At 33.5% G+C, this 72,089-nt stretch overlaps 1 protein-coding gene across 1 annotated transcript; it reads right to left on the reverse strand.

Moving 5' to 3' along the window:
• Positions 1 to 1,232: 1,232 nt before the first annotated feature.
• LOC124356992 (protein spaetzle 5) lies at positions 1,233 to 47,377 on the reverse strand. The gene is made up of 7 exons (XM_046808347.1): positions 47,299 to 47,377; positions 21,471 to 21,685; positions 15,320 to 15,412; positions 12,984 to 13,110; positions 12,698 to 12,831; positions 9,192 to 9,383; positions 1,233 to 2,827 (listed from the first exon to the last, which is right to left on the reverse strand). Exons 2-7 carry the CDS (start codon positions 21,683 to 21,685, stop codon positions 2,656 to 2,658), a joined length of 933 nt encoding a protein of 310 aa, XP_046664303.1. The 5' UTR covers positions 47,299 to 47,377; the 3' UTR covers positions 1,233 to 2,655.
• Positions 47,378 to 72,089: the final 24,712 nt, after the last annotated feature.

Raw genomic sequence — 72,089 nt, forward strand, 5'->3', positions numbered from 1 at the left:
TATCATTTTTATACGGCCTGACTTCACCAAGGGTTCTGAAATCCGGGCGAAATCTTTCGCTAGGCTTAACTCGCTAACGAAGCGTTTCCGGGCATATGGTTATATGAACTTTTTTACTTGTTTTTAGCTATAGAATAAGCTCTCGAGAGATTGCCGTTTAGTTTTGAATCACCCTGTATATATATATATATATATACTGTATAAATGCCACTTCATGTAGCTATTTCTTTTTAAAATTGCATACTCCCTTTTTGCGATTCGAGTTCTGATGGAATAGAGATAATAATAACGAATCAGCTTAGCTTGGTTAATGAAATTACAGGACACGCGTAATTCAAAATTCTTCATGGATGGTATATGATTTTAAATAACAGCATTTTGGACATTGCCATGCCATCGTTATGTGTTAACTAAAATATTAAACAATATTGTATACGTACAGAAGTCTGGTTTTTCGTTTGTATATGGTAAACTGTTTCTTTAATTCCACCTTACGAGTGAGATCTCGTAAGCGTCATCCTCAGGCAGACGAAAAGGAAAGATTTTGTCTGTAAAGTATTAACGTAATTTTCATGTAACGTTTTATGTTATTATATCAGTCTTTGTAATAATTTATTTTCAGTAGTGTTAGTACAATCAATTTCAATAATTATAATACATTTTATTTTTGACGATACTGTAGTAGTCTTACATGGACCAAAAAGATGATTCACGTACGTAATCTATTATAGTGACATATATTATATTATACTATAATATAATGAAGATAATGCATACAGGATAAAATACCTACTAATTTTAGAGAACTGATATCTATTCACTTATTAATTTGACAAAACCTAAAGAAAAATTAATTAATTAACCAAATATTAAGATAAACAGGTCAAAATCCGCTATAGTTAGTTGAATACAAACAAGTTGAAATTATAAATCAAATATGTAGTACCTAAGACAAAGAGAAGAGTTCTGTATCCTTCATTTTTTAAGTTTTGGCATCAGAAGAAGTGGGCGTGTATCTGCTCTATAAACGTTATGTTCTTGTTTTGTAACATTTAAGGGTGGCAAAAGTTGGAAATCTTGAAATTCATTCGAACCAGATTTATGCCATCAGCTAGTTTTGAGCAGCAATACTATTGCCTCAAGAAGTGTTACTAAAATATTCTTATTATTTTTAAGTTTAAAAGGGTACAAATTCTTAATAGCTAATGGTTTAAAGAACGTAATGGACAAAAGGTTTTTATAAAATAATGTAATTTTGACATAGCTCACATAATCAAATTTATATAGAGATATATAAATTTGTAGTAAGTACTACATTCACAAATTACAGTTCTATAAATCACAGTTTCTTACTTAAACCCTATACTTAGCCTAAACAACAATGAAAAATAACATCAATTTTATGAATAGTTGTCATTGTTTTGATTACTGTCTCTGTAAAAATGACACATATTTTTGGCATTTTCTACATAAAAACGGATAGAAAAGCTAAAACAATTACTTCTGGCACATATTTGGCACCATTTTACATTAACATAATAATACATTGGCAGTTCTCAGTAGGAAATATACTTCGATAAGCGAACATTAAAAAAACCTATTCTTTTAAAACAAAATGACTATCCTAAAATTAAGTAACCAGATATTATCAGTGTTTAAAGTACAGGATAAACTTATGAGGTCATTTTATTATATTTATAAAATTTACTTGTTTCAAAAACAGAAATATAAAATCATTCAAACTTAGATTAAATATTTTATTCAAGTTTGAATTGAAAGGATTAAATAAGAAGTATTTAAATTTCAACTTTCAGTCAAGTAACATTTTATATGTTAAATTGTTTAATATTAAGTAAATTATAGAAGAATTTAAAACATACCGCTTAGGTCATAAAAATTGAACAAATTAAGCATTGTGTTGGAACAAACTGGACAAATTAGCGAGCTAATTGAAATAATTTTTACTCCAAGGTTTATCACCAGTAATTGACAATCATATAAGTACGAACACACATAATGCATACACCATGTTTACGCTTTAAACTTAAATGCTAACAAAATATATACATGAATATAAATACCTAGTCAAATTAAGTTTTTGAAACCTACTATCAAATTGCGTTTATTGATGAGTACAACTATAAATATCATACAAATTAAATAAGTGTTTGATTTGAGTAAAACAATTGAGTTGGATTTGAAATCGATACATTTTAGATTGGAGAGTTATTCGCGATTTGGTCATAAAAAACTGTGTAGAGAGATGGTTTTGGACCCATTTTTTATAATTTTGTCCAGTAGGTTGCTTTTCTTATTGTTCATCTGTTTTCCTATATTTATACTGCAGAAACCAAATTTTGTCGGTTATTCAGTGAGTCTTTAATTAACTGACAATTAGGTCACATTTGTGAAGGTGTATGTCTTTGAATAAACTACACTAGAACAATCAAACACTACTTTATCGACGTTTTCACTAAAACTTTTAAGTCAGTTTTCTTTGGCCTCAGAACTGCGAATTTTAGATGAAGAACACCGCGTCCTATTTGCTTCAGTTAAAGGCAGCGAAAATATCGTATCTACGAATCGTTAAACTCATCACTCTTGTTCATTTTCACACGTGACCAGACGCGATGTGACGAGGCACCTCGGCTTTTATCAGTTGGTGGGTGTTATCTGACATATACAGCAGTGTGGTAACCAGAAGGTGTCCGTGTACAGCTGGTTGCCGCTGCCTTCCAGAGCTATCAGCCGCTTCTGTACGTATTGCTGCTGACATCTCGACGTATAACCGTTGGGCAAAGTGCATATACCATTGCATCGGTCAGACCTGAAACAATGACTGGTTCAACAAAATATTTACAACAGTTACAAAACAACTTCTCTCCAAGATGGGTTTTAAGAGCAAAGAAAGAGATTTTTTTTTAATAAAGTAAAACATAATAGAGTGGAAAGTCTACGTTAAAATTACGTGACAAGATTTGATCTTAGCGCATTCTTACGTTGCGGACCCTAGCTCCCAGAACTTTTATTATTTGAACACTGCTATTAATTAACAAAAATGTAAATGTATCATGTGGAAAGATAACTCGAAAAATTTTTTTGAAGAATTTCAATTTTTCATGAAACTTATTTTATAATAGACAAATAAGTCAGTAGACTGGCAACATTTTTATTTTGTCTGCCGGGAGAATGTAAAAAGTTTTTATCTGTATAGGTCTGCCTGCCTATCTGTCCGCAGGAAATTTCTAAAATTAAATTATCTATATATTTGAAATTTTTCATGTAACATCAGTGAAGCCTGATATACGACACGTTTTGCTATGTACTTGATCTACTTAACCCCGAGATTGAAAATGTAAATTACCCTTAAGATCGACGTAACAATATTCACGATCGTTTAGCCGAATCCCCTGAAGTGACGTTTATTTGTCTTTTACACTGCTAATAGTTGACCCAACGACTCTTTATGAGAAAATATCAAATAAGACAGGGTCCTTTAGGCTACGGATCGTTGACGAAATGATCTTATTTTTATATTTAAGATTTTCTTCGAAGATTCGTTGTTACAAAGACCTTCTAATTTAAATGGAAAGGTTCGATTAATCAACAGCGGTCGTAGCGGCAACGCCACTTTTTTATATATTTAGTTTAAAATAGCAAAAGCTAAATTAAATAAACTCTTTATATTGAAAGAACTAGGTCATTTACCCAACCATTATTTGCATAAATGGTCCAAAATATAACTATGTACAATATGAAATAGGGTCTTAGTTACAACAACCCATTTTAAATTCTATTGAGTAATTAATAAGATTGTTGAGGCAACGATATTGTTTTAGCTGTTCAGAGGATCGTTTAGTCAACTAGGTGTGATGTATCAACTGAATGCAGCCAGAGATGTGTTGTACTCGTATTGGTGTAATTTGACTAAAGTAATATTTTTTTGGTATCCATTTAAAGCCCAACTACTGTTTTAATAAGATACAGCTATGGTTATATTAATAAATATATTTCTACTTTACATGCAATTATGATAAAGTTTACAACATTAAAATAATATAAATAATTTTTAAAATTAAAATAGTGGACAACCCAAATATAAATTACAATTTCATTACAATGTTGAATTAAATAATGTTATGAAGAAAAAAGCAGTAAAGGTTTTTATATATATATATATATATATATATATATATATATATATATATATATATATATATATAAAACCTTTAGAACTCAGGCCAATTAAATATATCATATTGAAAAAAATATGTTTACTTAGTATGATTTAAATTAATAAATACAAGTTACGTGTTGTTCAGAGCAAGACTTTTCTTTTATTGTTATTATAACATCTGACGTACTTATAAATCTCTTAATTTATAAGTAATTTACAATGTGGATTGAATAAACTTAACATTTGAAGTTTAATAAATGCTCTTAATAACTTCACTATAAATGTTAGGTTATTATGCATTTTTCATACACATTAAATACTAATGGAATAGTGTAATGGATAGTGTAAAAGTTCGTTAGAGTATTAAATTCAGGTTTTACAGTATTATTATGTAATGTTATCTAGTAGTGCCAAGAGAATATTTAATGTAAACATAGGTTAAGTGGCTATCATAACGTAAACAGTCTTCATTACAGAATACGCGTAATAATTACGTGAGGAGAATTACATTCGGACTATGCTGAAATAAGGAGTCTTCATGTAATTTTATAAAAGGTGGATTGAAAATAATCCATATCAAGTTATACGAGTACATTAAATTATTGGGATATGTGACCCAAAAATGAATTGTTGAAGTTAAAAGTGCACGCACGCACGCGCGCATAAGTACAAGAAATTATATTTTTAAAACAACCCTTCTTTTTTAACTCTCATCAGTTGTAACTATTATAATCCAATGCAACTTCTTGGGTTTATTATTTGACTTGTAAATTTTTGGTATATGATTCATAAGGAACTATTAGGCCTACGCAGTTTACATTAGTATTATTAAAATGTACCAAATGACATATAAACTATTAATAATTATCAAATCGCCAGAGTAACCATTTGTCAGTTGAAATGAACAACTCATTAGTAAATAGCAATATGTAATATATAATGCCGATATGTTAATTAAAGTCATGTATTAGGTTGAAGGAAACAAAGCTGAAACATGTATTAACATGAAACAATGACATATTCTCCTATTGTCCGAAATATTCAAATTATCATTGCATTCAATACAGTTTACTGAATTGTTAGAATGTTCATACTTCTATCGCACAGACATTGAATGATTCTGTAACAAATATTAAATGGTTCTAATTTAAGTACGGAAATTTAAACACACAGGTATTTACATAAACTATAGCTATTAACCTTCCGAATTTAATGTGGGGCTTTGTATTGCAAGAGTTGACTACAAAAGGGCCATGAACTTTGACTTCAGTAGTGCGCTCCATTGACCTAATATTAATGAAAAATTATTCATTATTAATTCATTAATAATGACATCTTTAAAATGGTTCTAACAAGTACAGGATGGCGCAAAGAAAACGCATGTTTGTTTAAAATATTATAAGTCACTTTATTTTAATCACAGACACATTTTATTAATACCAAAACAATCAGTAAACAACCCATTTTGAGAATTGAGTATTAAGAATTCCAAACAACGTAATTATTATTTTAAAAACAACATCGGAAAGTAGGGGTTTTTCATTTTGCGTTAATACACATTAAAAGTCTCTCAATAACTGTTGTTCAAGTTTCCTGTGATAAACGTTTCCAACAATTTTTCGCAGCCGTAAAATCTTCGGGTGAACGATTCTTACGATATAATGTTTGAATTTAAAGTTATCTCATAAAAAGAAGACGCACGACGATAGACCTGGCGAGCATGCAGGCTAATAGAGATCGCCGAAACGTGAAATCACGTAATAAGGAAACATTTCCGCGACTTCCATAGATGAAGTACTCGTGTGGGCTGTATCTCCATCCTGTTAAAAGCATATTTCTGCAAAGTCGATCCAAAAATCTTTAAAATTTATCTGCAAAAATGTCCTTAGAATTTCCTTATAACGTTTCCTAATTAACTGTGACAGTTCCACCCTCTTCAAAAAGAGGTACAACGATATAAATTTTCAAGACCCCACACCACACCGTAACCTTAAGACTGCAGTGATGTTTTTTGCATTTCTTGTGAGTAGCCAGCTGCCCGATAGCTTCTATTCTGCTTGCTTACAGGTCCATTAAAACAGAATGAGCTTCATCTCTCATTATTAAAACTCCACCGTTATTTGCAACGCATCAAGCATTCTTACACAAAATAATTTGTTGTAGTACTTAGCATAAATTATCTATATTACAAAATGAATTCAACAAAGCTTTACAACTACCCTGTGATATGATTAACCTAACTTAAATGGTAATCATAATGTAAGGAATAAATCGATTTTATACACATGTCGATCTAAAGTCTAGGTTTGATTGTTAGTAATTTGAAATGGAATCATAGTCCTTATTCGGTATATTGAACATATTTTTATGTTCAGAGATGAGACTAAAGTTATCCTTCCTACTTCAAAATAAAGACTGAAAACATCCAGAAACCGATGTTATGTTGAATCTGAACGTATAAATATTTTAAAACCATGTTCTTTAATATCCGTAAAAAGATCTGGTTTGGTCGGTTCATATCAGACAGTAGGAGCAAAGTCTGGCCATTCTAATAAGCCAAACCGGCTTGTCGGTGATATGATTGTTGAATTCATTCGCACCACCCTGTTAGTTCCTGTTGCCCTTCACGGTTCTGTCATTGATAACAATGTCAAGATAAGACATCCACCTTCATCTAAACTAACTTTACTTACCATAGTAATTAAAGCTTGGGACTGATTTGTCATACTGTATTGATAGTTTTTTACGCTGTTCAAATTATTGAATACTTTGGCTATTTAAAAATGTGTTTGTTAATTACCTGGTATTTAGAAAATAATAGGTAGGCTATGTTTTGAAATGGATTGATATTTACAATTTAAGAAATAAACAGTTTAACGTTAAATATTGGAAACTTCAAATCTCGGCATATTTGACCGTGAGCGGGAGTTTCCGTAGCAAATATTCTGGTTAGTAAAATTATCGAGTGTTACTCGTATGTCAGTGTTTAATTGGTCTGTTATGCTGTCATAAATAACAAGTATGGAATCAGTCAAGCATTATTCCAACACAGTCTTCTCTATAAAAACGATTACCTATTTGTACACTTAGTTTAGGTAGTTATGATGTTCTGAACTTGTACAAATAGGAATAAATAAATAGTGCCAAAATATGATGCTATTTTTCCTTTTGTCGTGTTTCTCCTTTTACGCAATAAACGTTGTGTTTCGTAATTTTCACACTACCACACGATTCTGCAAGGTCTACACTAAATATAATTTTGGTTTCAATACATTTCAAAACTAATTCTGTATAAAAGTTCCATACATATGTGATTACACAGTTTTGATAATTTGAAACATGTTATATGTAGCAAAAGTTTTAACAAAGTAGCTCGAGCTTTAAAACATCTAAATTTAATTCCTAACACTTAATTCGTTTGGTGCATATAATTATTGACTGAGCTTTAACGAAGCATATCGCTCGGTACTCCATAAGACTCCATAAACTCAGTACATCCATAAGATATTCAAACGTGTGGCATATTAACAAATACAGCATAACTATCCCAACACATACCTAATTTATAGTGACTTTGTTGTATTATTCAAAAATAAAAATGAATAAAAATGTAAGTGTATTATCTGACAAAGACATGTTGAGAAATATGTGGATATAGTTGCATAGAATATATGTATATATTGATGGCTGACTCCACACTGTCAGTGTGGAAGTCTACTCTTCAAAATTCCTTGGAATGTACCTTGATCGAGGACTGACATGGAATGTGCACATTGATCATGTTTGCGCCAAAATCTGCTCAGGAATCTTTGTTCTGAGGTCTTTAGCAAAATACTGCCCGAGTCAGGTACTGATCACGGCGTATTATGGCTTGATATACCCCCACCTGGCCTATGGAGTGATCCTTTGGGGAGCTTGCGCCAACACTCAGTTCCAAAGAGTTTTCAGACTCCAAAAGAAAGCAATTCGAATCATCTCAAAAATCAAATTCAGAGAGTCGTGCAGGCAAGTTTTCAAGAAATTGCAGCTGTTGACTCTGCCATGTCTCTACATATTGGAAACGATTATGTTTTGTGTGAATAAATGTACCTTAACCAGAGGCCAAAACATACACATGTATGAGACACGTGGCAGAGCAAACTACCGAACTGGTAGACACAGAACGGTGGTTTATGAACGCCTGCCTTCACAAGCGGGTGTTCAATTTCTCAACAGACTGCCCAATCCAATCAAAGATGCTCCAACGCCAAAGGCGTTTAAGACTCGTCTAAAACGCTTCTTGGTGTCTCAAGCGTTTTATAATGCAGGTGAGTTTTTGGCTTTCAACTGGGAGGCCGCCCAATTAGAAGAATTACACCGCTGTTCGAAGTGGGTTGCATTGGCGATGAATGAAAGAGGTGTGACTTTAAACATTGTATGTCTGTATGTGTATTATAGTATGAATGACTGAAATTTTAGGATATTATTATTAATTGACGTTTGCCATACGATGTATTATTGTCTCAGCAATAAAACAGATTTGATTTGTATATGTGGGTTTGTCATCTGGTAAGGACTACCGTTACATTCTGTCGGGTTTTCCAGTTTATCGGTTTTTTGATAACAAAACATAAATTATAAAAAATATTGACTGGATTACCTATAGAGATTCATAAATAATTCAAAGTCAATGTGGTTTCCAGCCTTATTTTAATCAAAGCTTATCGAATGTAATATTTTAAAAGCTTTGAACGAAAGTGTTTTATATTGATGTAATTTGTGGCATTAAATAAAACTTATAGGATATACATAATTTGAATGTTATCTAAAAACTTCGCTTCGTAGAATAAAATACCGTTGTATGTACAAACAAAATTAAAAATACAAGAGAGTACATTTTTGTGAGGCAAATAATTTTCTTAGGGATGGGAGCAAGCGAATATGAGAAACACATAATGATTTTCAGGGCTCTTGAATAAAATGTTTCCAAAAGGGCTGTTCTCTAGCCCAACTGGACTGAAGTGTCGGTACTCACGTGCACGTCTCGGCCCTCACTTGCTGCGTGAGTCTCGTCTGGTCCTGCTCCAGGTTGACCACGTACATCCAGTTTCCCTGAGCGTTAAGCGCGGCCCTCGGGCTGACGAACTGTGAACGTGTAGGGCATAACTGGATGTCCTGGCCGGGTAGTTGACGTTTGGGCCGGGATGTGTCGTCCGATCGCGTGATTCTGGAAATTGATTTTGAAAAATTTCAAACGAAGATCTAAAAAGATTGTTTGCTGGCAGTATAGTGTTTTCCAGTTGCTAACACAATTAAGAAAAACAAAATGATTTAATTTTAACATTTTTACGATATCATCAACGAGCACGTTGATTCACCTCCAGTTCACCTTCACCTTAGTGCAGCGTCTGGAATCTGACGCAGTCACAAACTTGACTCCTGGAATCTAGGTTCATGTTCGTCTGAAGAGATAAAAAAAACTCCAAGAATTTGCGGGACGTATAGCTTCAAGAAAGGTTTACTGTTTCAGACAAAATATGTGGTATATCCAGTAATTAACTGTATCATATACGTCATGCATTCCAAACAATCGTAGCGTAACTACAAGGTTTCAGTGTTACATAATTATCAGTACTTTCGTCGAAGAACGTTTTTTGGAATGTATGACGGAGATAAATAATAAATTACTAGGTATACTGTATGTCAATAAGTATTTCCTGGCAAAAATGATGTTCAATACAAAATTGTGAACAAAAAATTAATGCATGAAAATCATAATAATTTTTAAGCGAAACCACCGTTCGTTTCTACATATATATATACTAACAAAACAAACTTCGAACAAAAAGCGTCTACTTTCTCCGGCTCTTTTATTTACTTTCTGTTTAAGACTTGTCAAGTTCCATACTTATACTTTACCCTTTGTCCCGGTGAAGAAACTTGCGTATGATTGAAAAGTTAGTGTGGTCAAAAAAGAGTCAGTTCCGGCCGACTATATTTACTCCCGTTCTATTTACCTGGCAAAGAAAATGTATACATTGGTTGGTTTTCAAGATTTACTTTGGTCAAAAAGCGCTTGTTAACATCCCTTATAATCTATCTCCAGTCTAAGATATTTCAAGTGCCATAGTTAGAATTTGCGATTTTTCTCCCGATGAAGAAAATATACATAATTACGTAAGGCTGAAAAGTTACTGCGGTCCAAAAGTGTCAGTTCCGGCCGTTTTGAATTCACTCCTGGTCTAATTTATTTAGAGTTTCACAGTGACAAAGAAAATATACATGGAGTTTGGAACCCAACATACAATAAAATTGTCTATTTCCAGTATACGGTGTTGCTTTCTGGTGCTATACACGATTAAGATAATCTACACAGATCAAGAAAATATATGCATACGTAAAAGACTACTTTGGTCAAAAAGATCTACTTCCGCCGCTTTTGTTCTGCTTTTGGTATATGGGGGAGTGTATATAATTATTTTCTAAAATACAAACAAATGTTTGTGTATCTTTTGTGAACTTCAACTGAAAGTGTCAACAGCTGTTTAGTGTCAGTGAACTTTGGATTTCGTGTGGTAAATATTATTGTTATTTTCCTTAATTCTGAACTATTCCAAAAAATCTTCCAACTATTCCAAATTGGGTGTACTTTGGGATTATACCGACCACACCCAGACATGCATCGTTATTTGACATTTTGCTTCTACTGATTACTAGATTAGCGTAGAACACTATTTCGTCAATATAAAACAGGAATTGTCTTATCGCAAGCCCCTCCCCATCCACAGACACAGGTCAAAGTCGAGCGGTCTAGTAGATAACGTGACTGCAGAGTCGTTAACCATCGATACAATTTTGTCGACCCGGAAACCGGTGCTAACACTCAACAGGTTGAGCGAATATGGGGTTCAGCTAAATGGCGTAATAAAAAACAAGGAACAGCACGACACCATCTTGACTCATACCTAGCTGAATGTATATTGTGGCGGTCGGCAGTTGCGGCTGAAGGTGGAAATCCACTACACTCACTCATCCTTGATATTGTCGCATTCTGGGCGTCACAAAAAACCCATTAACAATTGATAATCGTTTTAATTTTGTAATTAAAGAGTAGTTTTTTCGTTCTACAATGTTTGTTTCTATAAATTTATATTTTTGTGTTCGTCATACTGGTGTGGTCGGTATAATCCGAAAGCACCATCTTTTCTATTTTGCTATTCATCAAAACCTTCCTAGGACTTCAACGAATATTTAAAAAAACGAGTTAACCGAATTCGTCCAGCCATTGTAGTCCTTAATATCATATTTAATGATTCATTGCTTTTTATAAATAAGATAATAATAGAATAAAATTAACGACGCTTGTGATAGGGACACTGAAGCGAATACACTTCTTGTGACAACACTAGTTGGGTTTACATCAATGAACTAGTAGTTTTATGACAGTTGGTAATCAGGAAAAGTAACAAAAAAGTAACAGCTAAATCAAAAAACGACATTCTGGATAGATGGAAGTTAGCCGCTGTGAATCATTCGACGGAAAATGAATTATTACAGGAAGTAGAAGAAAATGTCACGCGAGGAAGTGAAAGGTATGGAGAAAGAAGAAGAAGGTTGTGCGGTATCGAGAGTTTCTTTCACACCATCGATGTAATTCGTGAGATTGGACAATCCATAACTTTATTCTATAATGATGGATTATTTCGTTAAATTTACACGAGGATAAATAACCTATCGATGATAGGGCTAGGATTTAAGATTTACGCGAGTGACGAACATATTAATACTACTACTGTATGTTTGGCTTCAAGAAAATTATTATTCCAATTGAAAACCAATTGAAAGTCACACTAAACTATTAGGTCCCAGCAGGAGAATACTGTAATCTACATTTCACACCTCACTTAAAGTCATACTTGTCATTGTGACACAATTTATTATTATGTATCCCCCCTTTGCATTAAATTGTAAGTATAAGAAGCTCGGAATTGGGAACTACGCGAAATACTAGTTTGAAATACATACAAAAAATTAAACACATTTATTACACGTTAATTAAAAACATAACTCCAAGATTTTGTTAGATTTAGAGTAGAATACATAGGTGGAAATTTTTGTAAAGTTAGTAAATATAATAAAAGTTGTCATATCAGGTTCGTAAGAGAGCATTTGACTGTTATTGACGTTTAAATAACATTCTGTCTGTTAAAGCCTTACTAGTAAGGCGTTTTTACCTTTCAGATTTTGACATTAATATTTCAAATCTGTAAAGTTAATAATATATTTAATGTAGGTTTTAGGCCTGACAAATATTTGATTTACCTTAATTCTTTACTTAGCAGTATATAGTGGGTGTTTTATAATAGTGAGAATAAACACAATATGGATTATGAATCTACATGGGTACATAATAAGTAAATGATTAACCAGTTATTGTGCTAGCTGAAATCAGTGAAATCAATAGAGTTTCAAATACATATTGTTAAAATGTGTTCGATCCATGCTAAAGCCTGATCTAGTTTTCAGCAAAGGCAGTTTTACCTCTTCCACCAGTGGGACGGGTCGTACGGTGTAACATTGGTGGGCTGTAGAAGGGCGGAGTAGATCTCCCCCGGGTCGTTGTTGTAGAATGGGAGTGGCGGTAGGGGGTAGCGACGATCAGGGTAACCCTGTGGCTAAAACATGCAATAAATAAAAACTCGTTAGTTTTCTCTAAGTTTTTGTTGCAAGTGTGGCATTACAATGCTTTGTCCATGTTTTAGGTTCTTCACTGAAAAATAAAGGTTACCAGCAGTACAACACTGTTTATAGAAAGACGAATTCTTACCTGTGAAAAGTTAAGGGAGTTTCCCGGCACATGCACTGGCGGGTTGTACTTAATTGTCTGGAAAGCATCAGACATTAAATACGGCTTGTATCCTACGGGGCGTGGGGGACCATAGGTCGGTTGTGGTCTGAGAAAAAAAAAATTATACATTACTTTCAAACATATTAAAAGTACATAGCAAGAAATATTAGAAAGGGTGTGTGCAGTTTCACATTTCTTAAGATAAAATTAAAATGCCACAGAGCTTTCAGCGTATTTCTAAAAGATAAACAATTTAAAATGTTGGTAACTTATAGTTAAGATTAAGTGATAGTATTCGCTGATAAGCACATAGAGTTCGAGCTTTGTACTGACTCTGGAATTCAAGGTGGTAGTCTACAATCATTTGTTAAATGTATAAATTTTAAATTATAAGTAACAACCCGTTAAAATACAATTTCCTGGTGACAGAAAAATTAAGAAATGTTTGATCACTCCACGAGAATTAATGTATTTAAAGTGAAGGTTTTGTAACCAGGCCCTATGAAAGTTGCTGGATGACAAAAAACATATAAGTATAACAAGGGTTTTAATGTGTTAAGGTACAGACTTGTCAAATGAAATATAATTAAATAAATTGATGTGATCAGTTAAGCATTAAAATATTTCTTTTATACTAAAACACGTAATTTACTTCTGTCATCTCTCATATAATTATATAATTTACTGTTCATATCCAAGTTTAAACAGTTTTACTGTGCCTAGTTTAAAAATAACATAATGACCAGATTAGAACTTAAATGTCTGAATTTTCCTATGGAATCAAACAATATGCTCTTTATTTGTCAGTTGGGAACGTTAATTAAAGAGTGTGCTAAAAATTTAAACAATCACTTTTAAAACTTATAACAATACCGATTATATACCACGTTAGCCTTAGAAGGATTGGTTTTACGGCATTGCTCCTTTGGTACTATTAAGCTGACTGTGGACAATTTAAAGAGCAAAAACATCTTTCGAAGAGAAGAAATACTGGTCATTCAAAGAAAGCATTCATAACTTTTTTTAAATTCCTGTTTAGTTTAACTATAAAGGAAGCTTTGTAACTTTAGACATTTAACAATGTCTAATCTTGTTAGTTTAGTCTTTGATATGTCATTACTATCAAATAAATTCACTGTTGTCTAGCATGCACCAACAGATGAGTTGCCAGTTAAGGATATACTACAGCCGGTTGTTGGCTCAGCCTAAGGATTGAAATGACGACCTTTATCAGGTTATCAGCTTGTCACTCTAACGACCAAGATTAATAAAGGCCGACAATAGTGATAAGCCGCTTATTTCACACTGAAAACGCCCCTCACCTCACTAGGTATATTATACAGGGTGATTCACGAAGATACGAAAAAACTGTGGGAGCGTATTCTAAATGTAAAAATAATTAAACAAGTTTATAATATATAAACATGGGTCCGGAAATGCTTCGTTAGCGAGTTACAGCTAGCGAAAGATTTCACCCGGATTTCAGCTCACTATATAAAACGAGGTCTTCCTGAAATTCTGGTAAGGTAGATTGAAGGGCGAATTCAATTGATTCTTATCGTTTTTGACCTGATAAATTGAATAAAACGTGTTGAAGTACGTACATATATACGTGAAGTACTTTTTGAGAAGTAATTTCTCAACGAAATCTGTCAATGTGTAAGCGAGCACAACTACTTTAAAGGTATGCTTGCACAAGCCGCGGGCAACAAACATTATTTTCAGTTCAGAGGCATGTAGCGTTTTGACATGTTTTTTGTTTCAGTGTATTGTTGATTACGTGCTTTTCTGATACAAAAAACCTGTATAACTTTGGTACACTGATGGCATCGTGAACTATTCATCCACATCGGTAATGTTTCACTATTTTACCAACCTAACCATATGGAGTATGCATATATGAACTATATAATTTTCGGTATAGTACTACAAATGTAATATTTAGTTTTTAAATGAGTAAAATAAATATTTTTGTAAACCTTGATTTCTCCGGATGAAAGAATCTGGACTTCCCCCGATCTGGGGCGTACCCTCTGGCAATAAAGAAATCACTCCCTCTCCAAAATTAATATTCACCTTATCGGTATTTTCAGCCATTATTGGTATTAAAAATAGTCTATACTCGTAATAACTAATTAATTCTATCCTCCCTCCAAGTAAAAACATGAGTACGCCCCTTTGTATGGTGGTTAGATCAGCACGTTTGGTCATCTTAATTTAAAAACCAACAAACGGTAATGCTTTGCGATCGTAAATATGAATAAATAATAAAATTGTATAATGTTAGTTATCAGTATAAAATAAAATAAATTTACCTGGGACGTTTAGGAAAATCATCCTTGGACTCGTCTTTTAGCAAGGATCTGTAGTCATATACCCAGTGGTCCACGAGATACTGGATCAGGCGCCTGCAACATTTAGTCGTATTTCAAGAAATTATATTGATATACATAGTTAAAAACCTATGCATGAAAGATAGTTTATATGTCATTATTTTAATACGGCATAACAAACAGATAAATCTAACATAAATAATACAGAGCACAGTGCAGAACATTTGTAATACCAAAAGTGAAAAACATATAAGAGCTACAGACATACATATAAAAGTCAATCTTTATGCCTAGAACTTATTCTCTTACAACAGGCAGCGATGATGTATACAAAATCATCCTTAAGATTCCGTACTTAAGGATAATTTCTGCATAACTTCATAAAGTTTTCGAGATATTGGTTATATTTAAATGAAAATCATATACCGTAAGAAGTTTTCTATCACCAAGAACTGGATATAGAAAAATGATGACTCAAGTCTAAACTGCGTACAAAAATTGATCCAGCTTGATCAACTTGGTACGGCAATCCTTTCCATCATGGCGCCAGTTTAAAATTTAAAATATTAAAAACTCCGTTATTTATGAATCTAAAAAAACCAAAAATTGTTCTGAAATACTTATAATATTTCCTAACTTTTTGTTGTGCACGTTTTTTTTATATATTTCGAACGGGTTTTGAGATATTGAGTATGTATAAATCCCATGAGAATAAATAAATAATTTTTCTGCTGTCACAGAATCTACTTCTTACGACTGACCCGGAAGGACTATTTACTGTAAATATATTTAAAAAAGATGAGACAAGTTATTTTATAAACAGTTATCAATTGAACATAATTGTTCGAGTAATTGAAAAAAAAAAAAACTGTATTATGAACAATTTGGTAATTTGCCTTTTAGCCTCAGTGATCATTATTATACTTGAGAGGGAAAAAGTTTAAATAATTTTAGGCAAAGCATGATTTACAAAAATGAAAATAAAAATTGGTTTTGTAACTTATGATTATATCCGTAAAACGGTATTACCTTAAATTTTATTTGTTGAACGTTAGAGGCTATAACTAGAGGCTGGAAAATGTACTTTCTGTCTGCCTGGTGTCCACACAATATCTCGAAAACAAAGATACCTACATACTTGTCTGAGAGTGTGAATATGTTTACATTGGTCTTATTGGTAGGCATGTTGGTAACCAGAAAATAGTAAAATTAATTAATTTTAAAACAAATTGACTAGAGTTACAAGAGAATTATGGAACATATTAATACATGTGCGCCTACCTACCCCAACACTTGGTGACTTTGTGTGTCGACCTTTACTTATATATAGAACAAAATAGTGGGCATTCTAAGTTAAAAGTCTAAGTTAAGATTTGATTTCATTCCACCCTTTCGATCTATAATACTCCCTAAAGGAAGTTCTATTATTTGAATACTGCTATGAAACCTAACTTAATGACCAAAAACGTGAATGTACCATGAATCAATATACCTCAAGAATGATTTAATGTGAAGTTATTAAAATTTTGCATGAAACTTCATTTCCACATAGACAGGAACGAGCTTTATGACAGTGCATGTCTAACAATGTAACAAAGCAGAGCATCATTAAAGTCTAGGCTGACATAATTTCTTTTTTATGACTGAAGTAGATGTAAATATTTCTTTTCTGTATTTCTGTCTGTATATCTATCCACATGACATGGAATGAGCAATATACTTTGGCTACAGCTATAGAAATTTTGAATGCAAAGGCAGCGAAGCTTGTTACGCGACACGTAGAATGTATGTTTTTGTGTATTTTAATGTATTTGTGTGTGTAGGTGGATGTGTAAATACAGTTATACACATTTCTGTAAATTAAACCGCTGGTCTGATTTTACTTCATCTTTATATACAAGAGCTCTGTTACATTATTCTCTGTTTTGAATATTTAGGTTCTTAAAATTTGTTAGTAATTCAGTTTTTTGTAAACTAGATAAAATAATGTAATGGAGTATGTCAAAACATTGTATGCAGTGGGTTTTCGTAATAAAATAGTGTTAATAAACCGGTCAATTTTTGGTTTGTCCTTTACATTTAATCACTGAAGTGAGCAAACTGATTTGATATTATTCATAACGACCATAAGGATTAGATAAAAATCTGTGATGTACAACAATATAAAGTTGATTTAGATGTTGTGTTGAATGTGAATGAACCGCTGACTGAGCTGTAAACCTGTCAAATTCTACTGAAAAGCTGTAACAATGCGAGGTTGATTAAATCACCTTCAACGTGATAAAGAAAACACCCGTGAGGTCAATCTAATTCGATTGAATGGAGGAAGAAGTAGTGCAGCTCACAGTGGTAGCCATGGCAACAATACAGGTGGCATTGACAAAAGCGATCAATCAGCTGACAGCCGACCGACCAGGATCTGACCCCGCCCAGGCGTTTGGGCCAACTGTGCCGTTTATTGTTGTAGTGTTTTATAACCTCACACATATGTTACTGCTACATATACATAAATTACTTTCAGTACATTCACTTAACCTCCCTCCAGATCCTGGTCCTTGAAATCATGCGAGTTACAAAGGTAATAAACGGCGACATTGATGATCTACGATTTGTATCCTCCATGTACAGTATTGTGTTGAGGTTAGGTTTCGAGGTTATTCGGAGCAATGTAATATTTCAGCATTCTCTTACACTGGAATTTAATCATGTTTCCAAAATCATAATTCATTTCTTTAAAATGTGACATCATACAAAGTTGTCGACATAGTTCGAGTTATTTTCTTAAAATTTGCGAAAAAAATAACTCAATATAATTACAGTTTGTATTATGAGAGTAAAAATATATATTTAGTACTATTAATATAGTCCTCACTGTAACGGTAGTTCATCATCCTTCTTATTAATGGTAACGATATGTACAGATTCCTGTAGAACGAAATAATATTGAAGACTATTGTTACCTACAGCATCAGCAACACGACAGAAAAAATAGCATAAATATTCGCATTAGAGTACCAATAATCACTTTAAAAAATGAATTATGTTATTAAACTATTATTATTATATATATAAATCAATTGATTGTGAATCTGAAAATGAAACCTGTTCAATAATATTAATATGCTTAGTGACTACAACGCCCGGTAACGCTGGTAACGTCCTGATTGGGTGCAGAAGGTAGAATTTGTACACTATTCTTCCACACTTGTAAGTCTAAAACACGGAGATTTATTATCGTATTAAATTAATCACTCGGTAAACGTTATTTAACTCGTAAAGCATATTTTAACTAACTTAGTTGCATGTATTATTTATTTTTCTCCCTTTATTCTTGCATTGGATAATTGTTGTTAAATTGTTGTTTTCATTGAGATTTATTATTGTTGTATTTCTTAGGATTACTACGGTTATTGATATTTTGAAAATTATATTACATGTTGTTGAATTGTTGTAGTACATAATTAATGCTCGTTGTTTGTTTATTTTTTTACTATAAATTGTTATTAATACTGTTTTTTATGTTTATTTTTTACTTAGCTTTACAGTTATTTAGCACTATAGCTTAACTATATCTTGGGCTGTTTGTCTTACTTAGATTTGGACTATATTGCGTTGTTAAGTTATAAATAGTGCCAATACTAATGTTTATATTATAGTTTAATCATGTAAATATTGTATTTTAAGCTTATTTTGTCAATGGGTTACCACTGAAATGAATAAATAAAATTACATATGTTTTTTAACTTAGCTCCTTACTTAAGACATAAGACAGTCTACTGATTGCATATAAAATGTCTTGGAGGAGGAGTAAGAACTGTCGATTAAATGTTGGTTTAGAAAACCTAAAACAACCGCAATACTCGTCTGGTCTAATAGCATAAAAGCCCATTAACATGATGATTATCAACTAAAGCTAGTAAACTAGCGTCGTCGTGAACGGGCGTCTAGGTTAGTTTTAAAAAGCGCTGGTATTTACTAACGCATTTTGACATGTTTGATTTTAATAGGCCACGTGTTTCTACCAAACAGGAGATTAGGAGAATAGATAACGTTATCAACTAGTGCTGAACTCTATAAGAACTTCAGTAGGAACGTGCTAGTTGCTACTTAACTTTCTTGTGAAGTACAGTAGTTTTATTTTCAGTAAATAAATGTTTAGTAACGTTTGAAAAAAACGAGAAGATGAAGTGGAATTCGGAATGTATAGTTAAATTCTTAAAAATTTTTAAGCAGTACCAATGCTTTAGGAATATTACTTGCTATAAAAAAGGGGTTTATGATTAATCACAACAGAAAACGAAAGATTTCATTGTTACAATCTAAAATGTCAAATAACATTATTATAGACGAGACTCTCAATGTTGGCTTCAGAGGACTGGCATATAATTTAACTAGGTCTGTATGGACTATCAACTACTAGGTAGCCCTAGGACTATTGCTAGGACTATCAGGTAACAAACTAGCATAGTGTTAATGAGCCTTGGCAAACACGATATTAAGCATTTAAATGAAGTTAATACTGTTTAAAACAAATTGTAATAGTAGGAAAGAATATTATAGTGCACATAGAATCAAAAGAAAAAACTGATTGACATAGTTTTTGATAGATACATATTTCATGTATTGTACTATTGTTTAAACCAGATTCCAAGAAAAAAATGTTAAACAATATATGGTTAGAGTGAGTAAACTACATATTCTACTCCATCTTTTAATACCTAATCAAGTCTGAACAAAAGATATGTTTTGAATGCAGAGAAAGCGGTAAAAGTTAAGGCAGCCTTTTCAATTTGGAATTGCCCAATGTATCCAGACGGTCAGCTTTACATAAACAGGAAGTGAGTGAGTAGAGAAGAGCGTCTGATAAGTAGATCACGTAGGCAGCCACAGGTTGGACGTCTGCCGAGATCGCGGTGCCTCTGGGCATGTGACTGAATGCTAATAGCATTGTTCACTTACTTTGTGAAGGTACACTGGATTTATTTCTTGCTGTATCTTTTCCAAAGAGAAAAATCATGTAAAAATGATCAATTTATCACTACGAATCGAACCTTTATTACATCTTACACTCCATATTCGTTATAGAGACATATTTCATATGTCGGGTGCCTCAAAAGAATAAACGGTAATAATCAAACAGCTCGTAAGTAATAAGACTTTACTTTACTGTTTTACTTTTTTCGCAAAACCGATTTAACACTGTTAAACGAACTGTAGAAGGACTGTCATTAAATACCTGGCAGGGCTCTTTTAAAATCTTAACGTTGTCCGTCTACTTGTATGTGTGATGATTACTCTTGAAAAATAGACGTTGGAGACTTGAAATTTGGTAGTCTTAGTCCAAGAAAGAACGCTATTGATTTAGAGATCATGTTGACCATTGACATATAGACGTTCTGTTCCATGTTGGTTACCGTAGTTGGTGTGTGTGTGTGTGTGCCTGTGTGCGCGCGCGCGCGCGTGTGTGTGAATCAGATCAATAAAGAAATTAAGCTCTGTCGGGTCCTTTTTTATTGTCTTATATGGGTTTATTGTTTATATATTTACGTACTTATCTGATAATTTCGTAGATTCTTTCGTGTAGTGCATTACCATTTCAAATTAGAATGCAGTAGTCATTTATTTAAATCATTAAACAAATAAAGGATGGTATTATCTGAAGTTGGATATTCAGAGCTAGACAAAACCAGTTAGACCGCAATGACTGATTTAGAGTCGTACACGACTGTAGACTTGTCACACACTAGCCGCTACCGTTTGAAGAGATAATAACAAATGAAATGGTGACACGTGACAAGACGGCGGCGCGCGACGTCTTTGAATCAATCCTGCCAAGGTCACCCCAATGACAAATATCACAAACTAATACAGTTGTTCTACAATGTCTCCTCGCCTTCACAAAAGACCTCTTGATTGTTGTTCTTACTAGTTAAGTAATTATTAATTAAAAACATGGACATTTCTCAGTAAACCTAAATGATAGAGCAACGTCACTATTGAAGAATATTCGATTGGTTCAGAAGCTTTTGAAGCATACGTTATCTTTGATTCTGCTTTCATTCAGATTGAAGTATTTGTAGCTCTACTATTAAACAGCAACAGATAAACATTATACCATAAACTAAGTACTAACATGGGATATCGGTCGGTGTTCTCACAGAAGGTTGAGCCATGAGAGGCACAGGGTGGTGTCTTCCCAGGGGGCGCCGGGACGAAGTTGTAATGTTGCCGGCAATTGCCGTACTCTAGGCAGTGGTAAGGTGACGACGGTAAGGGCAGGGGCGGCGGCGTGCTTTGGGCTGGGGGAAGCAGAACCGTCAACCCCACTAGGAACAGCAACACCGCCATCTGCAAATACAATACAGTCACAGAACTTGAGTTACAAACTTCGTTACTTTGCTAAGTACACCATTAGAGAGAAATTGGGAAAGGAATTGAAAACGTGAGGAATAGAATTATAGGAATGTAAAAACATTCACTCTATTTTGAGTTCACCCAATTCACGCAAGGATAGTTTGATGAGTTGTTAAAACCTGTGCAGTTCTGGTGTCCACTATGTGAAAAAACATATTAGGTAAATTTTGTTCCATATGTAATGGTTTTATATAGAATTTTCCTAAATCTTTATTGGAGATTCTCCAAAGGTTTCCAAAGGTAATTAATGTTAACCGAGGATAGGTCTTACGGTCATTTGGAGCCAAAAGGGTATAGCTTCAGGGAAAAACATGTTTATGTAACTAACTTAAGGATGCATGCGTGTATTCACTTTAATTTGCATGAATATTGTATGGAGCAAATGTTAAACTAGGATTGTTAATTCGGATATAGTGAAAAATACCTTGAGTTTCTTCCCATAAGAACAATCTTAAACCACATGCACTTTTACGTCTTATTTTTCATTGTAGCGTTACGGGAGTTGTCTTGCATTAAATATATAATTAATGTTGATTTTCATTAGATGATTGATTAGGTCTTACTCAATGCAATACCAAAAGCTCTTTATCAATTTAAAAGTAATATTACAAATAAATTTGGCAGATACTAGGCTATGCAAATACGATTCAAACAGAAGCCACAAATATTCAGCCTTGTATGCTGGACACTAATACAAGTAATATTGCTTAATAATTGATCTATGCTCAGAACCCAAAATGTTTCAGGGACATGGGCCAAGTGGTCCAATGGCTAGTCCAGGAGTCTAGCCATATATGGCTTAAATCTACAAACACTTGTTGAGGATCCATTTAGAATTCAAGGTGTGTAATTTGTAAAATAGATAGTTTTCAAAATAAACGTTTAAACTCTAAAGGACAAAAAATAATTATTTCTTTCAAAAATCAAAATTTGAGAACAGATTAAAATTTATTCCAAGGTCTAATGTCTCCATATTATGCCAGGTCTAAATATAGCTTTGACATTGTATTTGTCAAGTAGTTCATGCTTTATGGTAAACACAAATTTGACGAAGCGTAATCATTAAGTATAATTGCTATTTAGGCAAAAATAAAGATGACTCTACAACGGAATGTACAAACATTGCAAAACTGTGAATATTGTACGTGCAAAGTTAGTACTAACAGTGTGTCAGGACAGGTGATTAGTACATAGTAGACAAACTGAGAAACGTCTCGACACCTGTTAAGAGTGACACGACCTCGAGAGCGTGGCAGAGATGAAGACCTGACACATAATAACAGTAACAGAGACATAACAGTTACCGTAGGTACTGGTAGCTGTCTCATTAGCCGGGGTTTAGTCCCAACCAATCACGCCAAGGCCCGGCATGTAGGTCACCGCCTCACGGTGAATGGGAACTGTTGTGCTGATGGGTCGGCCTTCGGAAATTGCTTTCGTTTCTTTTCCCCTTTCGGTATTCCTCGCCTTAGAATGCTTCCAGACAATGTGAGAAACTATGAGAAGGATGGAGCACCTTGGTGAACTACTAAGTAGTTGTTAATATTCTGATCATTACGTACGGTTTTGCACAATTTACGTGTGCACAATTAACATATGTAACAATGTACTCTACCCCATACATTGCGTAACAGGCTTCGCTGAAGGTGCATTAAAAAGTCTGTAGCTACATGTGTTAATAAGTCACATTTTAAAATACCATATGATTGTACTCAGTTTATAAACTTATTATTATGTGATTTTCTCGTTTCCATAATGTTTACCCATAATAGCAATGTAAAAATGATCACTAACGCCGAACAAAATCCTATGGAGTGTCATGCTCCATCATCAAATTCGTTGTTACCTATGTAGAAGTGAAGTGACGCGATATGCAGAATGTCAATTCTATGGTTCAGTTCGTATCGAGGTATCGTGTAAACAGACAGACAAACAGAGATAGAGTTAAATAAAAATGTTTACCTCCTCGTGTGATAAGCTTAAGGACTAATAAAGTATAAGTGAAATAGCAATTTTCAATAAACGCTGCTACACGGTTGTTTTAAATTTGAATTAAAATTGAAAAATAGTAATAATCCGCCAAAAATAGGAATGAGGCAATAAAACTGTGATTAATTACGACTAGTAAACTATAACCCGGAGTTCTCACATTTTTATGTTTAATTATTTTTGCAACCATAGTTTTTTAAATATCTTCTGTCATAAAATTTGGAACTTTTCTAACGATTTCATTTACATCGCATTCGATTTCGATTAATATATTATACTTAGCATAAAACGTTAGTAATAAAGAAAACTCTCAATTGTTGAGAATGAGATGTGTGCTGTTGAACAAGTGGAAAGAGTAAGTTATAAAGGAATAACTGTTTAATATTATGTGGACCGTATAGAGTTACGAGAACGCTGTAAATCCGTAATTAACCTCAACTCGCCCTCTGACCTCCACTTCTCACAATATTACAGTTGTCTTAATTCGACAAAGCTGTGGTTTTATCAGATTTTATGACACTACATGACATTTTCTTCAACCCCAAATTTTAATAATTTTTATAGTAAACAACTCACAGTAATGCTTCAAGACCATATAAAAGAATCCCTGCGAATTATATGGGAAGATGTTTTGATTCTAATCTGCAGAAAGTAATAGATTATGCAACAATTAAATACCAAAAAGAAACAAATCAATAAACAGTAAAAAATCAATGCCAAATTATAATGATAATAAAAAAAAAAATAATTTAGAGTACAGGTCCTAGAACGCCTTTGCTGAGTGATTGGCTACACCCAACTTAAAACATTAAATAACATATGTAAAAGTCCATATCAGATAATCAAGTTAAGTTGGTAGAATCGGCTTTGGTTGGAATATTGTTTTTAGTTTATACAGAACATTTTGGAAAAATATGTTTATTATTCAGCAAGCAGTTTTAGAAAATTAGAGCAACTTTTCGGGACATCTTACTATAAGGTCAAGTCCTAAAAAAAGTTGCTGAGGATATGACTTTTTACAGTATTTCATGAAATGTGACTGGGATTGTACCATGTTATTTTACTAATAACATTTAATTTCCTTACAAAAGTATTTAACATCTTATATTTTCCTAAAGTATGTTGAGTCAAAACGATATGGTCTCCATCATAAATTAAATAAATACATCACTGCCTGAAGTTATATTGAAAATATTGTAAACATTTCATATTTTACCTTCAGCTGTTTTTATTTGGGCTTATTACAAAATGCCCTAAAGGCGGGCGTTTAAATTATGTCATGAAAATAACTCAAAACCGAAAAAAGTCTGCCATTTTGAAATTGGTAAAAAATGGTGTTAATATTTTATTTTCAAAAAAGTCTCCCAAAGGTTAATAAAATTCTCAAGTTTCATAAATTTCTCTTTACTGGTTCAAAAGATATAATTTTCTTATTAAAAACATACAGACGGAAAACTTAAGGTTTTAGGACATATCTTCATATAAACTTGTTTGCTCACTTTTATGTGTAGAACAAAATTCAAAGTATTGGAACACTTTTACTGAACACTCTGTATTTCATCAATCAAAAATTATTTGCATCACCTAATACAGTAAAGTGACTCACATCTTCAGGTGTGAAACGGCGGACAAGATGATTCATTACAGATCGTAAAACAGCCAACAAATCTTCTTCGGATGGCTTGACACGAACAGGCCTACTGTTTCGAGGTTAGGAAAGGACTAGAAGCCATTTATCTCAATGATCACTTGTACTGACAGGCCATGATACATCGCGGGCAGCTCCGTGGCGGGAAAGCCGTTGCCCAGGTTATGTAACCGCAGGCGTGCTCGTGCAGTAATATTATTACAGTTAAGTAAACAAAACATCACTAGCTTTCTCTGTACGTCATATGTATGTTTATGCAAGTCACATCCCGATGGTTCAGCAGCCACAATAAAACTCCCAGGTGTGGCGAAACGGTAGGGCTTTATCAGCGGTGGAAGTGGTTGCGAAATACTCACGGCTCACAACGCCAGTCGGGAATAATCACGCCTGGGAAACGAAATCGTATAATTTATTCTTTTCTAAAAGCTTACAATGGTGATTTAATGGTTTTGTGTTTTAGTGAGTAAGTCACGTAGAGCCATTGTGAGGGTATAAGTAGGCCGTGTTTCAATTGCTTACATAAAAACAAGTTATTACATGATTATTGGATTTTTAAAATTTATTAATGTTGACCTATGCATAGATTATGATTATTTCCAAAAATGATGATACAAAGTTATTTCACTGAATGTGATAAAACTAGAGCGACATTTTTATTTTTTTTAACTCCAATAGATTTTGATCTTAAGCACAGCACAAGTTTACAAATGAAACATGAGAATAACTAAGATAGAATAGGGCTGCAAAGATGCAGGAAAATAGCCAGAGAATTAGGCTCCGTACTGAGTAATATAGAGGAGTATTATATACTTTGGAATACATGCTATCAATGACATCAATGAATTTAATATCGAGGTAGTAAATAAATTGATGCATACAATTGAGTTCGTTATAACAAGTTAGTGTCAAAATTAAAAATCCTTTTATTATTACTTGGAGCCTATGATTTATAAACATAAAGAGTAGAGTTTTATAAAGTTAAACAATTTTTGAACGAACAATTCTACATACTTTTGGTTTAACTGCAACTAAAGGTATGGCCCAACTATATTAAATGTTATTCACCATTTTCTATTATTTTATAAAAGAAAGTTGCAATTTCCCAATAATTTCTATGATGTTTCCAATAAGAAGAGCTCCTCCTCCTTCTTTGTTATTCTCCATGTTTAAGAAGACATTAAAACACAAAAATTGTCAACAAATCTGCAATGATTGGAAGATCAAGCAAGCACAGAGATTGGAATTTGCCCTCCAATTACTATTTGCAAAATAAATGTGATTGTACTGCTTTTAGGGGAAAAAATAATTTGTCGAATAAACTGATTGATTTATATTGAAAGAAAAGAACAAGACAATTTCCATGAATTAAAATACAACAATAAAGAAAGACGATTGTCTAATGCAATTGTTTTATTGATATTGTAAAACTTACAATGTCAAATGTATCCGCGATAGAAATTCCAAGTGAAGTATTAAACCAATATGAGTTAATTAGTTATTCACCATTGTGCTTATCTTTCTCATAGACTTTCTAACAATCTTGGCGCATTCACAGTAATGACTAATTAATGAGATCGTTAACATTATCAAGAAGTACGAAATCAGCAAGGCAGTGTCTTGTGTCGATGTAAAAGATACAATCACACAGTAAGAAATTCTGGAAAAGAATTTGAAGAGAAACTGTGACGATAGTTAATGTCCACTATTATTCCACCACCCACTGGTGGTTACATCATTCCAGAAGAATCAGATATTTGTGATTGTACAACGTACTTACATACAAGAAATATATAAAATGCAATAAATGGTGTGGCGTATATGAAATCGAACATTTTACGAAAGACGATGGGAGGTTTGAGAGGACTGACACTTAATATTGACAGCCCTCACGACCGACGGGACAGGAGCCAGTGAAGGTCAAGAGGTCATCGCGCCCAGAGACAGGTCACGATTCACCGGTAGAAAGTGCAAGTTCGGACGTCCGCGTCTTTTACCGGCTCTCAGAGAAATTCTGGCACCGGAAGGAGAAAATCGACCGGTGAAGGGCGTGAACATCTAGAATGGCGATCCGTCTGGAACCACATTCTTCATTACAAGCTTTAAACAAGGTGCGCGCAGGAAATTTGGGTGTCAATGTCATGAGCAAGAGTTGAGACAGCCTGACCTTTACCTGATCTTGGCAACATGTTCGGTGGTTTCTTGTTGGTATACTGGTTCATCTTTGAAACGTATCCACTGTCTTTTTAAGTAATTGTGTATGAGTTTGTTAACTGGCAAAATCCGCATAAGGGGATATGGTTTTCTAGACAAAATTGCACCTTATGAAATTGTTTTTTTTGTGTGTGAAAAGTGTCATAGTTTAATGTTTTTGAGAGAGAAAAGTTATAAATATTTTAAGCTCTCGGGTACCATTCTTGCTTTAAAAATGCAAATGGAACTGGTTTTTATAATTTTAGTTAAGAATTAATTGGAATACTCAAAATACCTAGAGTTACTATATTATTAGTATCGTAAACAAATACAGGTTTGCACTGATCAAACATTTTTCTTCACCACTATCAAAAAAAGGTATTCAGAGAAAATCACAATAATTATTGCAAGTTTTAGTCAATGATTAATTTTTAATAGTGTTAGAAATTACTTAAACCGTAGAGGAGTAACTACACAAAAACATACATATCTTTAGTCACCTGAGATAATGTCAGCGATTAATGATCTCAGACTATAGCTCTTCCCTCACTGTCCTTAAGTGACTCATTTGACAAGGTTGACAAGGCATTTTCCCCTCCCTTTTGAAATCTGCGAAAGTCACACCCATTTTCAAAAAAGACGATCCTTGCCTTGCAAGCAACTATCGTCCAATTTCAATCCTCCCAGTTATGAGCAAAGTTTTTGAAAAGATTTTTCTTGTCAGATTTGAAAATTTTCTTGATCGTTTTGAAATCCTCTGTTCCGAACAATTTGGTTTCAGAAAAAACAAATCAACAATCGATGCGGTCACAGACCTAATCGATACAGTTGTCGATGGCCTGGAGAGAAGAGAACATGTGTTAAGCATATTTCTAGACCTCTCTAAAGCATTCGACTGTGTACATCACGAAACACTGTTGTACCAGTTGACGACATGTGGTGTTCGAGGTCTGCCGCACAAATGGATCTCGTCTTACCTCAGGGATAAAAGCCAGTGTGTGCAGATTGCGAATACCCTGTCAGGAAAGGTTAAAATGACTTATGGTGTCCCACAGGGATCTATCCTTGGACCTGTCCTTTTCCTTGTTTACGTCAACAGATTGAACTCATCGATCCTTACGGGGAGGATGGTTCAGTATGCTGACGATACAACTCTCTGCATCAGAGCAAAAACAAAAGATGAATTAGAAATCAACTCATTTTTAGAACTGAATTCATGTATTCAGTATTTTTCAACACTAAATCTGAGGGCCAACAGTTCCAAATCAAGCGTCGTCAATTTATTTCTCCGGCAGCAAGAACCTGACAACTTCGCTGCCGTGATGGCGGATGATGTTCTAATAGAAGAAACTGATTCCACCAAGTTCCTCGGAATGCACCTAGATCGAGGGCTGACTTGGGACGATCACATTGACGGCATTTGTTTAAAGGTTTCCTCAGGCATTTATGCCTTACGGAACCTTGCAAAATTCTGCTCTTTGGATATACTAAGAACGGCCTACTTTGGCTTGGTATATCCACATCTGACATACGGTTTGAGACTGTGGGGCAGCTGTTCTAAATACAAATTCGAACGTGTATTTAGAAGTCAAAAGAAAGCTGTCCGAATCATTTCAAAATTGAACTTCAGAGATTCATGCAAAAACACCTTCAGGGAGCTTGGATTGCTGACTTTGCCCTGTCTCTATATCCTGGAGGTTGTCCTGTACTGCCGTTCTAAGTGTAACTTGGTTCAAGGCAGGGACGTTCACCAGTACGGGACTAGAGGCAGGGACAACTTCCGCGTTCAACAACACAGAACTGCAGCATTCGAACGTTTGCCGTCTGAGGTTGGTGTCAAGCTAATCAATAAGCTCCCTGAAGAGATCAAACAATTGAATGACCAAAAAAATTTAAAACTCGACTAAGACATCTTTTGCTGTCGGGGGTGTTTTACTTGACGAGTTTATGGAGAGCCGCTGGGACGAAATTCAAAACTAACACCATCAATTCTCTGGTTCTGGTGTGGCAGTGGCAGGATTGTCTGGTGAGAATGAAGATGAGAGTGAATGAGAGAACGATGTGACTGTGTGCGTGAGTGAATGAAGTTTAGGCCTACCTTTTTACTATTTAAATATTTATTTATGACGTTTGTATGCAATTTTATAATTGTTACCGCAGTAAAAATATTATTATTATTATTATTGACTCATTAGAAATTAAATATATCCTAGGGACTGTCCAACCAAGAACTACTACGAATGCTTGTATACAATGGTATTAATTTGGCCTTTCATGATTCAAGGCGTTTCTTCGTAACGACACCAGGTTCACAAACCACCCGTTAAAATCTTTTGAAACTTATATCTTTAATAAAAGGAGATGTAGATCGTATTCTGCCTATCCTCAAGAGACACAAGATCCTGACCTGTGCAAGGATCTCATCAAACAGAGCTAGGAGGAGAGTCGACGCAGTACATACAAAAGTCACATTCTAAGTCCGACGTCTTAGACCGCAAAACGATTGGCTCTCCCATATCAATGATTTGGAACTGTTTCCGTAGATAGAGAAATCTATTGATGACCATCACTTATCTCATGAATGCTTACTATTTCAGAAGGTTAAGTAAGATGAACTCTTTATGTTACAAGGAAATATGCCTACTTGTAAAACATATAAATTTAATTGTATTATATTTAATAACAAATGTTATTTCAATAAGCACTAAATAACTAAAAAAATCATTCCTTGAGATTCCATGTAATCTTCAGGGTTTTATTTGAACCTGGTTATTACAGTTTCCAGGCTATTATGTATATTAATTTATGTATATTCATTTACACACACACACACACACACACACACACACACACACACACACACACACACACACACACACACACACACACACACACACACACAACACACACACACACACACACACACAAATTAATCCAATGAAAACCTATCGGACCACCTTAGGGCGGGCTGTAGTAAACTATTGTATGACCTTATTTATAGTCGTAGTGTTATGACATATGTCTTATTTTAAAGGTGTGCTTAATACGAATCTAAACATGTTGTATTTTTTCTTGTAAAGTGCATACTTTGTAATATGCAAACGATGAAATATTAAAAATTTTTTATGAGAGTTTTTTTTTTCAAAAATCAACTTATAATATGAAAAATTAAAAAAATCGTGTCTTTTAAATGACTCACTCTGCACAATTTCCCGAATACAAATACGAACTTAGCAGTGCTTGATGTTTAAATTTGTTCTTATGGAGCTAAAATGAAGACAGACACCAACAATACAGCTGGCTTATAACCTATCTTCAATGAAGGCTTAAATAAGCACTCTTCACTTTTAAAAGCAAGTTACTTATATATTTACTATTTAAATGTAGAAAAAGTAAATCATTTCAATTATTACTTAAATACGGAAACTTATATAAAGGATATTGTTGTCGACGGATGCTTTGATAAGGTTCCTTGTAATGCCTAGTTATGATTGTCATCGTTAGGTGTTAAAAAACATGACCTTTCCATTGTTGGTATGTCCTGTTTTCTTCAGGTGCGGAATTTTAAAATACAAGATAAATAAAACATTAAAGTTTACAGATCAAGAACCGTGACATCGAACACGTCAAGGTCGACCTTCGCAGTATAAAAGTGTACCTCGTGTGTGCGCATGTTCGTTTGACCTTGTGCTGCGCTCTGGTGGTATTTGTTTATGTTTCGGTTTAATATTTTCGTGACATTTAACCTCAGGTAATGGAGATGGCACACAATTTCTTTTACTGACTTGTTAATGTATTTGTAACCTTATATTTTAGGTGTCCACAAGACAGGACAAGAGGGAAGATATGTTTTAAAACGTCGTATTTTTGTTTTTGCAGAACTCATAGTGGATAATGTCCATACAAATTACAATACAGTTTCAATTTTGTTACACATTGTTTAAAGTTTGTTCTATTCAGTAAATGTGTTCAGCCTAATTGTCTTTTGAAAGAGTATAAGGCATTTCTTATGAAAGAGTACGGGACATCCACATACGGGATTTAAATGTGTTACACTTACATGTATAACAATTACAAAATAGACACTAGATATTCAAGACCCAGTTGCAGTATTACGAGTTAGGGTTTACCCAAAAATGACAATTAAAACATCGAAGAATTTTACATCCTTATTTTGGGTTATAGAATTTTTGAATATGTTTTATTTTTAAAATATGACTAAAATACATTTAACCACTTTTGGGTTCTTCTTGCAGATTATAAACTTTTTGAATGCTTAAAATGGTAAAGTACAAAACAGTTTGGTGTTTTTAAATGACCAATACAATACCAAAACGGGGCTAAAATAAAGATGGAACAGTGCAGCTAGCTTTTAAATATGATAAGTCGAAACATTTGATATTTAAATATAGCCTACATTAAACCAGTATATTTTAGTTTATATCTATTATATTCGGTCAAAGAAAATTTAATAGCCTTAATAAAATAATAGATAGGACTGATTGAAGATACACATATCACCAAATACTTCACCAAAATCTTGATTCAAAAGAGAAAAAGAACTGTATTGAATAACCCAAAGAGCAAAAAAAGGTAAAAATATTGGCTAATGAGACTCATTTTATTATTTAAACTAATTCGAAGTGAAATGAAGAATCGTGCAGTAAGAATAAAACATGTGTATAAACGAACAACCTAAATACCTTATGAACAAGTAAATATAAATTTTAATTTGTTTAAAATTTATTGAACATGGCATATTTATAAACTTTGGATGATAGTAAAATTTTAACTCCATTTCAAATTCATTTGTATAAAATATCCATGTAAATTATTTGATCTTGCTTCATGATAACATGTACAATTTATATATATATAAAGGTAAGATTTTGTACTATAAAGAAGCTCTTTATGATATAAGATAGTTTAATTATGATCATCCCTACCGATGATGAGCCAATACAAGTAAGACATATTTTTATTCTTCATAATGATTAATCTTTTTCACAATGGTTAATTGATCTTATAAAAGTCGCACATACAATGAGCAAGTTTATAAAACAACAATCCTTGACTCCAGTATGATGTAAAACTGTGTTGTATAAATCTGGTAGTATAACACAAAGGTAAACATAACCTCCCGTGACATTTAATTGCAGTCAATGAGTCTTATAAACTTTCACACGTACATCCTAACAACTTCTGTAAGGCATATCCGGTCTGTACGGCACTTCCGTTAGTTTCTTTTATGATAACTGTAAATTAATTTTAGAAAGTTACTTAGAGCTTTGATAATCAAATGTGAAAAGTGCTGCGATGACTATATCGTTTGGTTAGATGAAATGACACTAGTATTAAAATCTTACTTTGAAAGCAAATCTCAAATCATGTCCAACCCTTTTCAAAATCAGAATCAAATCAACATGTTCGGTTTGATTAGTAATATAATCAATAAATAAAAGTCTAAAAACCAATCAGTGAATCCAGTAACAATATGATCTACAGCGTAGAGCACGCCTAATTTACAGTCAAGAATTAGAGTGGTGATAATGTAGGTTAATATCTTTCCCAGAACATGTTATGACAGTAAAGTCCCTTCCGTACCGTTGGTTTATACTGCGTATTCCGCAGATATGGATGTTGGCTACGTATTTTTCGCAAGAAGAAAGCACATTATTTGAAACTGGAACGCTCATGCCTGTGCGTAGAATACAGACGCACGTTCCTCATAGTATTTTACCTGAAATCAGCATGCAGTGGTCGAGGACTGTCTGCCGGGAAGTTGATAGGAAGGAATTTGAAGTCCATTTCTGCCCTAGCGTTAAAATTGTGTGGATTATCGGTCGCTGTGTGGTTTCAGTAACAAGAAAAGTTGTTTGAATCGAAATATGTTTACTATCATCGATAGTATTCCTATAGATTTCTTCGATTCCTATTGCGTTCCTAAAATATGTGCTTTTGTCATGTGGTCTCCAGATTTCTATCAAATCATAGTATGAATTAATCGAGAGCAGTAATAATAACATTTTTTGTGAAACGTCAAAAACAGGTTACTAAGATTATTTATAGCTCGATAAGGATGAATCAATTACTGTTTCTTGATAATTCTTCGGCCTCCAGAGAAACTAATTTTACTTCTGAATTTTAAATCTTACTGCTCTTAAAACCTAAGTAAAAATATCCGCACAATGTGACCGCATAGGTAATGTTGCCGATAATATTGCAAATGCAAAATATGTATAATGTAGATCCATCAGGTTTTTGAATGATGAACCACGAGATGCCTCTAATAAACTGGAGAAAATAGGTGTATTGGTATTATTATATTATTGGTGTATTGGTATGGTTGTTATGGTTATTATTGGTATTCGTCCTTACCAGAACGAAAGAAAATGGTTAAAATTAATTTTTAAGATGGTGATCGTCTGAAATATTATACCTTTGAGGATAGCCTTGTTGTTCAGGCGTACCTTAGGGTTCCATCTTGGAGCCCTTACTATTTATTATGTATATTAATGCCTAAGCCTTGTGTTGCAAGTGGTAATGTATGCCATTTTGCATACAACATATTAGAAATGACTAAGAACATTTCTAATATGTTGTATACTGTCCTAAAGCTCCTGAGTTCACTACCTTATGTAGAAACAACTAGTATTGTATAGATCGGGAGAGTAACGTTAAAAATGTGATCAGTTACTAAACGTATTGCAAAATGTTATAAATATAAAAGATATTCTATAAGAAGCATATGTTTTCATCGATGACACGTTCAGGATTAGATTGCTTTGTTATTTCAGACACTTAAAACTTCTTGACAATGTACAAAAACTCCATCCTATATTCTATTTCTAACTGTTTTACTCAGTACAGCTAATAAAAGAGAATTGCACTGTCCATACTGATTTATTGTCCGTATAAACTATTCCATATTTATGTACAAAAGGGAAGGTACCGCCACACCAACCAATGATAATACATATACGATCGGTCGGCCGTAGTGTGGTAATATAACACTGTTCAATAATGTTGACAGGGACACTAGCTCTCTGAAGGCCACGCCACTCCCTCGCCAAGCATGTGATTGTGTGTAGGTTCCTGGACACTCGACCAGGGAAGGCACGCGACTGCCTACCTTGGTAGCGACTGATCAGTCGTAAAATCGCGTGCTTTTTTCAAATAAATGTTTAATGTCTGTCTTTATTTATGTAATGCATACATGTCCATGTACGACAGATCGACCCTTAAATAAGTGTTTTTATTAGAAACTGTTCAGTGACGTAAACAGAGGCACTTCTCGTGGAGGAGCGGAACGAAGGGACGGTTCCATCAGGAAGTCGGAGATCATGAATAATCTTAAATACTTGAAGGGAACAAGTTTCCAAATTTTATAATTTTTAGAAACTTAATTAAATCAAACAAATATATTGTAACTGTTATTAATTTCAAGAACAACGAAAGTTACATTCATACATACATCTTTTTTTTATTAAGTAAGTGCTAAAAACAATTGCGTTTTAAAATGAAAACAATTTTTATCATTATTCCTACCATTTTAAAATATGTTATGTTACACACAATATGGTAGTATCTTTTATTCCGCAACCAATCAAAGCGTGTTAATATTTTATTTATCAATCACTATGAGCTCAAATTTGTCAGAATATAGGCGGCAAAATTTGAATTATGTTTCCATGTTAACTATTAGCCTATGGGCTATAATTTTAGGTGCAGTTTCGATTTTCAAAATTGCAGCATCATTTTCAGTGTCTAATTTATGAACCTTGTTAGTGTTTTCATTTGTCCAACAGCTGCATTTCAGTTATTTAATTACGTTCTGGAAGTACGCTTTCCAAGGGTGAACCTTTTCCCCAAATAATATACAGCAATTCATCGGAAACTTGCCTCTCATTCAACTGCAGTCATGTTTTATGACTTCAAACGTACTAAAGAATTACACCTTTTCAGTAATATTAAGCTTGACTTGGTTAATTAATAACTTGTTATGTATTGACTATCACTGTTTTAAGAATAAAAAATAATGCAGGGATGATCATAGTTTATTGGATTTACCTCCATGAAACGATAATAAAGTATCGTGTTAACCTTCCAGTGGCCACCCCCGCGTGTATGACGTCACGAGTAGACACGGCCCTTGACCCTGTTCTACTCACTTCCATTCACACGCCAGGCGGAAACGCTCTCCGAATTACAATGCAGTGAAAGTCACTCGTCTTTCACTTTCAGAGCGGCTTTGTTCGCGGATTATGGGTTGTGACCGCGCGGTGACAAGTGATGTCACCATCGAGTCGTGCGGTGAACGATTCCTCGGTTCTCGGAACCTAGAGGAGCATCGCGTCATCTTACAAAGCTGTTGTTACCACCATCACTTTGATATCCACACATATAGAAAGAGATTAACCTTTAAATTTGCAGAAGGCGTAGATTTTGTTTGATGTGATTGTTATTGTAATTTACATTTCTTCTGCAATAAAGGTGTATCTAGTGTATGTATTCCACTATGCAGTTGGGCCAGCGTTGTGGCTTTAATAGCTTTATATAATACTCTGTTAGCACATTTGCAGTCGTTTATGCCGCTTTGTTTTGTATATTGCGTCTTATGTAGTGTATGACCAGGAGATTGTTATGATAAACGCTCCTTTTTAAATGTTTTCCAAAAAAGGAATCTGGAAATGACAAAGTAAACTAATAAAACATCTTTGACTCATCGATCGTCGTCGAAATGTCTGAACTAAAAATTACGAAGCTATACCGAATCATAGTAAAATGAAAAATAATCCAAATTTCCTCCTTCGATATTCATGACTGTGATAATTCTGAACAATAATGAATTTGCAATAGTACTTGGTTTTATGATTCCTGCCCTGTTTGAAATGTAGTGTGTGAACTTCCATTCATTTGTGTTGAGTGTTATTGTTAGGTTGGTTGCCATTTTTATCAAAAATTTCACAAAGTGATTAAATCCTGATTAAATTTTTCATCATTACTAGCTTTACTGCTTACGAAGAGTCAAGAGCCCTCGAGGGGTTTACAAATGTTATTTCCCTATTTATCTGTCAATCTGTTCGCAGGATATCTCAAGAACAATTTCATCTTTAGACTGAAACTTTCGAAATTATGACATTTTAACATACGACATAGTAACATGCGCAGCCTGATGGCAAACTTGCTTAAAATAGCCAGATGCGAAAACAGACTAAATTTTGCAGGCAACTTTAGCGAAGCTTGTTACGCGATACGTGATGTGGTGTGCTCATACTTTGTAGTATGTAAACGATGTTTTCATTTCTTCGAAGCGGCCGACTATTGCGTAAACTTAAATTCTCTAATATATGTAGTAATTCTGAAATATAGTACTAAATTTTTAAATGGTTTTATACTCTTTCTCCTTTAACAAAGTTTGGTGTAGCGAATTTAACGAAATTAATGGCGTATAAATAAATCACTACAGTTAACACTAGACCAGTTTCTAAAATAAATGCAGATCGCTATATCCTCTCATAACAATATTTAACGCGTTTTAAATACGTTCTATTTTGGTTTTTATGATTTTAAAATTTACTTGAAACAATTAACAAGTAAAACCAATAAGTTTTGAGTTTTAACACAGATGGATAATACAAATACCGAACATTAAAGGAAATTTCAAGCAAATTGAGTTATAACGAGGTCATAGTTTGATTTCTGACAGTGTGGAAACTGACAGATTTGGCCTAAGTACTCTTACACCAGGAAGAGAGGATAAGGTTGGTTGAACTTACCGTCTTCAAGAGAATTTAGGATTTGGAATTTTAGGTAGTCAAATTGATCAATCATTTTCTAACTTGAAAGTCTCTCAATCTTATTCATTTTAAAGCTAAAACTGATCGCATGAAACGGCTAAGTGATTTTAGTTTGTAAAAAGGCTCAAATGAACAAATCTTTTTAAATAGTTGACAAAGTAAAATACCCTTCTAGCAGCAATGTTGCAGTGGCATTGACGATGATCCTGGCGGCGGCGAATTGTTTGTACTTGGAGAATAACAGATAGAGAAACGGTCGGAGGATAAATCCCTGCGGCATACCTGTGACGATTTCCTTATGAGAGCCCTCACTGTTTATATTGGACTTGAGAATACTTGTATGGTACCGTCACCACAAAACACGTTGGAAAATGTCGCATTATGGTTAATAGTAATTCAACTTTAACTCATACATTAATTATAATAAGTTCAATACTACTAAATCCGGTTGCTTGGATCTAGATTTTGGAATATAGGTACGATACATACGATCATATTACAGGTATGTTGATTTAAAATGATAACATACTACAAGCAGGTTTAAAGAATTATTAAATCAGTTACTGGTAACGTTAAATGTAAGGAATTATATAGTGGTTTAATTACTAATATCGCACACATTTAACTTTTGATTGTTTTAATATATTACTAATAATATTTATAAATGGGAACTGCTAGTAAACATATATAAAGTAATGTTTGATTATAGCTGGGTACATAATGGAAACAAACGAGAAAATAATATAAATAGGAGTGGAAAGGGCGTTGGTACCAACAGTACTGACTACTAATAATCCTCTCAGTACCCACACATGGGATGGTGGACCGATGGCAGTTCTTTTGTCCCAGCCAGTGAAATCCAATTTGTGCCTACGAGAACACTAATCGTGATTTCTGAGGCATTCGACGCTAGGTTTATACTTGTTAACGTCTCTTTGATTGGGAATTACCAGTTTTCTAAGGTTGGGACCGAACTGGACGAAAAAACTTTGGTAATTAGCTTTAAAACTCTAGTTCAGGATCCGAATAACCTTGATGGATGATCAGTCATGTATGAGGCCACGCAGATATTTCAGTCAATATTTGAGCAATTATACTAACAAGGTTGTTGAATTCTAAAGAAACTATACAGGATTATGCATGTTCCGTTCTATGCAGTGGTATACATATTCTTCAGTGTGACACTATCCACAAGCCCCCGGATGCAGCAGCCGCCACCGTGTTTCTTGGAGTGGTGCTATCAGTTTTTTTGTTGAAATATTTTTTAATTCCCCCTCAAAAATCTGGCCAAGCTCTTTAAAATGTCTTTGTTGAAACTGGAAAAATCTTTGATCATACCACGAGGAGCTGTAGGCGTATGAATCAGGATTAGGGACACCTTTTGATCAACCCACAGAAAAACGGTTGAAGTTAAGGATATGAATTTTTGTACAGTATATATTAATGTGCATGTATTTTTTTTTTAAATGTCTCAGATTTCGGAAAGATGTGGCGGAGAAAATATGTTTCTTGTATTACGAATTAAACTTAAGTTCAAATATATTTAATTAAACTTGTGTAATTTTCTTAAGTCATATATCATTAACGATATGTCAGTCTCTGGCTAAGCCTCGCGTACGTATTCTAGAAAATAGCATTTTTATCGTAAGCCGGTACTGGTTACAATATTGCCTATAAAACTCCTTCTTTAAATTCGTGGGGAAATATCAAATTCTTCTTTTTGGTCTTCAGGAAAGTTATTTTAAAAGGAAATTAACAAAAATTAATCCAACCGAAAACCAAATGAACCACCTTAATATGATCACAATGCGTTGATGGCAACTTCGATCATCGAACAGCATTATTCGATACATGGCATAGGTTATAATGTAAATGCTTTCTCTTGTTCGTATTCTAGATGAGTAGTGTCTAATTACACCAAACTAGAGACAGTTCGACACAATCAGTCAACTGCTCAGCTAGGGAGTGGCGCGGCCTTCAGGCCAACAATGTGCGTTATAGTTTGTTAGGTATGAGTTTTATTGAACTATATAGACAACAATAAAGACTCGTAATTAGATTTAAAATTCTAGTTCAGGAACCGATAAACCTTGACGGATTATCAGCCATATATGTGGGCACTTGCGAGTCTTGCAAGCCACTCCCGATCACGCAGATATTCCAGTCAATGTTAACGATGTAGAGGAAGCAGACTGTCGCGTGATCCCCCTCCCCGACTTGGCCATGTGTACAGGAACCTCACCAGCACACACGCACACAATTAATCAACTGCGAAGCTAGGGAGCAGTGTGGGGTTTTTACTATATACAATAATTGTATTGCAAGCGTTATTTAAAAAATTGACGACCAAAATTAATAATGTCCTATTTAAAATAATTAAATAAATATCATTTTTAAAATTAAATTTTGGCACGTTTCACCTGTCGTTGATACATCGACTGTAGCCAACCTTTTTTGGATAAAAACTGGGAGTAAAAAAAATGATATTTATATTGTTACTGAAGACTATTCGAAAGGCCCTTGATACTAGAAAGTGTTTTAGTCGAGATTTATACTGCTTGTGGTTATTGACACGTCTGATCTCCTCAGGGAGTTTATTTACTGTCCTTGCACTAACTTGAGATGGCAAGTATTCAAAAACAGTAGTTCTGTGCTGTGCTATGCGAAAGTTGTCCCGGTCTCTAGTTCCGTATTGTCGTACGTCGCTACCCCGAAGTTAGACGCACTTGAATCGGCAGTATAGCATGACGTCATAAATATAGAGGCTAAGGTAAGTTAACAATCTAAGCTCCCCGAAGGCTACTAGACATGCGTTATTTTGTGTTCTAAACACTATTAAATTTATATTTAGAACTGCCACCCCAAAATATGAGACCAGAAGTGGATATATTAGGCCAACGTAAGCTGTCTTTAAAATATCCCAGGAACAGAATTTTGCCAAGTTGCGTAAATACCTCAAGCAACCTCGGAACAAACAACATCGATGTGCTCGTTCCATATGACCCCCGATTAAGAGCATCCCAGGAAACTTGGTATATTCTTCTTCTTATATACGGCTTCATCCGTCATCACGATTTCAGATTTCGTTTTCATGTTGCCGAAGACAGAAATTGATCACGCTGGCTTTGATAAATTAGTTTCAAAATTACTTTAAAAAATTTTAATGCAAGCATTTAGTTCTTCAAAAGCCTTTATTTCAAGATCTGGTTTAATTTTTGATCTGATGCAGAAAACCTTATCGTCAGCTTACTGAGTAATCTTTCCATTATGGATTGATAAACTATATCTGTTGATGTAGACGAAATACAGGATTAGCCCTAGAATTTATCTCTGTAGCACTCCATAGGGCATTTTAACTTTGCCTGACACAGTTAATTCATTGTTATTATGAATTAGTGATCTGCACACACTACTGTCCATCCTTTAAGTGTGACAAAAGCCATTTGTGAGGCACAACATAAAAACATAATGACTGGTGCAACAGTGTTTCAAGATGCACAAAGTCAAAGGCCTATGAGAGGTTTAGAAAAATGCTAAGCACACCTTGCAAAATGTTGCCACCTCAATAAGTCAACGAGAACAGAATCAGTGAGACTCGTGACACATTGAACAGTTAAAATATCAAACTTGTATTGAAGAAAATTGCCACACTCCGCTATTGTCATTTTTCGGTGAAATATCGCAGCCAATTGATAATTACAAATTCTAAACACAATATCCGCTTCAGGTGTGAATCCATGCTCAGTTACTATGAGAACGTCTGGATGGGGTCCCTCAGCTACGAGCGATAGCTCGCTCATCAACTTTACTGTTGGTGCACACAGTAAACTTGAATTTTGAAATTAGAATTTTGTTTTGCTTTTTTGTAGAATTTAGGTTGTTCTTTTAGATATCCGATGCTGATATCCTTGATTATAAGTTATTTTTGAGTTCACTGCGTCCAAAAACGTCTCGAAGGGCAGCGTCTGAGGCTCCACTGCGGCAACCGATGGCAACGGCGGGTGGTCAGTCTGGGGCAGTGACGGTCTACATGGAGAATGAATGGAATTGGATTGAGAGAAGGTGGAGTTGGATTGAGAGTCCTGCATGCACCACGGCAGAGCTTCCCCATACACTCCACCACCAGCTCGGCCAGCAGACGCTTGCACTGAGGCTTTAGGTGACCGGTGGCGAAGTCGTTGATGCCCACAATTCAGGCCAACAACTATGTTTACTGTTTGTTAGGTTGAGCCATGATGTTTTATTGAGTAGAGGAAGCAGACAGTCGCGCTGTACCTCTTCCCCAACTTGGCTAAGTGTCCAGGAACCTCCACCCGCGCACACGCACACACGCACACAATCAATCAACTGCTTAGGTAGGGAGTGGCGCGGCCTTCAGGCCAACCAAGTGCGTTACTGTCGCTGTCAACAGTATTATATTACCACATTACAATCGGGCGATAATATCTGTATTGCCATTGGACGGGGAGATATTATCTTTCCTGCTGTAATAACTTTTAACGGTTTGTAAATAGAAATACAAAATCAAAGATAAAGATTGAGAAATATTAGTTTTTTTGTTGTAATATTAAACAATGTTAGCAGGTAATACTAAGCATTACACATTTAAGTGTTATAAAAACTATTACGATTAGAGTTTTATACCTTTCGGCCCTGATCCCAAGACTATTCCTTTGTAAAACAGCCACAAAGCGTTTCCAGAGGTATGAAATAACACAATAACAGTCATATAATTTGTACCAAAGCAAACTATACAGTAAACTTTTTAATATTAAAAAAAAATTCAATATGACTTTTAAAATGTTAAGAATAACTGTAATACAATATATTGTTTCACACAACGAGTACAAAACTCAAGGTTATAAAAGTAGTAGTATGAAACATGAACAAAAATAGCATGTTTTATTATAATTTTTGTATTACGTAATTTATGATTCACATTAGCTATTTGCTCTTAGATAACATTATAGGCTTGATAAGTATAAGGCTAATCAACATAAGTTTTATTGTATTAGGCTACATAGTATAAACCAAGGAGTTAAAAATGTCAGAATTTTACTTACATAGTTCAATAGACTATTTATATTGGTAAGAAAATATAATCTCCGTAATTGTACAAATGTCACAGTTTAAGGTAGTTTAAATGTTATAGAAATTTAGCTACAACTAAACATAGTGGAGCTGATAGTTTTCATTATTATATACGAGTACTCTTGGCGGAATTTAGTAGCTAGCATTTTGAAATTTTTGTGTATTATAATTGTTTTTCATATTATTAATTTTTCTAAAACATGGTGGTAGGTATTGGAAGTATGTTAATGATTAAATATCTTAGTGTAAAAATTATCTTGAATACATTAAATTCACTGCAGAATATAAGTAAGCCCAAGTCGCAATCTATCCAAGAGGTCATGGATTCGATTCCTCGGGAGGATATACAAATTTTAAATGCTCAGTTATAAAAAGAAAGGGATATGAACATTGCTTTCCTGGAGGTATTTTGTAACATAGGGAGGAAAATTTGATTTAAGATATTCCTCACTTAGGAACTTCTTAAAAAAGCAAACACCTCATGGGTGGCGTTGAACTATTTTTTCGTAAACAGCTTAGAATTATATTTTAACATTTACAACGCTAACCTCCTGGAGCCTGAGGGAGACTCCTGACACTTTAGTTCAAGTGAGCGATAGAAAGAGATACAGAGTTGTGCTGTAACCACTTTTCGGTAATACATTAATGTAACCAATTCTGTGAACCTTTCACCAACCCATTGTCGGCGACATCAATGACAGTTTAGCATACTAAAGGCGGGAGGCGTGTCACACCGTTCTACGCTATGTCTGACAGTGACAGTGACAGTGACTGTCAAGGGCCGCACTTCAGTGTTCAATAATGTTGAGCCGCGACCTACGACCTACAACCTGGACCTTTATACATACACCATTACTAACAACCATTGCCAAGTTACCTGCCCGTAGGCACTTCAATAATCGAATAATATCCATTACTCTTGAAGCCTTGCACATACATGGTTCCTATTAACTTTATCTCACTTCCTCTTTACAGTAGAAACTGATGTCATACACGCTCAGTGACGTTCAGAATATTAATACGATAAACATATGTTAGAATATTATTTAGAATAATTATTTATTTTTACTTCATTTTATCCACTAATATTCAATATAATTGTTAAACAGTATTTAAAATGAATCATCGCTCTAACTGCTTATTGTTAAAAAATATAAATTTTAATAATAACGAAATTTAATGATCAAAAAACAAAAAATTGTCTTTACTCAATTAAACGTGGATTAGTTTTTATTTCTTTTGCATATTTTAAAAATAAATCAAATCAGTATTTTATTGCCAAAAACATCTTATAGTGCATAGCAAAGTCAAAATATATGTGTGAATAACATTTTGACACATCCACCACAAGACATAAACCTCACTCAAACATACAATTTACTCATACATCGTCTACGTTGGGAGGATTGGCAAGTGCCAATCCTCCCAACTCCATCATGAAATGTAATGAATAACAAAATGAGAATGAAAATTAAAAATTAATAAACAAACCACATTATGATGTCCTATTATTTAAAAGTGATCAATATAGTACAATTTAATACTCATATATTTATACGAAGTTAGCTTGGAGACTTTTGAAAATGTTGATACGCTTTGGAAAAACGCTGACAGTGCTTTACATATTAAAAACTTCCAAATACTTCCAAATATTGATTTTGAAAACTGTTAGACTTTGTACTTACAAATTTTGCTACTGTGAAAGGAATTATCCCAACTTTTCATTACACCTCTCCTAAAGACGCTCCTAAAATTACTGGACTTAAATTTCAAATACAGGATACTTGAGGAAGAAAGTTTTCTATCGAATAAAATGTTCGTATTTTGATAGTGTAATTATGTTATAAAACAAAGATTGAATGCAAAATATAAGTTTGTCTTACATAATTATGAAATTTGTCAAGCAACTTGAAATGTCTTATTTTATAATAATAAGTTCTCAATAAACATACTGATAAATGAATCTAACGTTCCTTATCCAACGGAATAGGTACGGAAATATATCAATTAAACTCATTTCGTTTTAATAATCATATTTCTTACAACATAAGAGCTCCAATATTTTTCATTTTAATTTTTTTTTATATTGGTAATAAAATAGGAAACTGGAGAATAAAAACAAAACAAAAATAAATATTTCACAGTAGCCTAGCGGAAAAATATTATACAACCAAACAGTAAAACTGTTTGTGCGATCTAAACAATAAAGCATTTCAAACGAATGCAAAATTGAATTATATAAACATTATACTGAATTTATATTAATTAGTGTTCTATACATGACATTTTTATTGTTGTAAATTAAAGTTTGTACTGTTTATCTGTTGTTAATCAGAATTTGAGTATTTTTATTGTATTTTAACTACTTATTCTATTTTTACCGAATATTGGATGTCTTATAAATTCAACGAAATGCATCTTCTAAAAGGGGATTTAAAATTGCCAGTTTTAAATATTTAGAAACCCTATAAAAAAAGAAAAATAACACGTCGTTATTAGATAATAAAATAACTTGCAAATGAATCAACTTACAATATTTCAAAGTATTCTACTTATTTAAATTTATTGATGTTTTATTGTCTTGTAAAACGTAAGTGATCTGCTGCTACAATTTATTTAATTAATCAGAACACTAATAAATAATAAATGCTTATTCTTGGAATATAATTTTTAATACTATTGAATGTAGACAAATAATTAAATAGCCATTGATTGTTTTATTAACTTGCTCAAGCTCTTAATAAGTTTTAATTGAAGGGAAAAATGTTTAAAATCATATAAGATTTTGTGACATAACTCTTGCATACAATTTTTGATTACAAATGAGTATGATTACAAATTTTGCTAACACCTCTAATAGAGATTTGAACCCACGATCTCTGTTGCAGAGTTTTCACACTTTAACGATTTGTTTCCTGGAAAATAATCAATTAATACTTTCAATGTTCCTACAAATAGATGAACTTCTTAATATTTCTTTTACATGTCAAAGTAGCAAAACGGTTTTGCAGACAAATATTTGAAATATTTTAACACAAAGAGTTTAGTTTTTCACACATGAAAGCTTCATGATATGTAGGAAAGTTTTCATTCTCATTTTGTAATAAGTAACACTGTTTAAAATAAATTGAATATACTTAGATGTGTTACATTTGTAATAAATAGTTGCGGATCATGAAACTTTATAATCTTTTACCTTTATTATTCTTGTTAGTTGACACGATTGCGGCAACATTATAAACATGCGAAGCTTTAGGAAAGAAATAGTGCATATGAGCAAAGCCATATAAATAAAGCAGAATGCCCAGGAAATAAGAGTTTTGACTATTTGTCATATTAATAATATTTTCTGATTCAAAACTCACAAATTACAGATTTGGCAACTTCATATTTTTATACCTACATAAACTTAGTTAAACTTATTACAAAATAGAACCCGTTATTTGCGGGTTTTTATAGCCATTTAAGCTTATTGTGGAAGAATGTCTCAAAAATAAAAATAATATAAAACAATGATATATATTTTTAAAACCTAGCAGATAATTAATTTCTTACAATAATTAGGTTAAAACCAAAATATTGAAACTTTAATTGTCTGAGTTCGTCTACATAAGGCATTTGAGGTTGAGATGATTTTTGTTTCAAAGGTAAAGGTATCTTGTCCCAGCCAAGTACATCGCTATGAGTGAAACAGTGCACTTGCCGAACATTCAGGGAGAAAGATCACGTTATAATTCAACTAGAAACATTAAGTGAAATTCCAGTTTTAAGTGAAGATTTGGAGATTCCCTGAGTAAGACATGTTTAATAAAGTGAAGATTTACCAAAAGCTAAAGAACTATTTAACTTTCTTGACAGCCAGTATGGATGAGTTTTATTTGGCGGTTCTATATTTTTTTAAGGGAAGGGAGTGTTTTCAAGCTATTCTATCTTAGATGATGGGAGGGGGGGTTTCATCCTAAATCCAAGATATCCGTTAAATTAACAAAGTTCCATAAAACAAGTGGTTACTGACACCACATTCGCTACCTCTTAGAGCAGAAGGTTGCCTACCGTCCTAACTTCCAGCTCTTGGTGCCAAATCACCCTGTACTTGTAGTACAAAATCTTTTGTCGTTGGTGTTGTTTCACGCGTGTTCTTCTGGGGAGAAGTTTTATAACCGGAATACTCGTGAATGAGAACTTCTCTCACTTCTGTGGTTGTAGAGAATAATTCTTTTGAAACAGATCGTCAGAATTACATCATTGTTGTCTTTCATATCAACCCAAGCTTAAGCGCTATCTCACGAGTACTCATGGCCTTACTGTCAGGCTGCCATGCCAATCTGTGTTCCCAATGTGCTTTAATCAGTGTTATTAATTTTATTCTTATTATATTCAGATAATTTTATCATGTATGTGAGCTTCATAACAAAATAAAGAAAAACTCTACATCCTTCACGTCTTTTTGACAAAAATATTGCATTTACGGAAAAATACATGGCTAAATACAATGACAATTTATTTCAAATACGATTTATTTACTGTAATTAAACATTCTTTGCGGTTCTCTTTTAATTCGTTTACTTTAATTTTGATAGATCGACTTCGTGTTTCATTTACAAATGTTCCATTTAATTAATTTCTGTAGTATAGCTAGTTAATACTTATTACAATGATGACTGTTTAAATCATAGTGTATAACAAACTTTAGAGTGAACTAGAAATGTAATTAATTGTTGGCGCGGGTTCGAGATAAACCCGACCACACTAGAACCTAGCTCTTATTAGTCTAAAATATAGTGTACTGTGACACGCGAAGAGAGAGGAGAGGACGAGTTGATACTCACGGCAGTAAGTGGAGGTTGGCGGTGGTCTCAGCGATGTCTGGCCGAGCACTTTCACTGAACTGAGGTCCCGATGTCAGAGAACTCCCCTCCGCGCGGCCACAGGCATACGGTAGCAGACGTTATCATTGGGGAACGGACCTGATATACGGTCCTCGATACCCTTGACCAGCGTCCAGACATGGGAGTGGCGAAGATTAATGGGCTATTTTCAACTAAAATTAGTGACGTGGCCAATCTCTTTGTCAAATAAGTGCAAGCGTTTTATACGCGGTTGTGACTACGCAGGTCAAACAAATTAAACAATTTGATTAGCTTGTTTTGGAATTCAAATGATAAAAGTGAAAAGTATTTTAAAATTGTTATTTTATATTAAAGCTTTCTAATACACAATGGAAGTATACACTTTATAAAGATCACTTTAAAAACTATGAAACTAGCTCGAACCTACCTAATGAAAAGTATCGGAGGAAATAAATCTCTATACATCGCTATATCTCACGAATATTGCCGCGATTCTAAACGAAACAGTAGGAGAATTTCCATTGATGTTCGACTAACAATGGCAAGGTCAAGTTAGTTTTTTGAAGCTAATAGGGCGAAAGCAGGAGAAACTCCCAGAGGCCTTGATAATTTTAAGGTTCGAAATGTTCCAAACATCGTTTACTCTCGGACATTGGGGGGACCAAAATTTAGTTCTCAATGGCCAGGAACTACCAGAGATCGGAATCTGCGGATGGTCGGCACCATCCGTAGAACTGACAAATCTAGAACCCGGAGGCTCGCGGGAGCAGTGAGCTGGCACCTTCCTTGAGTATCGAAACTTTCAGAGGCAGGAAACTTTAATATGCCAGCAGCTTCCAAATGTTGCATTCTCCCAGATTAAAGGCAATTGAAATCTGCCAGACCTTGTTACTAGCCAGAAGCTTCCGAGTACTCCAATAGGCTAAAGATCCTACAGGTTAGGGGTCCAAGAGGCTTAAATATTCTTGAATATTTCTATTTAGTGAAAGCCTCTTTAACGCCAGATCCTTGCTCCCAGTTGACAGATCGTCACTAGAGTCTCAAGCTATCTATTTATAGATTTGAACGTTTTAAACGAAAGGAATTTCCATTATGAGGTTCTAAATAATGAAATCTTTTAATGGTAAAAAAATCCTAGAGTCCAGGAATTGGAAGCTTATATATACCAGGAGGTTTCAGAGGTCGGAAGCTTACATACATTGCTAGCTTCCTGATATAGAGAGCAATCAAAGCCTAGGATGTACCGCGGTTGCTTGCAGACATTAAACATTTTCAAAGGTTGGATGAAAGCTATCTGAAAGGTTATAGACGCTATCACCATCTATAGGCTAGGAAATACGTCTAGAAATCATAAGCTGGCCTTTTACAAGGTTTATAGATGCTGTGATTTCGTAAATGTTTCGTAGACAAAAGCTTTACAGACTGGAATTTCAATAAGGCCGAGAGCTTCCACAGATCGGGAGTTGCCACACGGTGAAACCGTGTAAGTTGGGATCTACCAGGAACAAATACTGGAAAAAATAAAGCCTGTGAGTTTAGGAATTCCGGAAGCTAAAGGTTAAGGGCTTCAAAACGTTCAGTAGACTCTGACATAGATAGTCTTGTCTAGCGTTCCTAAAGACAGTGATCAAGAATATACTGTGTTAGTCAATAAACACCCTAAAGGGTGATAAATACGTGTTGCTTTATTTAGAGTGGGCTACCAAACGTTACGTTGTTGCAGAGATTTTCATTGTACACTCAAAGAGCTTGTAGGAGCCAGAGGTAGTGGCCATATGTTTCAAAACAACTAGAGTTATAAGCTACAACGGAATTCTACCTAACCTTGTAACCACACAGCTAAAAGGTATTATTTCCTTGTTTTGTTTGCAGCTAAGCTCGTATGATTGCTATCGTAGTGTCAGTTTGACCAGAAGAATCGTACCTGCTAAAACATTAATTCACGAAAATGAAGTTCCATCCCCTCTAATACCACAACACCTGCAAAAGAGATTGAACAGGGACCTAGGTAGAGAGAAGGGGTCACTCCTAATCTAGCAAGAAGCGAGCGTACACTTCATCCACCATTTTATCTAAAGGAGAGTGATCTTATCTTATCTTCATCCACTTTTTCATAGGAGAGAGTGAATATCATAGTGTCATTTTTATTAGCTGTTATTACTGTTTTATTTGCAGCCTTTTATACCGTCAATATTCATTCACAATTGTAATTTATGAATCTTAGTGTTATGTCAAGTGAAATAAAGCCCAATGAAGCGTCGATTTGTTGATTGTCAATATCTATAACAGTTCCCAGAACCGAGAAATAAAGGTGATAACAATTCAGCTGTAAGGAAGGGGATTACGTACTTCTGCGTATCAAACTGTAGCAGTATAATATAAAGGTTGTATTTTGATATGAGCTATTACATTTTTAAGTTTCTAGATATAATCAAAGACAGCTTAATAAGCTGAACTATATAGTTCTGTTCTCATTAAATGAGAAGATTAATACGTGTTAATTCTTAGTGACTGGAAGAATCGCTTGTATATGTATTGAATTTATTTGTAATAGAAATTCAGAAATTGTAAATAGGTTTATATTAAATTATTGTAACAGGGTATATTTTAAGTTGGAGTAAAGTGTTTTAAAAATACATTCCAGAGCTGTGTTAAAAAAGTGAAACATTTTATAGTATTTGGAAAATATTTGAAAGGAAAAAGAAAAACATATAAAACAGTTTCATTTTATTTTCTGATTGCGGGGCCTTTTTCTGTAAACCAAAACTATTTCCTCTAAATAACCGTAATTCGCTTTAAAGGTGCTAGAGGAAGCCACTTAGTTTGCGTCCTCCTGCGACGTGGAATCCCTCCTACCTAAAGAAACTAGATAGGGTAAAACAGGCTTTTAAACTAGTAAAAGGCGTGTTATACTACCACAATAGGTTTCAATGATGCTTGTGGACATTCACTATTCACGATCTGCACTGTTGCTGTTTGAAAACAGCAAAAATGCAGACACAGGGATCCAGCTAGTATTATTAAACGATTGTATTTCCTCCTATTGATTACTATTGAACACATTGGTGCCTGGGTAAATTTCCATGTTTTTGTTGTGTTCCAGATATTGCTCCAGGTGGGGTTCATTGGGAGTATCTAGAGGTAATGAAGCAGGATATGTTCAGAGATTAGAATACCTTTATATAGCAATTATTTACTATGATGAAGCTAAGATAATTTTTCATATTTGAGGCAAGGTTCCAAGTAGTGTTCTATAAAAGTCTAAGGAAATTGATATGGCGTTAGAGGCGAAATGCACAGGTAAAACCTTATTCCTATCTCAAGGATGTAAGGAATCATTTCGTTTTTCATTTTAGTGTATTGCAAGACGCCCTTGTTGAATACCATGTGGAATATATACATCCTGGACTAAAAAGACTATTACGATATCTAAATTACCATGACAGACTTCGGCAAAAATCGGCACACTCGTTATTTAAAAAGCCCAATTACCAATTGTGAAAACCTAGATGTAGAGTATTATGCGGAGAAGGGAGATAAAATTAAATATAACGCACCTATGGTGTAAAGGCAAATATTGAGTTTAACAATCTGGAGTCATGTTTGTCAGTAGGAGTCCAAAAATAGTCGGCTACAAAGATCCTTCCCCTCCCATTATAGCTGCTGCGTAATGTGTAGAAGACTCGGTTGCTCCACCATCCTTAGAGGTCGTATCTAAAGCATCGTAGTGTACTTAATGGTGCACCTGATGATGAAATGGGAATACCCCTTCACCTATATTATATTTTGTAGTCTAGTTGTGTCTGATGTCGAAAGGATGCAAAGTTCGTTTTGAGCTTCATCGTTCTTGGTCGTCGACTATTTTCGGATCCCTTGAGACGAACATGCCTCTAGATTTCAGGAGTCAAGTCTGTGACAGCATTAAATTTCAGATGCTGAACGTAAGAGGAAGGTGAACTGAAGCTAAACTCAACAATCGCATTAAATGAAATATAATTCCTCAATTGAGTGCACAATATGTTTTACAAACTTGGTTTGGATATTGTTTTGAGCCATCGTAAACAACAGTAATGGCTAAAGGTCGCGTCTTTTGGTCTATCAGCAGTCGCACAGATCTCTGTCACTGATAAGGGTTGCTCACCGTGGCTCTTGGGCAAACCTTTTAACTATCCACACTTATCTCTGTTATCCACACCTCATCAAGCTATAGCAGCGTAACACCAAATAAACTACGAGGTTCTGAAATTTGGCATGTAATGAGATTAAATAAAATATGTAACAATAGTCTCAAATTGTTTACTATACGTCAAATTTGATTTTGACACTCAAAATAGGTTTGTCGACAATTTTTAGATTTTTAGGGATTTTTCCGATTATCTACTTTAAGGGTCACTCTTAGCAAACATAAAATAATCCAATTTTTGACAGCAAATGTGATATATTATTTTTATGCCTGTTCTCAATGCTCAAAAAATAGTAAGATAAAACCCACATTAGCAGAATGGTTGTGTGGTAAACACATGTTGTTAGGTAAATGGAGTAAAAAATGCAGGCAACTCTGAATATCCAAAAGGACAGGGCTGATTGAAGGGCAGCCATATTGTTTAATTAGATGTCATTCCGAAATAACAGCTATACAGTATAGTTAAGATATTGGATTACTTTAAGTTTCGATTTGAATCTTATAAAAGAGTAATACTTGAATTAAGTAAAATTTTTAGTTAACGAGACCCTTTTTGATTTCCAAAAGTCTTGGTCGAAGATTTGAGCACTGTGCAAACGCCGATTTGACTTGTTGGGGATTGTGATTATTTACGACTCCAGGGTAATAGTTTAACTGTTTAAAATATCCCGTATATATATCGCCTAAACCAATAGCGCACTATTTGATCGTTGTAAAACAAGGCTCTACTATGAGGTCAACAAGCTGTGCCTGCAAGCTATCACTTCTACCATTAGATGAACTATCGGACAACTTTAGGTAAACTATTTAAGTAGTGTTTATTTTATTTCGAGAACTATTTTGATCTTTGTTAGCACTAACAAGTCATTAATTACGTGACAAGGAAAACTGACAATTTTTGCTGCCAAGACAAATTCGAAGGTTTTTCCTTAATCCGTATTTACGAGCTGGCTTCTTGTTATTTCCTTGAACCTTTGTACAATTATATAATAGCAGTTACCCGTAGCTTTGTACGCAGCTTGAAAAAAGGGACAGTAAAAGCATATTCTTTTTAAATGGCTTTTCAAACAATCCTATTTTTTATAAATAGCTCTGAAATATCTCTATATTGTTTCAGGATATTTTATTCAACAGTCTAAAGGGGACTGAAGTCGAAGTTCTTAGCTTTTCAGTTAACACACTTATGATGTAACAAATTACGGAGTTTTAATATAATTGATTAAAATTCAAATAAATTATATATATATTTGAAATGAATCTAAATGAGGTTAAAGAATAAAGAAATTACTTTATGAGCAAAAAATGTAAAATAAAAAATTAGAGACTTTCTGACCTAAATGGTAAAGAAAGTCCATTTATTACACTTAAGTAGTTTAACAATTTTTGAGTTTAAGAATTTGAGAATATAAGTAAATTAAAACTCATTGACAGATTTTAAGACGAAATAGTGAGTAAAAAGTTTTTTAAGATTTGAAAAATCTACAGGAATCTTGAGAGAGGTTGGCACTATAACGGACAAGATAACAAATTGGAACAAGGACTGATTTATCTCGCTTTGTTTAAAGTTCTCTGTTTATGTTTTTTATTAACACTCTGAAATGAGTAGTGTGTTGAAATTTTACCAAATATTAGAACCAAAAATATTTTACTAATTCTAAATGAGTGTCAGAGAAGCTTGTCTCTCATGGGGATTGCAGAAGTTCTCGTATGTCCCTTTGTCCTCAGGATGCCTAGAGAACAAGTTGAGTCATTGAACTGCACCTAAAAAAATTGCTATAGGCATGAAATTTTGAATGAAGGAAGTCAACTTAATTTAATCTCAAGTTCAATTCAAGAGAAGCTAGATCGGGTTCAATAACAGAGTTTATATGTACATCCCAAATAAATATTATGAGCCCTATGGCTTAAGCATACATGGCTACATGATTTTGAAACTTATGGATCTCTACTTACTTTATGTCAATAAATTAACTGAGTCTTCATCAACATTACATCTCACATTTTAAGATTCTATGGAACATAATATTTTAGTTTACAATTTACTTGGTCGTGTAGATAGGTGACTCTGAATTCTCAGTCTAGATAGTTCACTGAATTCATAACTTCAAGCATTTAAATTCCTAGGTATCGGTACTGAAGTTTGGATCTATAAGGTTTTTAGAAGGCTGATTTCCTCAGCCATTTAAAGGGATTATCAAACCTCTAATTTTCTTGAACTTTAGATTGTCTTGGTCTATGAAACCTCCGATTCCAGTCAGTAATATCATCAAGATTTCTGCGATATTTGAGTTTTTACCGTCTATAAAGAGTGAATTTAATACTTTAAACTAATTATACAGTTTTACCAAAATGACTGTCTCAACTTAAATATTCTTTCGTTTTTTAGATCTGCCTACAACCTTAATTTGGTTGTGTTATAATATAGTGAAAGTATTTAAATACCATGAAAAATTGAGTTATTTTATCGTCAATGTAATAGTTTAAAAACTGGCGTTTGGTGTACTTTATGTCTTTAACATTTTAAAACAGCATTATTACTTTTAATTAGAAATATATTATTTCTACTTTTAGATTATATTTTCAATTAGTAAATGATTTAGGTTTCCTAGGATTATTATGTTCCGGAGATGGTGGAACTGTACACTTATATATTATAGACTTTCATGAGCCAGATGGTTAAGTGATCGAAATATTAAAAAAATCATATCTTATGAATTGTGTAGTAAAAATGGAAAAGGTTGTAAGTGCCAGAAACTAAAATTTTCAGTATTCAATAAAATATGTCTAAAACATTGAATATTTACTAATAAAATATTTTTTATATTTATAAAAATATAAAATCAATAGGAATAACATATAATACAATTTCTGCTATAAATATATAAGCGGAAACCTAAAAAATATGGATAAAGATATAAGAGCAATCGGTTTTTTTGTGGAAAAGGATGTATGTGCCTTTCTTTATTTAATAAATGATGTAAGTGAAGGGTTAGTTTAAAAAAAAGGATGTAAGTCCAGTATTGTTTAGAAGCGTTTAATGTACACCATAACATCAAAATATGTTACAAGGATACATGATAATACGTACAAAAGATAAAACACTTTTAGTCATAGTCTTGACTTTCTGAAAAAAGTTACATAATATACGTAATATTATTAATATTATTTTTAATATTATTAACTCTAGGACTTTGTACATTAAAATACCTTACTTTTAATACAACTAGTAGTCCTTGTCTTCAATGTCTGCATCCACCTCCATGACACCATCAGGAACGGTGTCTGCTGCCAGAAGATCTCTATAAAACTGCTTGTCTTCTGCCTTTTCTATGTAGTCTATCATTCCTATCAGATCGTTCTTCTTTTCTTGTGAGATTTTTGATTTAAACTGGATTTTTGGCAAGTCCTTTAAGTCGGGAAGATTGCCAAGGTCGGCCTTTTTCTTTAAGACGTCAACTTTGTTCCATGTTACCATACCATCATCTTGAAGTGCCAAAACTGACGCTACCTTCACTGTGCTTGGATTCTCATGAGAAACTCGGAAGTGGGAAATTTTGCTGATAGCTAGATCTTTTGTGTTAATGAACTGATTTGCAAGACCTTTAAAATCTATAAAGTCTTCTGTCTTCATAGAAACAACTGTGAAGGGGGATTTAAATTTTGCACTTGCAACTACATCTTCCAGGTCTTTAGGAACCATTGCTTTTGCATTTTTGCGGCGTTTTTCAATAATGCCAAAGTCTCTGTCACAGTTCATATAACTGTGCCCACTTACAAGATACTTCAAGTTAATAGAGCGATAAAACCCTTTGTGAACTAGGTAAATAATTGCCATTAAGAGCATCCTGTTTTTATTTTGAGCACCACAGTTGTCGCACCATATTACAAGTCTTCTCCGAGAAAAATGGCCTTGAACAGTAGCAACTTTAAACAGACAAGAAGCTATTTCATTGGCTCCCCGATCTCCGATGCCCTCATGCCACATACACATAAACGCTGAGTCATTATCCCCCACATGTATTCCTAGATTATAGCAAGAAAGTTGTCTGCAGTAAAACATGGTGCTATGGGTAAGCATCGGCACGAACATCACCTGTTGCAAGTCCATACATAATGTTGTAGCGGTACCAGTTGGAAGTTGGGACAAAGTAATATCCTCTTTCATGCAGACATGGGCCTTTTCAGCTTTTCGATGGTGAATTTCTTGTTTAGTTTTAACTTCCCGTTTTGCCCTTTCATTGGTCGTTGATGAAATCTGCACTTTAAAAAGATCACATTTTTTGCAAGTATCAGCTGCAAGAGCCTTGAACTTGAGTTTTGGGAAATCTTTTTTTAATACTTCTGTATAAAAACTATAGTTGACTGGACTTGTAGGGTATTGGGTTTTAAATGCCATAAACATTCTGTGTTTGTTCAGGTCTGGGGACAAAAACTCATTGCTTGATACTTTTCGGCAATAATGGTTTTCGTATCTTGGGAAAGAATTTATATGACACCTAACCAGATTACGGTCATTTTCTGTATACTTCACCTTGTGTTCATTTGATCCAGGGGTTTTCCCTCTTTTGTCTTCGAAAATCAAGCATCCTGTTTTTTTTTTAGTTTGTAAACCAATCAACTTCCTTTCAGAAATAGCAAAAATTTCTTTAAAGTTTTTTTTGCAAATTTGTATGTTTTTGCCAGAACCATCAGGAATGTTGTATGCAAACGAGCAGGTGCGTCTACTCTCACTGGGATCATCGTAATTCCCGTGTCTTCTACGGGCAATAGGTAGCATCTGCATGTGGTTGAGTAAATATGTTCCCTGGCTTTTTTCGTCAACTTTGTAGAATTCCATAAACAATATCAGTTTTTGTTCGTTACTCAAGTTTTTGCATTGGTACTTACATGAACAGCTTCGTTCAGGAGGTGGGGGATTTTTTGCGGGGATAGTCTTTCCTTTACAAGTAACATAACTGTCTCCTTTTTCCCGAGCCCTTCGTCTTCTCTCCACTAGAACTTTCTTACGAACAGGAGGTGCTTCCATTTTTAGTAAGATAGAACACTGCACTAATAAATACTTCAACGCCTGTTACACGCAACACACTTAAATAAAATAATCACTACGTAAAACAACACAAAACGTAAAAGCGGCGAGCATGCGTAGCGTCACTGCCCGCCCGGCAACAGCAAATAACTACGGAATAGACAAGGAACATACATCATGGCGGGTGGACTTACATCGTTCTCCACTTCAACCCAGCACGGCTCTTACACGGTGCTGACATCTTCCGACTGCTCTACAAACTAGGGGCAATTTTTCTGGCACTTACTACCTTGTCTATCTTATTACGCTTGGCTTTTACTTCGCTTTTCACCGAAAAAGTCATTTTTTTTATTTTTGGCACTTACAACCTTTTCCATTTTTACTACACAATTACGAAGGAAATAAACCTTATTGTGGTAGGATAACCAATAGTTTTGTTTGTATAATACAATCTTCGTTCATCCTAAGTTTGTCTGTTTACTAAGTACTTGAGCATTAAAATAGAGATTGCTTCGATAAAAGGTCGTATTAGTTGTTGTTATACACTGAAATTCTATTGTGCAGTATTTTTGAGTTCAAATATGTATTTTTACTTTCGTGATTGAGAGAAGAATGGTGACATAATGTTTCAAATCTCAAGCACGTGTGATAATACGATTTACAATAATATAAGTGTTAATACAATAAATTTCTACCTTATTACTATCGCACTCAGCAAGATAACTTAAGTACCATCTGAATAGGATTTCACGACTCTACAATAGCTGTCTAGCTAGTTAAAATACTGTACAATAACAGTCTAGTAATAAAAAATGTAGTTAATGTCGAGTCATTCTGGCTGTACTCTATTGACCGACAGTGTACTGTTTCTGCCAAGTCAACATGTGATACTGTAGTAGAACAGTATAAGTATTGTTAATATTAGCAGTTGTCCGCAGCTTCGTACGAAATTTAATTTAGAAAAACACGGAAATTTAGATGAACACATACTTTTAAATGGCTTTCCAAAGAATTCTGAGATAATTCATAGTTACTGAAAGACATTCCAATCTCTCGATCAATTTAAGACCCCATTTAATTTTAAAGATGGGGCCCTGAAGTCGGAGATTGAAACTTTTATTATAAGTACCTCTGAAAATTCTCTCTAGTATTTCATGATATGTTATTGAATAGCTCCGACGGTTTCAGTAACAATTGAACTCTTTATGCCAGTGTGGAGAAATCCTCTAGAGAAACTAAAGTCGATAAATTCAAGATCTGATTTTAGTTGTAACTGTTGAGCTAAAGACTTAAAATGTTGCATGATGCTTCATTTTTATATAGCTCCACTGGATAAAACATAGTTGGATTATAGTTCATGTCAGTCCATGGGATTTGGCTGAGCGATCGAAAAGCCCTTAACTAGAAAGATTTGCAGACCACGACTTGCTCTGTAGACTTGGTGGACTTTCTATATAGGTAATGACGAGTTTGATAATGGGACATGCCCTTCCGTTGAACTTTTGGAGTGTCAGCAAAGTCTACCTTTTCACAGGGTATCTCGAGAGCTGATTGCGGTAGAGACTTGACATTTTACAAAAATGACTACCATCCAAGAGATCGAAAGAATTTCTATTCTGTGTCTTGTTCTATCAATCTTTCTGTCCGTCTATTGACTCAAAATTTTGAATGAAACTTCAAAGAAATCTTTTACGCGACACGTTGTTTGATATTTGGCTTACCTTTGTTATAAAAATTATGTAAACTGTCAAGGCGGACATCGATTTTAATATTGTTTGTACTTGTTACATTTTTTGCTGATATTCAGCCAATTAACAATTGATCATAAAGGACGCTCAGCGATTTACAGACAGAAGGAGAATACTTCATTTTAACAGTGAACTTATGAAGAGTACGGAGATTAGGAGGTTGATTCCGTCTGAGATTCACTGATCTGTTGATATTTGTCTTTCAACTCAGTAGCTCTCGTACACAGTGGCATAGTTAGATAATCCGGGTTTCGATCTTAATACGCTTGTAGATGCAAATGCTACACAGATTGGTCTGTAATCGCAGGTGACTTTCAATGGACGGTTACAACAGAGGTTGTAGTACAGTAATAACATTCTGGGTCATGGTCCAGGATATTGTCATCTCTTCTCCGAAGCCGGCCGTTTGGAGCAACTCACGTGATAGGTTACACGCCCGGGAACTGCGGAGGTCGAGGTTTAGTGAGCGTGTGAGATACGCGATATACGGCCCGAATATATTACCTACTGGGCAGATTTAGGTCTGACAATACGTCCAATACAACTAAACTTCCACGTTCCTTGGAAATTCGGTTTTTCTTGGAACATTCTATTCTTTTTTTTGCGAAAATTGTTATTATTTAGTAACTTTAGACGCAAAATGCCTAATGCATTGACTTGATAACGTTAACTTTTGGATGAAAATTACGTTTTTAAACAAATTTTTAATTCTCTCATTTTATATATAGTAAATTGAAGGATAGAAAATAAATTTTCAATTGTAAAATTGTCAAACCGTATACAAACAAATACAATGCTATATATCAGAAATGTAACCTCGACAAGAGTTTAATATGAGTGACAAGAATACACCTTTAAACACTTTTGTAGTTTTTATCTATACAATGCACGAAGAATCCATCTTCAGATACTTATAGGTCTTCTTCGAATCCAAAAGATACATAATATAAATGAAAAACTACAAAAGTGTTGGAAGGTTCTTGTTACTTATAAAGCTTTATATCTGTTTAAACTTAAAACATAAATTTAATCTATTATAGTGAAGTTCCAAAATCATATACAGGTGCTGTGAATGTTGAATTTAGTCCAGTTCACCTTCTTCTTAGTGCAGCGTCTGGATTCTGATGGTATCACAGACTTAACTCTTGGAATCTGTATTCATGTTCGTCTGAAGAGATTCCAAGAAGCTTAAAATGAACTCTTTACATCTTTTCGACATCAGAGATACTAAACTACAACATATGTTGTAATACAGGTAAAAAACGGTATTCTCATTGCCTCATCAGGTGCACAGGCGAGTGCACTACGATGTTTTAGATACGGTCTCTAATTACGGTGGATCAACCGTGTTTTCCACAGATAACATAGCTATAGTGGGAATAATCCAGGTGGTGCACTAAAAGGAATATGAACTGGAGCTAAACTCAACATTGACATTGAATCAATCCTTCGTACCATAGCTACGTTAAAAAGGTGCTATTAATGTTTGTAAAATGATAGTATTACCATGTAATCTGATAGTAATGCTTTTGCAGCAAACCTGTTACCAAATATAAACAATAATATTGTATGGATGCGGTAGAAGGAAAGTTCCTATAAGTAAATCAAAGAATATATTAAGTAAATACAGTAATACATAAATACAAGAGGTGGATTATAATAATTACCTATTATATAATGTTTTTGTATCAGAAATAAAAATGAATATAAGAACAGTAGAAATTCATGGAATAACACCTTAGACTATCCGAAAATATAATTTAAATGATAATGAGTGTGAATATGATAATGACTGTTTTATTGAGTACAAATCATGACCATTAATAATTAATAAGTCTCCTTTCTCAGAAAAACATACAAAATGACTCTTGATGGTTTGGTGAAGAATTACTTAATCAACATTGTGTTCATAATGCCATAGCGTTGGTGTTTTTTTTGTTAATATAAAAGAAATTTGTTCCTTCTATAATTTGAATTTATTTTAAAAACACTTTCACCTGTTCAAGGCATCATCATGATTGTGGAAGAATACAAAATTATCTTTTTTATTAAAACCTAGTGACTTCCATCAAGCATACAAAGAAGAAAATTGTTTTTTAACTACACAAAAATATAATATTTTTTAGCCAGCTCAGGAAAATAAGCTTCCGTAATTTAAGAATATTTAAATTGGAAAGATCTAAGACAATATGCCACCGCCACCGCCACCGCCGATGTTGTCCAATGTCAGGCAGGCGAGAGAGTAGTCTGCCACTTTCTGTGCCCCGATGACCTCTGATACAACCTGTCCTGACCAGCCTGATGTCCTCTTATGAGTGTTGACTCATGTACTTTCCAGCCACAATGCCAGTTCGCGCGCACTACAGTCCATTTTTAAACAAATCAGTTTATTTAAACGTGTCATTGATATATAAATGTTCAGATGTTACGATCGACTATAGCAGGACTATAGACTTAGTCATGATTATTTTAAGTATAAAGTATATGTTGTAAAATAATCGAAAAAATAAACTTAAGCATTAGGTTTCCTAAACTGAAACCTAAACTAAATTTAAAGGAATGAATGAGGGTTACTTATAGTGTATACAATACTTAGAGTAGGTACCAAAGTTAGATGCAGTGAGTTTGAAATTATGCCAGAGATCACGGTCACTGATATTGTTGCTATGCTACCGTACAAACTCTGAACGGCCAACCTCATAAGGTGTCATAAATCACCAATTTGGGAACAGAATTAGAAGATAAGGACAGAATTAGTTATATACGACCAAAATCTTAAGAACATGCTTAGGTCTTTGTTTTGCTCTAATACGTATTGTTAAATTTACAATACCTGTAGGATAACAGGTATTTCCTTTTGAAAATTTTAATGACTGGCATTACGAAACTATAAAAGATGTGTTTTAAGTATAATACTAGTTTTCAAATGCAAGAGTTAGAACAAACATAGTTTGATCTTTGATTTGAAATGTAAAATAGCTTAGGTACAAACTGAATGGCTAACTCTTTGAAATGTGCTATTATTCAATAGGCTGGCTAACAAACTTGTTTTGAAGCAAATGTAAGAACTCTGTATAAACTCTTTTGGATAGAGTTTGTTCGAAATTACGACAGTTATCGCGTCCTCCTGTACATGTGTTGTTACGCACTTCCAAAATTTTATGCAGCTACCATCGTGGAAGTTACAGATTTTAGTTTTGCTCTAATATATCTAACTTCTGAAATACGATTTCATTTTAAACCAGCCGTTATCCACAGAGATATATAAATACGAGTATGTTTAAGATACCTAGGAGTGTTTTATTGAATGAGGAGTGCAGATGGACTTATGAAAGATATATGTGCGTACTATTTATACACCATGTTTAGTCCAAATATAGTTCAGCGTTATAATGTATCTGAACATAATTATCGGGAAAACCGATAATATTTTGCCGATAATTCCTCTTTCAGAGAATTTTGTCATGAGATTGATCGCATCCTATGAAATCTACATATAAGATAATAAAAATGATATTTCCACCAATGTTGTTGTCTTGATTCAAGTATACCCAAAATTGCAACACAAAAGGAGTATGATATTTTAACATTTTGATTTAGTAGCCACTTCTTATTTCTTAACATCTTCCTTCTTCCTTTTATTTACCTTAAAACAGGTGTGTTTTCTGAATTTAAGATCTCTACATATTTTGGAATTCACTGCGCGTAATACCGTATTTTCATAGATGTATTGAAAGTACTTTACTCGTTATCATTGTACCAACCAAGTGGACAAATAATAATTTTTGAAATAGCAAAATATAACAAGAAATTGGATTGATAATGAATATACTATAGTTTGTAAGAAACATGGTTTTAAAACAATTTTCCCAATAAGTTACTAATAGTTTAAGTAAAAATATACTTATAGACTTATATAAAGTATATTTGTTTACCGATATGCAAGCCTAGGTTGAAGAGTAATGTTTGAATTTTGATCACAACTAAATAAAAAATATATTTGTCCATGATTACCAACAATAAAATAAAGTTATGGCCACTTGTATCAGTCTACTTTATCGTAAAAAGCAGTTTAAATGATAAAACTTTATCCTGAAACTGTAATCTTAATACTGTTACTCACAAACAAATAATTTACTCACGTTCCCGCACGCACACGCACACGCATGTACATATAGAGTAAGAGGGACCTTGGACAGGCCTTGGGCAGGCCTGCCTTCTGCTTAGCATATTATCTAGAGCATTATAACCTAGTTCCGCCATTATATTTATTGCTTGGGTTGAGCGCTATTGTTGTATTGGTAACAAAAAAATTAATCACAATTCCATAATTACATAGTATAACCATGAACAGTAGACATAGCTTGCCGATAAGGACCAATCACACTTAGAAGGTTTCATAACTCATGTAAATACATACTGAAATAGTAACACAAATATTGGATATTTTAACAAATACGTATTACTTACTCGAAGATTGGTTAGCGAGTTAAGATCACAATACTTCTGGAATGCTGAGCAAGTGAATCTCTAAAGAGTTCTTCTCCATGGTATTTTTCGTGTTGAGACTAGCTGGTACTCTCAATTCCAATAACATTAGTCATAGTCCTGTTATTGATTCAGTGAAATTTTAAAGCTATTTATTATATATGCTGTCTTATACATGATATTTAGTGTTGAGAACTTGCTTGTACTCTCCGTTCCAATAACATTAGTCATAATCCAATGTTACGGAGCCAGTAACAATCATCAAGACAATCGATAAGATAACAACGGGTGTAGTAATTGCTCTTTGGGTGACTGGTGGGAGTAATTTGAAAGTCACTTATCCACTGACCACTACCTTCCAAAAGTAGAGCTCGAAGTTGGGATAAACTGTACCAGCTTGATCTGAAAGGGATAAAATGGCTGCTTTAGTTCTATTGAACCAGTTCTAACGAAAGCAGCAATAAATAAAGAGGCAGCTTATCTAAATCTAATTATTAAGTCATATAAATCCTAAACTTATACACTACTAAAATAAATAATCTTGAACTAATATTACGAGCTTTCATAACTAAGTAATATTTTAAGAATCAATTTATATTTATGTAAAATGTAGTTAAATTTATGAAGTTTTTGTTTAGATGAATGTAGTTGTTGTTTATAGTTTTCTTAGGTATGTACGTGATTACCGATAAAGCCTTATTAGAACTTGTAGAAGTTCCTATTATGAAAGCTTTGAATCACCTTTGATAAGGAAATAATTATAAAAATTCTCACATTCCTGAATTCACCCCGGAATGTATAACTTTCTTCATATATTTAGACAGAATACCCTTATAACAGGATGTGTAAGAGTTCTGATAATCGGCGGAGCTATAATAGGAAAAGGAGAATAAATTTGATATTATACCATTATAGTAATTTCCCCCAATAGAGATGGCTGTAGTTCCTTATCGGGGCACCAACACAATAATATATTATACTTAAATTAAAATCATCGATAATGGCCAGTACTATAATAACCGAGCAAAATGTATGGATTATTCATTTAAATAATCAGTATTAAAAATATTGATTATGTCTTGTTTTAACAGCATCAGGTAAATAGTAATATCAACAAGGCTAAAAGTTACGTTGAGAAAACAAATAAACAAAATATCGGGATGAATTTAAATTATTATTGTTTTGGAATACAAATATATCACGATTTAATAATAAAACACGAACAATGAAGCCAGATATACTTCCATTCTATAGAGATGGATACTACCATTCGGCTAGCTAGTCTGCCAAATAATTAGATATTATCACTGTTTTAGTAAAATCACACTTTTCTTTCATCTTTGAATCTCGCCTTTATGTTTTCCTCACATAGATGACATTTTGCTAGAATTTTGGAGACGAATGTTGCTCTTTGTACAGTGATATTGAGTTTCAGTACTAAAAAATATGTTAAAAAAAATTATGGTTGCCTGTAAAGTCGGTTTTACGGGCGAAGATTTTACGTGACAACGTCTTTTTCTCGGTAGAATATTTATTGATATGAATATTATTAAATTGCACAATAGGAACAAGGAATTGAATAAAAATAAGAATTGCACAAATTTTAACTATAGAAATATATTTTGTTTACTAAAACATTGTACAGAATTTGAAATTAATTAAAATTTGTTATTGTAAATGGTAAAGTTGAATAAAACATTTACTAAAATTGGAATTTGAAATTCTTGCTAAACACAGTTAAATTCTAACTCCGCGCGTGGTGATTGGTCGGTTTAGTTCGTTTGTTTGGTCGCACTGTTATGACAGGTTAGAGGTTATAATTTGTTATTTTAAATGTTTGACTAGCAATACGCGCTGTTTCTTCTCAATCGACTGAATTACGATTGATTGCAGAGTGATTTAAACTAATAATTTACTTAACACTATCAACATTTGTCAATAGTATGACATAACCTATAAACTCAGTTTCTCAACTTTTGTGTCAATCTAACAATTAATCAATCAATCATAGTTTACGATAATGAAATATCAGTGTACAATTATTTACCTTTATTGTTATAGTTGTTGTAAATGACGAATCTAAGCACTCCACATTTTCACGAATAAAAATAGTTATCTGCTTTATCCCGTGCGGCGGACCCACTGGACGGGCATCGTAACGTTACCGGGCGTTACACTTTTTCATGAGTGACTCCGAGCCGCAACCTAATTTAAGACGTTGTCACGTCAATAATACATTAAGTAATTGTTTTCAACAGGGATAATCGACTTTGGATTGGAATTCAAATAACCTAATCCTAATAACATTATAAATGCGTAATTACCTTATTTGTTTTACTTTCACTCATATTCAAATACTCAACCGACTGTACTGAAATTTTACATTGACATTCTTAGGGTCCATGGTACGAATAAAACCCTATTAATATTTCAAAAATACCTCTGGTCGTTAAAGTAGCAAAAATCCCATCTTGGTCTCTGAAGTTGCAAAATATTAATTAAAAGAGCTTATTGAATGTAATCAACTGTTCTGTGTAAAAATTGTTGTATGACACCACACTAATATGTGGGATTAATTTAAACAATATTTACAATTTGTTTACATTTATAGTGTGAAAGCAGGGAATAAGCTTGATAGTAACAATACTTCTAGTTTCAAATTTTTCTGCGACCGATTTTAAACACAAAGTAAAAAGAATCAGTACCCAGATACGAAAATTAAAATTTTTAATACAAATATACCTTTAACCATACATTTTAGCATACATTAAGTATACAGTGGTCGATCAGTACTGTAATCATGTAGATGTGAAAACAGTTGCTAGTTAACTTTTACTATAAATTTAAAAAACCCACTTAATTGTCTCTTGACAGAAGTATGCTTCTTAGATCTGTATGTATGTATAATTTTTTGATATGTAAATAAGGCAACATTAACTATGGATTAAAACATTATAAGACGGGAGTAAATTATAATGGCCATAAATATACACTTTTTGACAGATTTTTGTGGCAACAAGGCATTGGTGTCGGAAATATAATTCAGTCAAACTAGAAGTGCGCGTACACGTGCAAAGCTAACAAAATTGCGTGAAAATTCACTGCTAGTGTAATAAACATATAAAAAATTAATTTTTTGTGTTTAACAAATGTAATAATGTTAATTAACACGCATGCACACAAAAACCCAATTACTAAACAATATTAGATAACATTAGACAACTGCTGTAATTAATTGAGTAATCGTTCTATAATTATAATAAATAATAATATAAATTATTAAAATATCATATGATTGTACTCAGTGTATTTAAACATTTATTTACTGAAATTTCAAACGGCAAAACGTTAATAATTATTCGTTCCTCATTATAAATGTGAACAAATTAAAAATAATAAGCAATGTAAACACAGAACAGTTGATTATATTTAACATGCTCTTTTAATTAATATTTCTCAACTTTAGAGACCAAGATGGGATTTTCGCTACTTTAAAGACCAGTGGAGCGTAGCCAGAATGGATTTCCAAAAACAGGATAGGCTTATATTCATTTTAGGGACCGTAAGAGTGACCATATAAAATTTCAGTTCAATCGGTTGAATAGTTGAATAGTATGCGTGAAAGTGAAACAAACAAACTACATAATTTTTCATTTTAAATATTATTAAAATTAGAAAGCTTAAATTCGATTTAAAATCCGAATACGATAATCGATTATTCCTGTTGACAATAATAACTTACTGTATTTTCAAATTAAAATGTAAAATTTCTGTAAATTGGGTTTAATAGTTTACGCGTGAAAGATAAACAAACAAACAAACAAACAAAGGCACTTTCACATTTATAATATTATAAGATCATCTTGAACAGGAATTGAGTTTATATGCAAAAATGCAGCTCCGTCGAATGAAGTGGTTCAATTTAAGCAATACACTTTTACGTCAAGACGATATACACACAGAGAGCGTGTGCAAGCTAATAGTAGGAACTTATTTTTATTTTAAAATCACCTGTTTATGATACAACATGAAGAAATCAATATTATTTTGTGTTTATATTCTATTGAAGATATCGGTAGATTAATTTCGATTCGATATTTCCTTCGATTTTTGGTAGCCCGATGCGGAAATGAAGCGTTAGGATTATTGAATTTTACTTTGACCAGTGGAAAAGCTTGTACGAAGGAAATCTATAGAAGGACAGATATGAACATGTCAATGCTAATAACTTGTAAAAGGATGAAGGATCTTTTTCTTAGTCGGTAACATTTTAAGTGATCGTTCACAGGAACAAAAGGATACAACAGGAATATTATTGTTGTAATCTAATGTAAAGAATGTGTTCGTACCAGCCACGTCAAGATTAAAACATGTGGCGAATTCCGCCAGTAATTTCGTCTGGCGAGTATTTCCTACTGGGTGTGATGATTATTTTCTTAAGGAGATGCCAATTCTCTTCTTAGCCCTATTATTTCCGATGTTATGGGCCACTGGCCTGTGCGAGTATCTTATCAAACAGAAGTGAAGCATTCACGGGCCAGATTTCAACATGCGATATCTCTATCTAACATTCAAAGTACCTAACTCGTAAAGTCTCCGATTCTCAAATTTAGTTAACTATTCGTCGGCATGTAAGACGGGATGATCAGATAGTGAAAACATTGTTACTCATTATTGGGTGTTGACACTTTATGAACCTTGTAAACATATACTATGAAGTTTTATTACAATTTAAGTATGTCGTATACATATCTTTTATGGATTATAAACACAGTGTCTATGTTCAGCATCCTGTATATAGCCAAGTAGGATTATGCTGCTTGGATTTGTTCCTAAGGGAACTTAATTCAATAAACATTTTCTTCAACAACTAGCCGCTAATACATGAACAAATTTTCCCTTAACTATTTTACAATGAGGCCTATTTATAATGATAAAACATCAATCACTTAAGTATTTAAATGTTTTGAATTGCCGAACACATTAAATCACTAAATTATTATCGCTCATAGAACAAATAAAATGGTTAAAACACTCTAAAGGTTTTAATACTACATTTAAAATTATGGTTGTTATATATATATATATATATATATATATATATAATATATATATATATATATATATAATATATATATTATTTAAATCTGTCATTAAATGACGGGCAAAATAAAAATGTGTTATTCTTCTTAATGAACAGAAATGTTCGTTTAGTTTATACGTTGTAATTTAGAGAAGTTTATCAATTTTATCTTGAGGAATAATGAAGTATTGATTCAACACCTTCGTCAATATGCATTAACTCACAAGATTACCCTGCGCTAAGATTATCTGTGGAATTATTTTCCTACTTATAGCTCTGCACTTATTTAAAAACTGACTTATTTATAATATTATTTATTTTCTGATATGAGTTTGAGATAGTGCAGGTTCAAATCCTGCCTGTGACCGAAGCACATTTTATCAGAACCATAGCCTAGTACTACGACTCTCCCCCTTATCATGCTTGATAAGATCTACGCATTGGCCCACGAAGAGGGGTAAAATAAAGCGTAAAAGGAGATCGTCTTCTCATTTAAACAATATTAAAGAATTAAATCATTTAAGTATATATATATAATAAGTATAGAATAAGTACATACATTTTTCTTAGTAATGAATGGTTTAAACAATTTCATTAGCATTGGGCATATAAATTATATAAATATATATACATTCTTGTGTAAGCATTAACTGTTAGTACATTTGTTTGGCAGGAGGTGGCAGCAGCATACAAGGGTTCTATTGTTTTAGTTCAGAATATATCCACGTGGTAGCAGCACTTGACACTTCGTACTACTTGCCATATTCGCTTTCGATATTAGGCCAATTTATTGCAATCACCCTTATAATGGAATTCCCGGAAGATTTTATGGCTAAATGCAAACAATTTTTTAATTAATACGCATCGATTTATATCCTATAATTGTTAAAAATGCGAAAGTTCATGAAGAATTATGTTTTTAACTTTGGATGGATATTTGTATGTTTGGGCGTTTCAATGTTTAAAATTCGATCACACAACATAATTGGATCAATTCAGACGAAATTTGCATGTGTATTGTTTAGATATCAAAATAATACATATAGGATATCTATTTTTATCCCGAAATCCTACTGATTATAAAATACTGATAATTTTGTATTTGCATGAACGAAAAACAATCTTTAGTAGTCTGCTTTAAATATTTTTTACTTTTACTGTAGATGGTAATATTAACAAATTAACACTATGTAGTTATTTTGGATACTCGAAATTATAATTTGACATTGTAAGACGCCATATTACCGTAGCTGAAAGAAAACAAACAGAGGGACCGAGCTCTAATGTGGCTTAACGAACCATTCGCTATGTGACTAAAGTTTGACAAATCAAAACGAGCGTAGTAGTTCAACTGGAATCACATAGCAATGCGCATACACAATTGTGTGTAGATCAAGATGGCAGTGTGTCCGTTTTGCATTGAAAGATATACACGACGCTGATTAGGTATATGCAAATATATCTAGAATGAAATACAAAACGGTGCGCTATAGCAAACAGATTGAACAGAGAAAACAAAATCAACTGAACTATATTTTCTTGATTGGTGCAAGAAGGCAAACTCTACTGTAGCAACGGAAATACAATTCATTCGATCCTAATGCTCTTACACGCGAAAACCCTGAACTAAGAGCCAATATTAAATATGCTTAGTCTCCGATCCTCAGCTTAATACTTTGAGCTATTGTAAATTATTTAAAGATAAATTATAACATTTTTAGTTTTATCCTTGATACAATCCTATCTCCAGTTTTAAATCAACACAGGTCTCCATAATATTATATTGTAAGTGCTTTAACGGAAAAAACTGAGAGTACGGTCTTCTACTTTATTACTCCTCCACGCAAGCCTTCAATATTCGTGTTATTGACATAGTTGGAGCTGTCAAATATTATGGATAGTTTTATTTAAATTAGATGGATAAACAGAGAAATTAGATTTATTTAGATAGTAACTCCTCCACTCTTTGTATTTAGAGCTACAAATATGTATCTTTAAACTTAAAGTCCAGTTATTAGAACACGGATCAGGAGATTAGAAAGTCTTCCAGTGATCATCACACGAGTGTTTTATAGGTAATTAAAGAAATTTTATGCATGAGAAGCCGTGGGTAATTTTTAGTTAATTGATTACATTACAATTAGTATTTTAAACATTCTTTTAGCTATACTATATGACGACAGTACATTTGCATCTAAATATACAAATATTTTACCTTCGTTTTAACATGATGTTTGTAAAACGTAATTTGTATCTGTGACAATATAATTAAATTGAATATTCATTTATGAGCTTTTAAAATATAACGCAGGCTTTTGGACAAGATAAATACAGTAATCGTTACAATATTCAGACTGAATTTGATATAGAGACAGTGTCTTCAAATGGCATGAATGATTTCGTTCGTCTTCACCAAAAAGTTTTCAAGACGGCAACCGCTTTTAAATGAGGAAAATAACTGGTTGTAACTGTTATTGGTGTCTTAGAGCCTAATAAAACAGTGTGTTAGAATACAAAGACCATTTACAACAATGTGTTATCTTACATGTGTGTCGTGTGTGGATATTTTGTAAGGCAACAACAATTAGCGATACATCATCACCCTAACGTTTCCCGATACTTCTTCAGGGTTTAAGATAGCGTCAGTTCTAAGTTTCTGAAAGAAATGATTCTATTTAAATTATTGGGCATTGTAGAGATACAAGGAGGTGATTCAATATTTAAAGTTCATTTACAACAATGTTCAACGTGTTTTTGTAACACTTAAGATGTTTTTGTAAGGTTTCAAGATAATGGTTATACAAAATTTGAGAGGTAACCTATAGTACAACAAAAAAGCTGAAATATAAGTGTATACGAAGGTATACTAGTACATTGAATCATTGCAAATGGATATGTATGGTTAATTGCAACCAAACCAAATAAACTCTTTAAGAAACTTATTTATTATATGTTTATAACTATTATCTTATAGGATCTCAAGAAGACGGAGTTTTTAATTTCGTATGTGTTGCGAGTATATTAACATTCCAACCCTTAAAGAAGTATCAATGATGTTCAAATTAAACTCCATAACGGATAATACATCTTCCGTTAAATAATTTGGGATATTTTCTACTTAAGCAGGATATTATATTTTTATTTGAGCTCGTAGTTCGAAATGTACACAAGCTTATCGCTTAAGAATATTAGTGATTTGCCTATCTATAATGTAAAAACACATTACAAATTTGTCTTAAGTTGGTAGCAACTAAAAAGTTCGAAAGTGAAACTATAATTCATATATCTATCGAGTATATCAATCGAAATTATACTTTTAACATACAACTTTCATACATGATTTTTATCACTGGTATTGCTTGTTGGCTAAGCATTAATGAATCCTTCACTCGTGAGGAAATTTAATTTCTGCCTCTTTGTCCACACGATATGTAGAAAACGAACTGACCTGAAGTAGTGCATGAAGCTTCATTTTTATATAAAGAATATTGTGTTTGGTTATGGTGCACGGTACACCACTGGATGTGGCTGGACTTTAGCGAATATGTTTACATTGGTCTTTTTTTCTCTTTTAAGCCTCAGCTCTTGGCTATGCTAGCTCGTTTTAGGCCACTGCGGCTATTATTCCTATCATGATTGGACCTCCCCGGGATTTTATTAACCCGTGATCTCTCAGCTAGAGAGCTGTGACTGTATCCACTACATTGGTCTGTCGGGTAACGATGATTTGCAACGAGAAGAGCAGAATACATAAATTCGTAAACAAACTGAGTACAATCATATGGGATTTAACATGTCACATATTAACACGCTTACCTACCCCAAAACTTTCTGGAGACTGTGCGTAGACTTTGATTCGTAAAAAAAAATGGAAAGGAAAGTTATAATTTAACCATTGTCTTAAAACTTACTTCATGAATAAAATATAAATGTGTTTTGTGGCAAGATATCTCGAGAAAGATTTTATCCGTAGTTTATCCGTAGTGTGTTACTGAGCGTGATTGAAGAAAATTACTCAATAGTCTGGCAGATATTCTCATCCGCCTGCCTGAGGGCAGTCTGCAGGACATCTCTAGAGTGAACAGAGCTGTCAACTTGAAATTTTCCATTGAATGTTTTGTGTGGTACGTATTCCTACATTAAGTTATAAAAAGTTCAATTTTAGTTTAAAACTATTTTTGTACTTAGTTTTAGTGAAAATTTATTTATTTCCTTACCAAATATTCAAAGTGTATTAAAATA

Source organism: Homalodisca vitripennis, chromosome 3 (genome assembly GCF_021130785.1).
Source record: "Homalodisca vitripennis isolate AUS2020 chromosome 3, UT_GWSS_2.1, whole genome shotgun sequence".
Classification (NCBI taxonomy): Eukaryota; Metazoa; Arthropoda; class Insecta; order Hemiptera; family Cicadellidae; genus Homalodisca; species Homalodisca vitripennis.

Bases quoted from the DNA above. Each gene is read 5' to 3' on its own strand.
- LOC124356992 (XM_046808347.1), bottom strand. From the start codon at position 21,685: ATGGCGGTGTTGCTGTTCCTAGTGGGGTTGACGGTTCTGCTTCCCCCA. The intron at 9,384-12,697 runs GTAAAACTGCCT...ATCAATTTCCAG, and splicing joins CCGTCCCACTGGTGGAAGAG to AATCACGCGATCGGACGACA. The intron at 2,828-9,191 runs GTGAGTACCGAC...TCATTGTTTCAG, and splicing joins GTGAGGGCCGAGACGTGCAC to GTCTGACCGATGCAATGGTA.